Genomic DNA, 66,549 nt, shown 5'->3' on the forward strand with positions numbered 1-66,549 from the left:
TCCAACACACATAAACACTTACTGATACTCCAACACACATAAACACTCACTGATACTCCAACACACATAAACACTCACTGATACTCCAACACACATACAAACACTCACTGATACTCCAACACACAAACACTCACTGATACTCCAACACACACACAAACACTCACTGATACTCCAACACACATACAAACACTCACTGATACTCCCACACACATACAAACACTCACTGATACTCCAACACACATACAAACACTCACTGATACTCCAACACACACAAACACTCACTGATACTCCAACACACAAACACTCACTGATACTCCAACACACATACAAACACTCACTGATACTCCAACACACAAACACTCACTGATACTCCAACACACATACAAACACTCACTGATACTCCAACACACAAACACTCACTGATACTCCAACACACATACAAACACTCACTGATACTCCAACACACACACAAACACTCACTGATACTCCAACACACACACAAACACTCACTGATACTCCAACACACATACAAACACTCACTGATACTCCAACACACATACAAACACTCACTGATACTCCAACACACACAAACACTCACTGATACTCCAACACACATACAAACACTCACTGATACTCCAACACACATACAAACACTCACTGATACTCCAACACACAAACACTCACTGATACTCCAACACATATACAAACACTCACTGATACTCCAACACACATAAACACTCACTGATACTCCAACACACATACAAACACTCACTGATATTCCAACACACATAAACACTCACTGATACTCCAACACACATACAAACACTCACTGATACTCCAACACACATACAAACACTCACTGATACTCCAACACACATACAAACACTCACTGATACTCCAACACACATACAAACACTCACTGATACTCCAACACACATACAAACACTCACTGATACTCCAACACACATAAACACTCACTGATACTCCAACACACATAAACACTCACTGATACTCCAACACACATAAACACTCACTGATACTCCAACACACACACAAACACTCACTGATACTCCAACACACATAAACACTCACTGATACTCCAACACACATAAACACTCACTGATACTCCAACACACATACAAACACTCACTGATACTCCAACACACACAAACACTCACTGATACTCCAACACACACAAACACTCACTGATACTCCAACACACACAAACACTCACTGATACTCCAACACACAAACACTCACTGATACTCCAACACACATAAACACTCACTGATACTCCAACACACATAAACACTCACTGATACTCCAACACACATAAACACTCACTGATACTCCAACACACATACAAACACTCACTGATACTCCAACACACACAAACACTCACTGATACTCCAACACACAAACACTCACTGATACTCCAACACACAAACACTCACTGATACTCCAACACACAAACACTCACTGATACTCCAACACACATACAAACACTCACTGATACTCCAACACACACATAAACACTCACTGATACTCCAACACACACATAAACACTCACTGATACTCCAACACACATACAAACACTCACTGATACTCCAACACACATAAACACTCACTGATACTCCAACACACATAAACACTCACTGATACTCCAACACACACACACAAACACTCACTGATACTCCAACACACACACACAAACACTCACTGATACTCCAACACACATACAAACACTCACTGATACTCCAACACACATAAACACTTACTGATACTCCAACACACATAAACACTCACTGATACTCCAACACACATAAACACTCACTGATACTCCAACACACATACAAACACTCACTGATACTCCAACACACAAACACTCACTGATACTCCAACACACACACAAACACTCACTGATACTCCAACACACATAAACACTCACTGATACTCCAACACATACAAACACTCACTGATACTCCAACACACATACAAACACTCACTGATACTCCAACACACATACAAACACTCACTGATACTCCAACACACACAAACACTCACTGATACTCCAACACACAAACACTCACTGATACTCCAACACACATAAACACTCACTGATACTCCAACACACACAAACACTCACTGATACTCCAACACACAAACACTCACTGATACTCCAACACACATACAAACACTCACTGATACTCCAACACACACACAAACACTCACTGATACTCCAACACACACACAACCACTCACTGATACTCCAACACACATACAAACACTCACTGATACTCCAACACACATACAAACACTCACTGATACTCCAACACACATACAAACACTCACTGATACTCCAACACACATACAAACACTCACTGATACTCCAACACACATACAAACACTCACTGATACTCCAACACACATACAAACACTCACTGATACTCCAACACACATACAAACACTCACTGATACTCCAACACACATACAAACACTCACTGATACTCCAACACACATACAAACACTCACTGATACTCCAACACACACAAACACTCACTGATACTCCAACACACACACAACCACTCACTGATACTCCAACACACATACAAACACTCACTGATACTCCAACACACATACAAACACTCACTGATACTCCAACACACATACAAACACTCACTGATACTCCAACACACATACAAACACTCACTGATACTCCAACACACATACAAACACTCACTGATACTCCAACACACACAAACACTCACTGATACTCCAACACACACACAAACACTCACTGATACTCCAACACACATACAAACACTCACTGATACTCCAACACACATAAACACTCACTGATACTCCAACACACATAAACACTCACTGATACTCCAACACACATACAAACACTCACTGATACTCCAACACACATACAAACACTCACTGATACTCCAACACACATACAAACACTCACTGATACTCCAACACACACACAAACACTCACTGATACTCCAACACACATAAACACTCACTGATACTCCAACACACACACAAACACTCACTGATACTCCAACACACACACAAACACTCACTGATACTCCAACACACATAAACACTCACTGATACTCCAACACACATAAACACTCACTGATACTCCAACACACATAAACACTCACTGATACTCCAACACACATAAACACTCACTGATACTCCAACACGCATACAAACACTCACTGATACTCCAACACACATAAACACTCACTGATACTCCAACACACATAAACACTCACTGATACTCCAACACACATAAACACTCACTGATACTCCAACACACATAAACACTCACTGATACTCCAACACACATAAACACTCACTGATACTCCAACACACATACAAACACTCACTGATACTCCCACACACATACAAACACTCACTGATACTCCAACACACATACAAACACTCACTGATACTCCAACACACACAAACACTCACTGATACTCCAACACACATACAAACACTCACTGATACTCCAACACACAAACACTCACTGATACTCCAACACACATACAAACACTCACTGATACTCCAACACACAAACACTCACTGATACTCCAACACACATACAAACACTCACTGATACTCCAACACACACACAAACACTCACTGATACTCCAACACACACACAAACACTCACTGATACTCCAACACACATACAAACACTCACTGATACTCCAACACACATACAAACACTCACTGATACTCCAACACACACAAACACTCACTGATACTCCAACACACATACAAACACTCACTGATACTCCAACACACATACAAACACTCACTGATACTCCAACACACAAACACTCACTGATACTCCAACACACACACAAACACTCACTGATACTCCAACACACACACAAACACTCACTGATACTCCAACACACATACAAACACTCACTGATACTCCAACACACATAAACACTCACTGATACTCCAACACATATACAAACACTCACTGATACTCCAACACACATAAACACTCACTGATACTCCAACACACATACAAACACTCACTGATATTCCAACACACATAAACACTCACTGATACTCCAACACACATACAAACACTCAGCTGATACTCCAACACACATACAAACACTCACTGATACTCCAACACACATACAAACACTCACTGATACTCCAACACACATACAAACACTCACTGATACTCCAACACACATACAAACACTCACTGATACTCCAACACACATACAAACACTCACTGATACTCCAACACACATAAACACTCACTGATACTCCAACACACATAAACACTCACTGATACTCCAACACACATAAACACTCACTGATACTCCAACACACACACAAACACTCACTGATACTCCAACACACATAAACACTCACTGATACTCCAACACACATAAACACTCACTGATACTCCAACACACATACAAACACTCACTGATACTCCAACACACACAAACACTCACTGATACTCCAACACACACAAACACTCACTGATACTCCAACACACACAAACACTCACTGATACTCCAACACACAAACACTCACTGATACTCCAACACACATAAACACTCACTGATACTCCAACACACATAAACACTCACTGATACTCCAACACACATAAACACTCACTGATACTCCAACACACATACAAACACTCACTGATACTCCAACACACACAAACACTCACTGATACTCCAACACACAAACACTCACTGATACTCCAACACACAAACACTCACTGATACTCCAACACACAAACACTCACTGATACTCCAACACACATACAAACACTCACTGATACTCCAACACACACATAAACACTCACTGATACTCCAACACACACATAAACACTCACTGATACTCCAACACACATACAAACACTCACTGATACTCCAACACACATAAACACTCACTGATACTCCAACACACATAAACACTCACTGATACTCCAACACACACAAACACTCACTGATACTCCAACACACACACACAAACACTCACTGATACTCCAACACACATACAAACACTCACTGATACTCCAACACACATAAACACTTACTGATACTCCAACACACATAAACACTCACTGATACTCCAACACACATAAACACTCACTGATACTCCAACACACATACAAACACTCACTGATACTCCAACACACAAACACTCACTGATACTCCAACACACACACAAACACTCACTGATACTCCAACACACATAAACACTCACTGATACTCCAACACATACAAACACTCACTGATACTCCAACACACATACAAACACTCACTGATACTCCAACACACATACAAACACTCACTGATACTCCAACACACATACAAACACTCACTGATACTCCAACACACACAAACACTCACTGATACTCCAACACACAAACACTCACTGATACTCCAACACACATAAACACTCACTGATACTTCAACACACACAAACACTCACTGATACTCCAACACACAAACACTCACTGATACTCCAACACACATACAAACACTCACTGATACTCCAACACACACACAAACACTCACTGATACTCCAACACACACACAACCACTCACTGATACTCCAACACACATACAAACACTCACTGATACTCCAACACACATACAAACACTCACTGATACTCCAACACACATACAAACACTCACTGATACTCCAACACACATACAAACACTCACTGATACTCCAACACACATACAAACACTCACTGATACTCCAACACACATACAAACACTCACTGATACTCCAACACACATACAAACACTCACTGATACTCCAACACACATACAAACACTCACTGATACTCCAACACACATACAAACACTCACTGATACTCCAACACACACAAACACTCACTGATACTCCAACACACACACAAACACTCACTGATACTCCAACACACATACAAACACTCACTGATACTCCAACACACACAAACACTCACTGATACTCCAACACACAAACACTCACTGATACTCCAACACACAAACACTCACTGATACTCCAACACACAAACACTCACTGATACTCCAACACACATACAAACACTCACTGATACTCCAACACACACATAAACACTCACTGATACTCCAACACACACATAAACACTCACTGATACTCCAACACACATACAAACACTCACTGATACTCCAACACACATAAACACTCACTGATACTCCAACACACATAAACACTCACTGATACTCCAACACACACAAACACTCACTGATACTCCAACACACACACACAAACACTCACTGATACTCCAACACACATACAAACACTCACTGATACTCCAACACACATAAACACTTACTGATACTCCAACACACATAAACACTCACTGATACTCCAACACACATAAACACTCACTGATACTCCAACACACATACAAACACTCACTGATACTCCAACACACAAACACTCACTGATACTCCAACACACACACAAACACTCACTGATACTCCAACACACATAAACACTCACTGATACTCCAACACATACAAACACTCAATGATACTCCAACACACATACAAACACTCACTGATACTCCAACACACATACAAACACTCACTGATACTCCAACACACATACAAACACTCACTGATACTCCAACACACACAAACACTCACTGATACTCCAACACACAAACACTCACTGATACTCCAACACACATAAACACTCACTGATACTCCAACACACACAAACACTCACTGATACTCCAACACACAAACACTCACTGATACTCCAACACACATACAAACACTCACTGATACTCCAACACACACACAAACACTCACTGATACTCCAACACACACACAACCACTCACTGATACTCCAACACACATACAAACACTCACTGATACTCCAACACACATACAAACACTCACTGATACTCCAACACACATACAAACACTCACTGATACTCCAACACACATACAAACACTCACTGATACTCCAACACACATACAAACACTCACTGATACTCCAACACACATACAAACACTCACTGATACTCCAACACACATACAAACACTCACTGATACTCCAACACACATACAAACACTCACTGATACTCCAACACACATACAAACACTCACTGATACTCCAACACACACAAACACTCACTGATACTCCAACACACACACAAACACTCACTGATACTCCAACACACATACAAACACTCACTGATACTCCAACACACATAAACACTCACTGATACTCCAACACACATAAACACTCACTGATACTCCAACACACATACAAACACTCACTGATACTCCAACACACATACAAACACTCACTGATACTCCAACACACATACAAACACTCACTGATACTCCAACACACACACAAACACTCACTGATACTCCAACACACATAAACACTCACTGATACTCCAACACACACACAAACACTCACTGATACTCCAACACACATAAACACTCACTGATACTCCAACACACATAAACACTCACTGATACTCCAACACGCATACAAACACTCACTGATACTCCAACACACATAAACACTCACTGATACTCCAACACACATAAACACTCACTGATACTCCAACACACATAAACACTCACTGATACTCCAACACACATAAACACTCACTGATACTCCAACACACATAAACACTCACTGATACTCCCACACACATACAAACACTCACTGATACTCCAACACACATACAAACACTCACTGATACTCCAACACACACAAACACTCACTGATACTCCAACACACACAAACACTCACTGATACTCCAACACACAAACACTCACTGATACTCCAACACACATACAAACACTCACTGATACTCCAACACACAAACACTCACTGATACTCCAACACACAAACACTCACTGATACTCCAACACACATACAAACACTCACTGATACTCCAACACACATACAAACACTCACTGATACTCCAACACACATACAAACACTCACTGATACTCCAACACACACACAAACACTCACTGATACTCCAACACACACACAAACACTCACTGATACTCCAACACACATACAAACACTCACTGATACTCCAACACACATACAAACACTCACTGATACTCCAACACACACAAACACTCACTGATACTCCAACACACATACAAACACTCACTGATACTCCAACACACATACAAACACTCACTGATACTCCAACACACAAACACTCACTGATACTCCAACACACACACAAACACTCACTGATACTCCAACACACACACAAACACTCACTGATACTCCAACACACATACAAACACTCACTGATACTCCAACACACATAAACACTCACTGATACTCCAACACATATACAAACACTCACTGATACTCCAACACACATAAACACTCACTGATACTCCAACACACATACAAACACTCACTGATATTCCAACACACATAAACACTCACTGATACTCCAACACACATACAAACACTCACTGATACTCCAACACACATACAAACACTCACTGATACTCCAACACACATACAAACACTCACTGATACTCCAACACACATACAAACACTCACTGATACTCCAACACACATACAAACACTCACTGATACTCCAACACACATACAAACACTCACTGATACTCCAACACACATAAACACTCACTGATACTCCAACACACATAAACACTCACTGATACTCCAACACACATAAACACTCACTGATACTCCAACACACACACAAACACTCACTGATACTCCAACAGACATAAACACTCACTGATACTCCAACACACATAAACACTCACTGATACTCCAACACACATACAAACACTCACTGATACTCCAACACACACAAACACTCACTGATACTCCAACACACACAAACACTCACTGATACTCCAACACACACAAACACTCACTGATACTCCAACACACAAACACTCACTGATACTCCAACACACATAAACACTCACTGATACTCCAACACACATAAACACTCACTGATACTCCAACACACATAAACACTCACTGATACTCCAACACACATACAAACACTCACTGATACTCCAACACACACAAACACTCACTGATACTCCAACACACAAACACTCACTGATACTCCAACACACAAACACTCACTGATACTCCAACACACAAACACTCACTGATACTCCAACACACATACAAACACTCACTGATACTCCAACACACACATAAACACTCACTGATACTCCAACACACACATAAACACTCACTGATACTCCAACACACATACAAACACTCACTGATACTCCAACACACATAAACACTCACTGATACTCCAACACACATAAACACTCACTGATACTCCAACACACACAAACACTCACTGATACTCCAACACACACACACAAACACTCACTGATACTCCAACACACATACAAACACTCACTGATACTCCAACACACATAAACACTTACTGATACTCCAACACACATAAACACTCACTGATACTCCAACACACATAAACACTCACTGATACTCCAACACACATACAAACACTCACTGATACTCCAACACACAAACACTCACTGATACTCCAACACACAAACACTCACTGATACTCCAACACACACACAAACACTCACTGATACTCCAACACACATAAACACTCACTGATACTCCAACACATACAAACACTCACTGATACTCCAACACACATACAAACACTCACTGATACTCCAACACACATACAAACACTCACTGATACTCCAACACACATACAAACACTCACTGATACTCCAACACACACAAACACTCACTGATACTCCAACACACAAACACTCACTGATACTCCAACACACATAAACACTCACTGATACTCCAACACACAAACACTCACTGATACTCCAACACACATAAACACTCACTGATACTCCAACACACATAAACACTCACTGATACTCCAACACACATAAACACTCACTGATACTCCAACACACATACAAACACTCACTGATACTCCAACACACACAAACACTCACTGATACTCCAACACACAAACACTCACTGATACTCCAACACACAAACACTCACTGATACTCCAACACACATAAACACTCACTGATACTCCAACACACATAAACACTCACTGATACTCCAACACACACACAAACACTCACTGATACTCCAACAGACATAAACACTCACTGATACTCCAACACACATAAACACTCACTGATACTCCAACACACATACAAACACTCACTGATACTCCAACACACACAAACACTCACTGATACTCCAACACACACAAACACTCACTGATACTCCAACACACACAAACACTCACTGATACTCCAACACACAAACACTCACTGATACTCCAACACACATAAACACTCACTGATACTCCAACACACATAAACACTCACTGATACTCCAACACACATAAACACTCACTGATACTCCAACACACATACAAACACTCACTGATACTCCAACACACACAAACACTCACTGATACTCCAACACACAAACACTCACTGATACTCCAACACACAAACACTCACTGATACTCCAACACACAAACACTCACTGATACTCCAACACACATACAAACACTCACTGATACTCCAACACACACATAAACACTCACTGATACTCCAACACACACATAAACACTCACTGATACTCCAACACACATACAAACACTCACTGATACTCCAACACACATAAACACTCACTGATACTCCAACACACATAAACACTCACTGATACTCCAACACACACAAACACTCACTGATACTCCAACACACACACACAAACACTCACTGATACTCCAACACACATACAAACACTCACTGATACTCCAACACACATAAACACTTACTGATACTCCAACACACATAAACACTCACTGATACTCCAACACACATAAACACTCACTGATACTCCAACACACATACAAACACTCACTGATACTCCAACACACAAACACTCACTGATACTCCAACACACACACAAACACTCACTGATACTCCAACACACATAAACACTCACTGATACTCCAACACATACAAACACTCACTGATACTCCAACACACATACAAACACTCACTGATACTCCAACACACATACAAACACTCACTGATACTCCAACACACATACAAACACTCACTGATACTCCAACACACACAAACACTCACTGATACTCCAACACACAAACACTCACTGATACTCCAACACACATAAACACTCACTGATACTCCAACACACAAACACTCACTGATACTCCAACACACATAAACACTCACTGATACTCCAACACACATAAACACTCACTGATACTCCAACACACATAAACACTCACTGATACTCCAACACACATACAAACACTCACTGATACTCCAACACACACAAACACTCACTGATACTCCAACACACAAACACTCACTGATACTCCAACACACAAACACTCACTGATACTCCAACACACAAACACTCACTGATACTCCAACACACATACAAACACTCACTGATACTCCAACACACACATAAACACTCACTGATACTCCAACACACACATAAACACTCACTGATACTCCAACACACATACAAACACTCACTGATACTCCAACACACATAAACACTCACTGATACTCCAACACACATAAACACTCACTGATACTCCAACACACACACACAAACACTCACTGATACTCCAACACACACACACAAACACTCACTGATACTCCAACACACATACAAACACTCACTGATACTCCAACACACATAAACACTTACTGATACTCCAACACACATAAACACTCACTCCCATCATTTGCTCACACACACATATAATATGCATACTTTTACACTGACTCTACATCCTGATGCCTAGTCAGCTTACCCCTATACATATCTACCCCTAATGATCCAGTATCCCTTCACTTTGCAAATATGCTACTGGAACCGACCCTGTATATAGTATGCTTACTTTCTTTATCGTGTTCTTCTTATTTCATATCTCGTGTGTCTTTGTTCTACCTTGTTATTTTTAGTATTACATTGTTATTGATTACTGCATTGTTGGTGTTAGAGTTTGGAAGAAAGGCCTTTCACTGTACTTGTGCATGTGACATTAAAACTTGAAACACTCACTCATATTTAATCTGGAAAGCAGCTTGCATGCCAATCCAGTCAGCACCTGTAAACAATGCAGTGTTAAAGGTAGCAGCAGGAGGGGAATAGGCAGTACACAGGTGTGTGGGCCTACACGCACACACACAGACACCACCAGTCCCATCCCACTGCCATTGCTGCCACGTCTTGCTGTCACTCCCAGCCCTCTTATCATTACAGGCGCCATACAGATCCCCAGTGGGGGCCACCGGCCCAGCGCCATACAGACCCCCAGAGGGGGCCACCGGCCCAGCCTGCCCCCCCCCCCTTCTCCGTACACACACTACAGAGCAGTGATGGGCAATAAAAACACTTCACACCTTAAGTGAAAGACACGACTTAAAATATTTTACGCACATCCTGCATATGCAATTTGCCCACACCTGGCTGTTAGGAGGAACAACATCTGGCAACGGTTGCTTTAGAGGCAATTAATTCTTCATCCGTCACTAGCATCCTCCTACTGAACATCATTTCAGAGGGGGGAGTTGTTGTGTAAGCAACACAGGTATGTGAAGAGATACATACATAAGTGAGTGAACCGGTTCATCTGTGGAGAGCAGAAGGGAGGTGTAGTACTTGACCCTCATGTTGCATCAAATAGAACAATGTTTTCCGTTACAAGACGCATGCGTCATTCCTACATCAAAATGTTGAGGTATGATTACAAACTCATTTTGTCAGGAAATAGTATTTGAATCAGAATATAGTTTAGAGTTGGAGCCCCAAAATTGCCCTCGCTGGAAGCCTGTGTTTCAGACATAAGGAAGTGGATGGCTGCAAACTTTCTACTTTTAAACTCGGACAAAACAGAGATGCTTGTCTTAGGTCCCAAGAAACAAAGAGATCTTCTGTTGAATCTGACAATTAATCTTGATGGTTGTACAGTCGTCACAAATAAAACTGTGAAGGACCTCGGCGTTACTCTGGACCCTGATCTCTCTTTTGACGAACATATCAAGACCGTTTCAAGGACAGCTTTTTTCCATCTACGTAACATTGCAAAAATCTGAAATTTTCGTTCCAAAAATAAATGATGCAGAAAAATGTATCCATGCTTTTGTTACTTCTAGGTTAGACTACTGCAATGCTCTACTTTCCAGCTACCCGGAAAAGGCACTAAATAAACTTCAGTTAGTGCTAAATACGGCTGCTAGAATCCTGACAAGAACCCCAAAATTTGATCATATTACTCCAGTGCTAGCCTCCCTACACTGGCTTCCTGTTAAGGCAAGGACTGATTTCAAGGTTTTACTGCTAACCTACAAAGCATAACATGGGCTTGCTCCTACCTATCTATCCGATTTGGTCCTGCCGTACATACCTACATGTACGCTACGGTCACAAGACGCAGGCCTCCTAATTGTCCCTAGAATTTCTAAGCAAACAGCTGGAGGCAGAATTTTCTCCTATAGAGCTCAATTTTTATGGAATGGTCTGCCTACCCATGTGAGAGACGCAGACTCGGTCTCAACCTTTAAGTCTTTATTGAAGACTCATCTCTTCAGTAGGTCCTATGATTGAGTGTAGTCTGGCCCAGGAGTGTGAAGGTGAATGGAAAGGCACAGGAGCAACAAACCGCCATTGCAGTCTCTGCCTGGCCGGTTCCCCTCTCTCCACTGGGATTCTCTGCCTCTAACCCTATTACAGGAGCTGAATCACTGGCTTACTGGTGCTCTTCCATGCCATCCCTAGGAGGGGTGCGTCACTTGAGTGGGTTGAGTCACTGATGTGGTCTTCCTGTCTGGGTTGGCGCCCCACCTTCGGTTGTGCAATGCCGGAGATCTTTGTGGGCTATACTCGGCCTTGTCTCAGGATGGTAAGTTGGTGGTTGAAGATATCCCTCTAGTGGTGTGGGGGCTGTGCTTTGGCAAAGTGGGTGGGGTTATATCCTGCCTGTTTGGCCCTGTCTGGGGGTATCATCGGATGGGGCCACAGTGTCTCCTGACTCCTCCTGCCTCAGCCTCCAGTATTTATGCTGCAGTAGTTTATGTGTCGGGAGGCTAGGGTCAGTCTGTTATATCTGGAGTATTTCTCCTGTCTTATCCGGTGTCCTGTGTGAATTTAACTATGCTCTCTAATTCTCTCTTTCTTTCTCTCTCTTGGAGGACCTGAGCCCTAGGACCATGCCTCAGGACTACCTGGCATGATGACTCCTTGCTGTCCCCAGTCCACCTGGCCGTGCTGCTGCTCCAGTTTCAACTGTTCTGCCTGCGGCTATGGAACCCTGACCTGTTCACCGGACGTGCTACCTGTCCCAGACCTGCTGTTTTCAACTCTAGAGACAGCAGGAGCGGTAGAGGTGCTGACCTGTTGCACCCTCGACAACTACTGTGATTATTATTATTATTATTATTATTTGACCATGCTGGTCATTTATGAACATTTTAACATCTTGGCCATGTTCTGTTATAATCTCCACCCGGCCCAGCCAGAAGAGGACTGGCCACCCCTCATAGCCTGGTTCCTCTAAGTTTCTTCCTAGGTTTTGGCCTTTCTAGGGAGTTCTTCCTAGCCACCGTGCTTCTACACCTGCATTGCTTACCGTTTGGGGTTTTAGGCTGGGTTTCTGTACAGCACTTTGAGATATCAGCTGATCTAAGAAAGGCTATGTAAATAAATTTGATTTGAGTAGTTTCTGTGTCAAAAACATGTTATTAAATTTAAGTATGAAAAATAACTGCTTCTGCAGCTGGCCATTTGAACAGGATTGCGAATGAATGGAAACTATCTTACAACACAGATATTTAAAAGGTCTCAAAGTGATTGAAGAACTGCAGAGTTAATACTTTCAGTTCTAAACATTAGTTTGATTGCACTGCTTTGACTTCATCAGACTGTGACCTTTAAAGCCACTAAATAAAACCCCTTATCACAATAGAGTTAAAACAGCACCTAAGTGGTATATTGAGTTAGGACTGATTGGCTTGAAATTGTTCTCTCTCAGCTCCCTTTTCATCTTTAGTGTCGGAAGTCACTGTTTTCCTGTTGTCTGAATGGGCTTTTACATTTACCTTCTCTCTCCAGGCTCTGATAGGATTTCTTTGTTTACTGGCTGTCTTTCCCATGGGAATGAGACTGGATTTCAAGTGCAATGCTGAGTGTGAACCAACCATTCTGCATTCCTATGTATAGTAGACAGGCAGCAGAATCACTACCTGATGTGATGGGAGGCTGTTTACAATAAAAACCATACCGCCCATGTCTTTTTCAAGGTCCTGTGCATGGATTAGATGGGAGAATACCAAGAACAACATCAGCCAATCTTGGGAAAGTATAAAAAAAATAAAAAATAAAAAGAACAAAATAGTCCCATATTTTAACTCGGGACTGACTATTATGAGTGAGAAAGAACAGGAAATTCAGACAAAAAAAATACTTCAAACACAACACCAAAATAAAAGTGAGAAAGTGATCCTGAGAGTGTCTGTCTGGGCTTCTGTTGTGTGTGACTGTACCATAAGTAGACAGTGGTTGGAGAAGATTACAGTCTTGGATCCGCAATGAAAATTGCTTTGTTTCACTTCACTAAAACAGCACAGTAGTAAAAGCAATATTCTGTGTGATTTCCAGGCTAAGTAAGTTCTAGGTCTTTCCAGAGGCCCAATCCACCAGTGTAATACTTGCTCCTGTCCAGTGGAGACTATAGGTTGTAGACCCTGCCACTTTCCCAGCAGCCCCAAACCAGCGGTGTTGGAGGGCCATTGGCTGTTTATCATAAACACAGCCCAGAAAGGTCCATCTGCTTTGATTTTATTTAGCATTCTCCCCCAGGGCCTCTGAGCTGGAGTGAGAATAACAATACTTGAGCCCATCTGCTCCTGAAGTACCAGTCCCGGCTAAATTATCACAAGCTACGAGCGGCTGGCATATGCTGTGGCATTAAGATACAAGAGGGTATTGTGGCGCCAGCTGTTGTGTTGACAAATACTTATCTGGCACTTCTGAAGTCAGCTTGCTAAGCTGGTTTCAAGTTTGACTAAAAACTAAATGGGTGTAAGGTGTGTAAGAGGGTTCCTGTGGGGGAAATGTATATATAATATAGGTTGATTTATCTATTTGTTGCTAAGTGTCTGGGGAATTGGGTCATAGGGTATATGGAACTCAATCCCAACATATAGGCCACGGGGATAATAACAATGAAAAGCCAGTCACACAAGTGGTCAAACAAACTGCCATCTTAAAACTGATCTGTCATTCTTTATTGTTAAGAATATTGCACCCAATTTGTATTTATTTCCTGGACAGCAGATGATTGACTGTTGTTTTAAAGAGGCCTAAACTGGGGCCCATATTGTAATAAGCCTATGACTAAAGGCATAAACCCACTTGCTCACACATTGTCAACAACTGCTTAAACATAGATGAGAGACTTTTCTCAAGAGCTTGAAATTCTGCAGCCCTCACAGACAGGCACTGCAAGTCACTCACTAAGCTGGAAATGTAGCCATGCACCCGCTGGGCACACACTGGTTGAATCAACGTTGTTTCCACGTCATTTCAATAAAATTACATTGAGCCACGTGGAATAAACATTAAATTGATGTCTGTGCCCAGTGAGTTATGACTAACTCAAAAAGCATACCCTTTTCACTATTTTAACAATGATTGATCAGAGATAGGTTTAAACAATGTAAAGTATTTCTGCCTTTTCCAGTAGACTGTAGTTTGAGGTGATAAAGAGAAGAAAATAGAACCTTGTGTTAATGTGCTGTCTGGGCCTCGAGCTCCCTGTCGGACCAGTGTCCAGCTGCTGTGTCTCTGCCCACGGGGAGGTTAGTCCCATCTGCACCCCGTCTCTCTGACAAACGCATCGACCAGAGCAGAATCCCCGCTGTGCTGAGCCCCTGCAGAGACACCATGCTAATGAGACCTGCACCTCTGTGACAGGTGAGGACACAGACACCAGAGTTGTCATCAAGCTACACGACAAGCGTACCCCAATGCACTCATACTCAGACGCGCCAAACAAAGCAAACTGCCAGGCACATGGCAAACATCTCCAACACACAAAAACACTTTTCATACCTTTCAAAACAGGGGTTTTAATTTAGTTAACATTTACGAGAACAGCACAGACATTCATTTCCATCTGTTATATACTTTACAGATAGATGCACAAGTCAATGTTCATAGATATCCATATAAGAGACTCACAGGCTCCAGTGGAGTAAAGAAAGTCCTCCTGTCTGTCTGTGACGAGCATTAAACTTCAGCAGTGCAGAAACAAGCACACACAGTAATAATGTCCCCTTTGAGGGTCCCTGGGAAAACAATCACAATGGGGCTTTGTGGAGGTTGTAGTCATCTGGAAACCAGCATTGAACCTCCCAACCAGGCCTTCATCATGACATTAAACTACACTACCCAGCATGCCACTGGTGGTAACATTCAGTAGTATTAATGGGACAGCATGAATCACAAGAACTCACTTCAATATCTGGTGAGAGATGGGAGGAGTAAAGATTATATATATATTTTATTTTTATTTTATTTCCTTCAAAAAAGAACATACGAGAATGTAAATATATTCAGATTAAAATATAATTAGGTATATACTGTATTTTAAGTTACTTGATTTTGATCCACGGTTGGGGAGTTGACTGTCACAAATGTATGAAAAAGACACAAAAGGCATATACTGTTTGTCTCATCAGATAGATAAGTATTGAGTATGACAAATGCCAAGCAGGAGTTTACTATGTCTTGAGTGCAGTTAAAAGTTTAGATATAAAATAATTTCGTTTGCTGACACACAATGCCTTGAGACTTACAAAAAAGAAAAATCTAAATTTAAAATTTCAGTTGAATATTTCCACAAACTGTTAATTCAAAAACACCTGCCAGGCTTTAGAGTACCTGACCTGTCCTCTGACTGCACGGAGAACTGTCATACAGCCGCCTTTACCATATATCCATTTGGAACACACACACTTTCATGAAATCTACAAGGTATAATAGGGAAATATGCCAACCATTCTGGTTGATCCTAATGCTATATTTGGTTGACACAAATATACTGTTGGTGGTGGTACACATCTGACATAATGGATCATGGTACTAACTAAGGATGTCTTAAGACACGCTGTTTAAACAGTATACATAGTTGGTTGAGGGTTTTGAACATGGCATTATTTCCACTATGAGTTGAATTATGGAGCGCTCCCATCTCTTACACTGATTAAGAAAAGCAGGACTCCCCCTGCTTTAGGTAAATGAGGTGGCCTCTGTACTTCCATTAACATGGCTTGTTTTTGTTTCGCATGTTTGGTCAGCCGAGGCGAGCATGCCGTCCCCCTCTCTCTCTCTCTCTCTCTCCTCTTCCTCTCCACAGGAAGAGAATAATATTCAGCGGGCTTCTCGTGTCTCCATCGACCGCCGTCCCCCACCACTCAGCTACGAGGCACAGGGAAGCTACTGACGTCAAGATCAGCTTGTTTTGTTGTTCACCACAGAGGGAAAACAAGAAGAACAACACTTCAACAAATGCACAGTGCAAATAAGCTTTTCTCTTTTAAGGTCTCTTCACTTTGGGCAGAGTAGACTGAGGAGACAGGGGCAGGCATTGAGGAGGAGGTGGGGACACAGGGAGAGAGCTCTGGACTGCAGCTCTGCCGTCTGTGTCTGTCTATCTGTCTGGGATTCTCCTGCCCCGGGGGCTCTACTTGTACAGGCTCATGGTGGGGCTCTGGTACATGCACATGTAGGCGTCACACAGCAGACGGCGGGCCTGGCCCTGGATGCTCTTGGGGTCCAGGGCGTGCAGCTCCTCAGGGGTCATCTTCAGATAGGCCCCCACCTCCGGACATGGAGACACCTGGGGGATGTTGAAGCCATTCTGCCCTCCTGTGGAACAACAAACACAGACAGAGCACTCAGATCTGTGGTATTAAAGCAATGGCAAGTGTTCTAGTTATATTTCTATGTAACATAATTTCTGTGTGTGAATTAATCCAAAATATTTACTATTGAGCTGAATATCTACTCATAATTATGAACAATGAGACAATATCATAAAAATAGCTGGTTTGACAGTTCATAATAACTTTGTAAATGATTCAAAATACTGCTTCCCCCACAACAATAAAAAACGAAAAATTATCCAATAACTCCTGAAGATTTTTCTCCCCATACCGTCGCGGTCGGCCATACTGTCGAAGAAGAGCCATGCAGAGTCTTGGTGGCCGTACTTGACGAAGGCCACGTAGTGACTGGTCTCGATGCAGAGCACGGCGAACAGCTCCATCCGCTGGCGAGGGAAGCTACCCTGCCGCCACACACCCTCTTGCAGTTCCTTGGGGACGGACAACTTGCCGTGGCGATGGGCCTTCCTCCTCGGGTGGAGGTGAACCTGAGGGAACACATACACAGACATAATGGTTGGAAATAAGTATTTACCTATTTCTTGGGGATTTGTAAGTATTTCTATGCACTAGTTATAAATCGGTCTAATAACAGTTCTCACAGATCGATGGCAACTACAGCGTAAAGAAAAAACTGAAGAATGACAAGTTTCACAATTAATTAATTAAAAATTATTATTATTATATTTTTTTTATCAACTACACATATATTCAGAGTTTGGCAAAAATATTCACATATGTGCCTCAAAGTTCAAGGTAAATATTTTTTCTTCAGCTATAAGTTATTTAAGCAATAAGGCACGAGGGGGTATGGTATATGGCCAATATACCATGGCTAATGGCTGTTCTTAAGCACGACGCAACGAGGAGTCCCTGGATACAGCCCTTAGCCGTGGTATATTGGTCATATACCACAAACCCCCGAGGTGCCTTATTGCTATTATAAACTGATTACCCACGTAATTAGAGAAGTAAAAATACATGTTGTCATAGCCGTGGTATATCAGACCTTATACCACGGGTATCAGCCAATCAGCATTCAGGGCTCAAACCACCCAGTACAAAATACAACTTAGAAAGTTACATGAAACTCAGTCATTCCTTAGGACTTGTCACCCCCAAGTGGATTGTACTGGAACTACACTGCTTTACAACTACTGCAAGTCCCTGATGAGATCCCCTTAGTTTATATGTTGGTGGAATGGCACCCTCTGTCTGTTACCTGTGTATTGCACTTTTCACAGAACTGTTTTATCTTCCCGGCAGTGATGTCACCGTCCTCGTAGCACTCCCTGCATTCATACAGAGCCAGACCCCCGCAGATTCGACACTCCCTGGGAGCTGAGCGAGAAGCACAGGGTTGAGGGTTGACTATACACACCCACACACAACCATATGTCGATCGAGAACAGTAGATTTCTGATATGGAAAACAGTTATCACATTCAATAATGATAATCCAACCACATTCAAATAAAATAACTTTTTACGCACTGTCTTCAAGTAAGTCTGTGATGTCTAACTCTAGTGAGGGGAAGATCTTGTTGAACATCTTGAAGTCCTTCCCAAAGCGAGGCATCTGGATGATAAGGCAGGAAGGAGCCTGAACAGAGAGAAGACACATGAAGTCACCACATAAAATTTTATTGGTCACATATACATATTTAGCAGATGTTATTTCGGGTGTAGCGAAATGCTTGTGTTCCTAGCTCCAACAGTGCAGTAGTATCTAACAACTCACACAAATCCAAAAGTAAAAGAATGGGATTAAGAAATATATAAATATTAGATCGAGCAATGACGGAGTGGCATTGACTAAAATAATGTAGAATAGAATACAGTATATACATATGAGATGAGTAAAGTAGTATGTAAACATTATTAAATTGACTAGTGTTCCATTATTAAAGTGGCCAGTGATTCCAAGTCTACAGTATGTCTATAGGGCAGCAGCCTCTTTTATTTGTATTATTTAACTAGGCAAGCCAGTTAAGAAGAAATTCTTATTTACAATGACGGCCTACCCCTGCCAAACCCTAACCAGGACGACGCAGGGCCAACTGTTCGCCGCACTATGGGACTCCCAATCCTGGCCGGTTGTGATACAGCCTGGAATCGAACCAGGGTCTGTAGTGACACCTCTAGCACTGAGATGCAGTGCCTTAGACCGCTGCGCCACTCGGGAGCCTCTAAGGTGCAGGGTTGCGTAACCGGGTGGAAGACTGCTAGTGATGTCTATAAGTCTGATGGTCTTGAGATATAGGCTGTTTTTCAGTCTCTCGGTCCCAGCGTTAATGCACCTGTACTGACCTCGCCTTCCGGGTGATAGCGGGGTGAAGTGGTGGTTGATGTCCTTGAGGATCTTTTTGGCCTTCCTGTGACATCGGGGGCTGTAGGTGTCCTGGAGGGCAGGTAGTTTGCCCTCGGTGATGCGTTGGGAGTTGCCGTACCAGGTGGTGATGCAGCCCAACAGGATGCTCTCAATCGTGCATCTGAAAGTTTGCTTGGGTTTTAGGGGCCAAGCCAAATTTCTTCAGCCTCCTAAGGTTGAAGAGGCGCTGTTGCGCTTTCTTCACCACACTGTCTGTGGTTGGACCATTTCAGATCTTCAGTGATGTGTAAGCCAAAGGGAAGCTTTCCACCTTCTCCACTGCGGTACCGACAATGTGGATAGGGGCGTGCTGCCTCTGCTGTTTCCTGAAGTCCACGATCAGCACTTTTGTTTTGTTGACGTTGAATGAGAATTTATTTTTTACTGGCACCACTCTTCCAGGACTCTCACCTCCTCCCTGTAGGCTGTCATTGATGGTAATCAGGCCTACTACGGTTGTGTCGTCTGCAAACTTGATGATTGAGTTGGAAGCGTGTGTGGCCACGCAGTCATTGATGAACAGGGAGTACAGGAAGGGGCTGAGCACGCACCCTTGTGGGGCCCCAGTGTTGAGGATCAGCAAAGTGGAGGTGTTGTTTCCTACCTTCACCACCTGGGGGCAGCCCATCAGGAAGTCCAGGACCCAGTTGCACAGGCCAGGGTTGAGACCCAGGGCCCCGAGCTTAATGATGAGCTTGGAGGGCACTATGGTGTTGAATGCTGAGCTATAGTCAATAAACAGCATTCTTACATAGGCATTCCTCTTTTCCAGATGGGATAGGTCAGTGTGCAGTGCGATGGCGATTGCATTGTCTGTGGCTCTATTGGGGCGGTAAGCAAATTGAAGTGGGTCTAGGGTGTCAGGTAAGGTAGAGGGTGATATGATCCTTGACTAGTCTCTCAATGCACTTCATGATGACAGAAGTGAGCGCTACGGGGCGTTAGTCATTTAGTTCAGTTACCTTTGCTTTCTTGGGTACAGGAACAATGGTGGACATCTTCAAGCAAGACGGCGTTCCCTTTGTAGTCCGTGATTGTCTGTAGACCCTGCCACATACGTCTCGTGTCTGAGCCGTTGAATTGCGACTCCACTTTGTCTCTGTACTGACGTTTTTCCTGTTTGATTGCCTTACGGGAGGGAACTACACTGTTTGTATTCGGCCATATTCCCAGTCACTTTGCCATGGTTAAATGCGGTGGTTCGCACTTTCATTTTTGCGTGAATGCTGCCATCTAGCCAAGGTTTCTGGTTTGGGTAGGTTTAAATAGTCACAGTGGGTACAACATCTCCTATACAGTTCCTGATGAACTCAGTCACCGTATCCGTGTATTCGTCAATGTTATTCTCAGAGGCTACGTGCAACATATCCCAGTCCACGTGATCAAAACAATCTTGAAGCATGGATTCCGATTGGTCAGACCAGCGTTGAATAGACCTTAGCACGGGTACTTCCTCTTTGTTTCTGCCTATAGGAAGGGAGGAACAATATGGAGTCATGATCAGATTTGTCGAAGCGAGGGTGGGGGAGGGCCTTGTAGGCATTTCGAAAAGTTGAGTAGCAGTGGTCCAATGTTTTTCTAGAGCGAGTACTACAGTTGGTAAAACTTCGATAGCGTCTTCCTCAAATTTGCATGTTAAAATCCACAGCTACAATAAATTCTGCCTCAGGATATGTGGTCTCCAGTTTGCATAAAGTCCAGTGTTGTTCTTTGAGAGCCGCCGTGGTATCGGCTTGAGAGGGAATATACACGGCTGTGACTATAACCAAAGAGAATTCTCTTGGGAGTTAATACAGTCGGCATTTGATTGTGGGGTATTTTAGGTCGGGTGAACAAAAGGACTTGAGTTTCTGTATGTTATCACAGTCACACCATGAGTAGTTATTCATGAAACATACACCCCCGCCTTTCTTCTTCCCGGAGTTCTTTATTCCTGTCTGCGTGATGTATTGAGAACTCAGCTGGCTGTATGGTCAGGGTCAGTATATCCCGAGAGCCATGTTTCTGTGAAACAGAGTATGTTACAATCCCTGATGTCTCTCTGGAAGGAGATCCTCGCTCTGAGCTCATCTACTTTATTGTCCAGAGACTGAACATTAGCGAGTAATATAAGCGGTGGATGGTGTGCACGCCTCCTGAGTCGGACTAGAATTCCACTCTAAATACCTCTTCTCCGCCGGCGGAGTTTTGTTTTGTTTTGTTTTGGAGCAGGCTCTGGAATAAGTTAAATTGCCCTGGAGGGTACGAACAAAGGATCCAATTCGAGAAAGTCGTATTCCTGGTCATAATTCTGGCGAGTTACCAACGCTCTGATATCCAAAAGTTCTTACAGCTGTATGTAATAACACCCCCAAAATGATGGGCTAATAATGTAAGAAATAACACACAAAAAAACAAAAAACACTGCAAAGTTGCTTTGGACCTAGAAGCAGAGCTGCCATATCTGTCGGCACCATCTTACCTTACTGAGGAACAGCCATTACATAACAAACAAAATAAAGCACTTGATTGGTGACAGCAGAGCAAACAACATCCCACTTAAATTCCACAAAAGAGAACTGTATGTGTATTCTACAAGCTACTGATCCTGCCAATTTCCCATAGTAACTCAGCCTGTCATTGATTAATTCAGCTAAACATTAGAATTGATAGTCAAGTTGACTCTCCCTTCATGCTCCTAGAATGAATTGCTTCTTGATTGCAATCAGCAAATCATTCACCTCTGAGCAACCCAACCACTGACAGACATACAGACAGGTCACCTCAGCAAACTTGAGGTCACTGTTGATGAAGGACCACTCTATGAGCTGCTGGCTGGTTGGCACACCCACTTTGTCCTTCTTATCCATGAAGATCTGGTAGAAGTAGCAGTCCTGAACCTTCTGACCTGCCGACCTAGACACGACAGACACAAACAGGATATCATGTGTAATTCATTGGAAATCGTACTAATTTGAGCTCAGCTTAGATGCATGTCTAAATATTATTAAATGTGTATACTATTAGTAGAAATAGTTTAGATAAGCAATAACAAGAGGATATGTTTAGGAGTACGTTTAATGTAGACTGACCTCAGCTTGAGTAAGGGGTCCACCCTCAATATGTGATGGAACAGAATATTGAGGAACTCCTCAGGATCTGTGAGGTGACCATTACATTTATAACACGCTTAAAACATTTAGAATAAGTTTATGACATTAATAACAAAACCCCAACACTTTAATATTTTGATAAAGGCATTAGACACCTTTTTCTTCAGATGTGAACCCTGAGGCAGCTTCTACCTTCTCCAGTATCCTTCTGAGCTTCATCACTTTAGTGGCACACACATAGCCATGTCTACAAGACAAATAAAATAGAATCAGAGGATCTCACAGTTATGATACTTGGCTGTGTCTAGAAAACTAATGAAAGTGCTTATAAATGACATGTTAAGCATTGGTTTGCCACATGACATTATACTGAATGAATGTGTCTGAACAAAACACGAGGAGCAGTTTCCTACTTACATGCGCAGGGGGTTGACAATCTCTGTGCGTAGCAGCTCCTGTGTCTCTCGGTAATACTCTACGTCAGTCTTGGACCTCGGCCTCAGCAGAACCGTGTCCAGGACTGAGCTGAAGGAAAACAGGCTAAAGACAGGAAAAGAGGGAAAGAAAAACCATGACTCCCTGTTGAGAGACTAAAAAAAAACTCACTACAGTGACATAGGAATGAGGAGGTTAAGAACTCTATAATAATACACGCAAGGAAGAAGTGAAAACTCAGATCTCTCTCTCCTATGTCCTCACCAGAAGAGTGTGGAGTCCAGGTAGCAGGAGTTGTAGTGTCCCTGGATACCTTTCTTCTTGCCCACCATGATGTCTAGACCGTCATTCTCAGTGCGTGGAGGAGTGTTCTCATGCACCACCTCACTCAGATAACCCCCGAAAGCTGGACAGACACAAATGGTGAAGTTTAAGTTGACAATCCTGGGCAGGACTGCTTAGCTGGGTGGAAATTTCCCTGTATTGCCTTTACCCATCCAATCCTAGGGAGTACCTAGGGGTCAATTTGTGATTCAGCGCAGGACTGACAGGTGACACCAGTGACTCACCGATAGAATTGCATCTCTCTATGGGGTTGGAGGAGTGGTGTAGGGAGGGGAAACGGGAGTCAGGCCGGCAGCATTTCAGCTTCACAAACAGGGCCTTCTTGGGCGCGCAGCTGAAGTAGCGGGTACCTTGAAAGGTGCCGTCTGTACAGCCAACACACTCCTCCTCCTGAGAGAGCAGAACCAGACAAGGCCATCATGATGTTATGAGTTCAGTTAGCTGTATGCTATTACACCAAACATATAGCTAGTAATGATACTGGATTTGGATGATTCTACCATTCAATTAACCAAATGTTGGTTTCTCTGAAGTTTTCCTGAAATTCTTAGTTCACTTTCTGTGACAATGTTATTGGTAAAAACATAAGACAAAACAGCCAGGTGTCAGAGGCTACAAAGAGACAATCCTTCCAGTCAGTGTAATGATCTCTCACCAGCTCCAGGCCAGCCAGTGGCTCTGGTAGTCCCGGGGGCAGCCCCACCCAGCGGATGACCCCACACAGGGGCGGGTTCTCCTTCACCTCCACTAGGGACCCCACCTCCAGACCAGGCACTCCCCCACCCCCACGAGAGCTGGGGGGTGAGGGGGGCCGCGGGGAGGGAGGGGTGGGCGACGGGGGCTCTGGCATCTGCATCTGCTCTCCCATCACTGACTGCACGGAGAGGGAGAGGGGTCCATGGCTCATGCTGCCATTGGGCCCCGTCTTACGGCTCAGGCTGAAGGGCAGGGAGTGGAACTTGTTGTCATTGGACAAGGAAGCAGAGGGCGGGGCCCTTGTAGGAGGTGTGGTTTCATTGAAGTCAGGGGGCGTGTCTGTGAGGGACTTGGCAGGGTCTTCCCCGACTGCAGAGGAAAACAAAATACAATCAATTTTCACTGCAGCAGACATTACACTGACAGAGAGCTTCTAGCATTGTGGACTCATCAGATATTAATTAGGCTTTTTTGCCAAAGTTGTGAATAGGGAGTGTGCAGGTGGTGTCACAGCTTCATATCAGCTTTAGCAAACCAAATGTAATGTTGGCTTATAAACACCTTCACTATAAAGTGTATACACATTTTTTACATTCACTGTAAACAGAACCATAAAATGTACCTTGTGTGACACAATGACGTTTTAATTTACCTCCCATGGGAGTTGAAAAACGTAAATATTTGTGTCACAGAGTGTGTTGAGAAAATCTAAATGCCTCCACATGGAGACAGCCACAGAATAATCCAGAAGAGATGGGTGAGTCACAAGATCATCACGTCACCAATGGAAAATACAATACACCATCAAATATGAATATGATGGACCTGAACATATGGGTAAGAAGGCAGTGATGAAAAACAAAACAGATGTGATGAAACAGAACAGAGGAAACAGCTGTGACAGGATTTCTCTCATTCCTGCGACATAGAGTCATCATCTCCACTGGGTCTTCCTCACCCTAGAGTCCACTGATAGCTCCATAACTTTACACACAGGCTTTACATGACTCAATGATTTTCAATCCCTTGGTTTCACTTGTGTAATTATCCATTCATCACCACCACGCTGTAAGGAAAATGATATTTGACCCCATGTAGGCTACCTACCTAAACTACCCCACACTATCCCCCATGAAACATATCCACATGTCCTCACTTAAACCAAGTACTGAAGGCTTTCACTAATGCTTACAGGAAACCATCAAGAATAAAGTACAGTACTTTACCTAATTTAATTATTCTGAGAGCGAATAAATGCAAGACATGTTATTAAAGCATTATTAAAAGCCTTTGTGATTTGAGGAAGACCATGCCACAGCAATTGCACCATGCAGGTGGACCTCACAGTTAATGGGAATGAATAGATAGAGGACTCTCAGTGAAGGGTCTTGATCAGGGCCGGGACAATACCAGTATCGCGATACTCGTTAGCATAGTGTCAAGGAAACAAAACACAAAGCGGATTTAACTTCTTTAGGAAACCAACCCCCATTGTGTTGTCATCCAGTCACATTTATTTATTTTCCAAGCTATAGAACACACTATTTTACATACAGCAGGTATTTTAAAAAAGGACCAAAAGAGTTTGATCTGCTTCATGTTTTTATTTTTGCACTGGAAAAAATATCTTGATACTTGTATCGTCACAGCCCTAGTCTTGATAGCAAGCTTTTTTAAATCAAATCACAGTAAAATTAAAATGTTATCTACCTAAACAATACAATAATTAAGTTAAAGATCAAACGCATTCCTTATTTGTTCACTGATTGGTAAATGAATACTGTAGAACAACCATGCATTAACAGGACCCTGCTATCAAGACAGATGGGAGTCTCAGTACTGTATCTTGCTGGGGCTTTACCTTCATCAATGTACCATGTGCTTTTGGATTTGGACTGGACTGGGTGGTCAACAGAGCTGCCATTTAAAGTATAATACAACTCTGACTTGCTTCTACTCCCACACTGAAGACCTAAGCCTGGAGATAACACAATTCAACAGAGAAACAGAAAAGAAGCAGGTATGTGTTTGCTGCAGTGGAGGCTGCTGGGAGGAGAACAGCTCATAATAATGGCTGGAATGGAGTGAATGGAATGGTATCAAACCCATGAAAACCATGTTTTTCATACCATTCCATTTACGCCAATGCAGCCATTATTATGAGGCGTTCTTTAATGACAGCGGGATAGGTGGGGAGAGGAGGGAGAGAGAAAGGCATAGAGAGAGGGAACGGAGGCAGATTGTCAGCACACCGAGCAGGTCAGTAGCCATGCAAGGAACACAATGGTTCGGTAACTCTCACCACTCCACACCATTCACATCAGCTCTGGAATCCAAATTGGCCATTCACACAGATGGAATCTGGCAAAACTTATATTTTCCAAAATTCAGTCATCATGCCTTATTGATATTATTTCCCAATGACAGAACCATCCGCCAATATCACATCAGCACACTAACACCATGTTAAAGTGTTATAGTGTTAGCTAGTACATGCACTTTAAGCCAGCAGCAGTACCTTTGCTCTTTGGTTTGCTTTGGCCAGAGGAGGACTTGTCACTGCTGCTGCCTCTGGGGGTAAAACTGTGCTTCTGCAGCCTCTGGTCCTGCATGGAGTATTCTGCAAACACACAGTCCAGTATAACAACAGTGTGGAACAACACTGATATACCCGTCCCCTTGTGCAAAAACCCTACACTGCACAGCTGTCTGTCTTGTTGCAGGTGCTGGCAGGTATACAGTATATACAGTCGGTAGTTTACATACACCGTAGCCAAATACATTTAAACTCAGTTTTTCACAATTCCTGACATTTAATCCCAGTAAAAATTCCGTCTTAGGATCACCACTTTATTTTAAGAATATAAAATGTCTGAATAATTGTAGAGAGAATGATTAATTTCAGCTTTTATTTCTTTCATCACATTCCCAGTGGGTCAGAAGTTTACATACACTCAATTAGTATTTGGTAGCATTGCTTTTAAATTGTTAAACGCTTCGGGTAGCCTTCCACAAGCTTCCCACAATAAGTTGGGTGAATGTTGGCCCATTCCTCCTGACAGAGCTGGTGTAACTGAGTCAGGTTTGTAGGCCTCCTTGCTCGCACACGCTTTTTCAGTTCTGCCCACAAAGTTTCTATAAGATAGAGGTCAGGGCTTTTCTTGTCCTTATAGCCATTTTGCCACAACTTTGGAAGTATGCTTGGGGTCATTGACCATTTGGAAGACCCATTTGCGACCAAGCTTCAACTTCATGTCTTGAGATGTTGCTTCAATATAGCCACAATTTTCCTGCCTCATGATGCCATCTATTTTGTGAAGTGCACCAGTCCCTCCTGCAGCAAAGCAAACCCACAACATGATGCTGTCACCCCCGTGCTTCGCGGTTGGGATGGTTTTCTTTGGCTTGCAAGCCTCCCCTTTTTCCCTCCAAACATAACGATGGTCATTATGGCCAAACAGTTCTATTTCAGTTTCATCAGACGAGAGGACATTTCTCCAAAAAGTACGATCTTTGTCCCCATGTGCAGTTGCAAACCGTAGTCTGGCTTTTTTATGGCGGTTTTGGAACAGTGGCTTCTTCCTTGCTGAGCGGCCTTTCAGGTTATGCCGATATAGGACTCGTTTTACTGTGGATATAGATACTTTTGTACCTGTTTCCTCCAGCATCTTCACAGGGTCCTTTGCTGTTGTTTTGGGATTGATTTGCACTTTTTGCACCAAAGTACGTTCATCTCTAGGAGACAGAACGCGTCTCCTTCCTGAGTGGTATGACGGCTGCGTGGTCCCATGGTGTTTATACTTGCGTACTATTGTTTGTACAGATGAACGTGGTACCTTCAGGCGTTTGGAAATTGCTCCCAAGGATGAACCAGACATGTGGAGGTCTACAATTATTTTTCTGAGGTCTTAGCTGATTTCTTTAGATTTACCCATGATGTCAAGCAAAGAGGCACTGAGTTTGAATGTAGGCCTTGAAATACAGTGGGGCAAAAAAGTATTTAGTCAGCCACCAATTGTGCAAGTTCTCCCACTAAAAAAAATGAGACGCCTGTAATTTTCATCATAGGTACACTTCAACTATGACAGACAAAATGAGAAGAAAAAAAATCCAGAAAATCACATTGTATGATTTTTAATGAATTTATTTGCAAATTATGGTGGAAAATAAGTATTTGGTCAATAACAAAAGTTTCTCAATACTTTGTTATATACCCTTTGTTGGCAATGACAGAGGTCAAAGGTTTTCTGTAAGTCTTCACAAGGTTTTCACACACTGTTGCTGGTATTTTGGCCCATTCCTCCATGCAGATCTCCTCTAGAGCAGTGATGTTTTGGGGCTGTTGCTGGGCAACACGGACTTTCAACTCCCTCCAAAGATTTTCTATGGGGTTGAGATCTGGAGACTGGCTAGGCCACTCCAGGACCTTGAAATGCTTCTTACGTAGCCACTCCTTCGTTGCCCGGGCGGTGTGTTTGGGATCATTGTCATGCTGAAAGACCCAGCCATGTTTCATCTTCAATGCCCTTGCTGATGGAAGGAGGTTTTCACTCAAAATCTCACGATACATTCATTCTTTCCTTTACACGGATCAGTCGTCCTGGTCCCTTTGCAGAAAAACAGCCCCAAGGCATGATGTTTCCACCCCCATGCTTCACAGTAGGTATGGTGTTCTTTGGATGCAACTCAGCATTCTTTGTCCTCCAAACACGACGAGTTGAGTTTTACCAAAAAGTTCTATTTTGGTTTCATCTGACCATATGACATTCTCCCAATCTTCTTCTGGATCATCCAAATGCTCTCTAGCAAACCAGACGGGCCTGGACATGTACTGGCTTAAGCAGGCGGCGTAGTGTGTTACTGATGGTAGGCTTTGTTACTTTGGTCCCAGCTCTCTGCAGGTCATTCACTAGGTCCCCCCGTGTGGTTCTGGGATTTTTGCTCACCGTTCTTGTGATCATTTTGACCCCACGGGGGCGAGATCTTGCGTGGAGCCCCAGATCGAGGGAGATTATCAGTGGTCTTGTATGTCTTCCATTTCTTAATAATTGCTCCCACAGTTGATTTCTTCAAACCAAGCTGCTTACCTATTGCAGATTCAGTCTTCCCAGCCTGGTGCAGGTCTACAATTTTGTTTCTGGTGTCCTTTGACAGCTCTTTGGTCTTGGCCATAGTGGAGTTTGGAGTGTGACTGAGGTTGTGGACAGGTGTCTTTTATACTGATAACAAGTTCAAACAGGTGTCATTAATACAGGTAACGAGTGGAGGACAGAGGAGCCTCTTAAAGAAGAAGTTACAGGTCTGTGAGAGCCAGAAATCTTGCTTGTTTGTAGGTGACCAAATACTTATTTTCCACCATAATTTGCCACTAAAATCATAAAAAATCCTACAATGTGATTTTCTGGATATTTTCTTCTCATTTTGTCTGTCATAGTTGAAGTGTACCTATGATGAAAATCATATTTTTAAGTGGGAGAACTTGCACAATTGGTGGCTGACTAAATACTTTTTTGCCCCACTGTACATCCAAAAGGTACACCTCCAATTGACTCAAATTATGTAAATTAGCTTATCAGAGGCTTCTAAAGCCATGACAATTTTCTGGAATTTTCCAAGCTGTTTAAAGGCATAGTCAACTTAGCGTATGTAAACTTCTGACCCACTGGAATTGTGATACAGTGAATTATAAGTGAAATAATCTGTCTGTAAACAATTGTTGGAAAAATTATTTGTGTCATGCACAAAGTAGGGTTAGGGTTACCGACTTGCCAAAACTATAGTTTGTTAACAAGAAATTTGCGGAGTGGTTGAAAAATTAGTTTTAATGACTCCAACCTAAGTGTATGTAAACATCCGACTTCAACTGTATACCCCTCATCATAGCACCATTACAAAGTATAGGCCTGCTACAATAGGAAATAGGCCTAATAATGATTGGTGGTTGTGGAGCCTGGTAAAGCAGTGGGAAGGGCTATATAATTGTGCAAAATACAATTAATCACAAAGACTGAGGCAAAGTGAAAAGCATACTTTCACTCATTACCATAGACTTCAAGTACAGGTGAACATTATCAGTCTTAGGTTTCAGAGAGCAAAAAGCTTTTCAAAGAGAAAATGCATTAACGAAATGTACCCACCCATGCGCACACACACACACACACGAACGCTTCAAGTATGTCCAAGAAGACCAAGAATGTCAAAGCATCTGAACCATTTTTGGGGTTCAGAGTCAGACAGCACACACAAACAAATCAATAAAACCAATGGCGAGAACAAAGAGGCTGAGAGGAGCCGAATCTCACTTGACTTTCAAAAACAAGCAGAGCCATCAAACAAAAGAGTCTCTGTTACTGCTGCTGCTGTTACTGCCGCTACTGCCGCTGCTGCTACTGCCGCTACGACTATTTCTGCTGCTACTGCTATTGCTGCTAGTAAAACACACAACACTCCACTTAGTGCTGCTGTGTTCACACACCCCCCACCACAAATACTACACTCATATAACTGCCTGCCTATATGGCTAATAGGCAATACCTGAAGCTTCTTCAGTTATCATTTATAGGATCCAAATAAGGGAGAGAATATTTCAAAAATATATAGATTTGCACTTGATGAAATTGTAATAAATTGAAATAACAATATACATTTGATGTGAGGAAAAAAAAGGAGAGAATAGACTACCGGACCGCTGGACTCACCTGGCATTACGTCACAGATGGGGACTAGACGGGTGTGTTCCAGACTGGCGAAATTACACAGCAGCTTCCCGTCGATAACACCATCCCAGTCCCCAATAGGATTGTCCTGGAAGAGGCAGAGGCAGCAACCGATTACTGCTGCGGGCGTTCCTCATCTCCTACAACCTGTACTTACAGTCCCAGTCTCAGCAGCAGTCCTGTCATCACTACGATAGCACTTCTCTATCCAGTCAACTACCTCCTCCACCCAGTAATGGTTCTCTGTCTGCACTTAAACTTTAACTCCCTCTTAACCTTCCCTCTCTCATTTCTCAAAATGTAGCTCCCGCATCTTCAAAACAGAGGGGTGCTTATTCCAATCCCCAGGAAGCAGGGTCAAAGTTCTCCAGTACTGGTTGCTCTACTCCACCACACTAATCTATGTACTTTTGGAAGGTTGGCCCCATTGTGGGCAAAAATAGATCCAAATAAACAAAAACGTTACACAAATATCACCTAATACTAAGCTGTTTTGTATATGGCGTGTCAGAGTGTTGTTGATGTTCTCTGTATGCTGGGCGAGGCTGGAGCAGAGTGGACGGAGCAGTGGACTCTCCTCTCCTTTCCTTGGCTGCCTGGCCAACCCGCTGGCCCTGTGCCACGCTACTGGTCATACAGCCCAGTGCTGTAGCTGCGTCCCCAATGGCACCCTATTGCCAATTTAGTGCACTACATTTGTGCCCATTGGGCTCTAGTCAAAAGTAGTTCACTACATAGGGAATAGGGTGCCATTGGGGACGCAGGCTGCAACTTTACCTCACTCCCCAGCTCCCCGCATGACTACTGCCCTTTGTGTGTGTCCCAGGCAAGAGTAGACCGAGTAGGCTCACTGCTGCTGCTACTAACAACCTGCAGTCAAATGCCTCTGTCATTATGCATGTTCCCTTTTCTTAACTGCTATGCCATCTGATTATATTGGCAACAGGAAACATCAACACCAGCAGCTGGTTGTTAGACTGCTATATAAACATTAGGAATGATATTTTATTTTCTGGATAGACAAACAAATCATACAAACAACCTTACAGGGGCTACTTGAACTAGGCTCTTGCCTAACTTGAGATGTAATTTACAAGTTGTTAGCCATGTTCTATAAATATAGCATTATTATATATGTGGGGTGTACATTTCACCTTTACCTAGTGTTAACAGCAGAGGAGAAGGTAATCTCCACTCTGACAGTATTTACATTGCCAGTCTGCCATTCAACAGCAGACAGGAGCAGGTTGTAGAGGTCCCACTCAGTAAGGCCCCAGTATGGGACCAGCGTCTCAAGCCTTACCATGTCTACTCCCACATAGTACCCCAGGCTCTCGTTCCCAGGCAGCAGGTCACAGAAGATGATGGTTCCTCTCTCCGGCCCCTCTCTGGTCTGAACCAGGACCCTGGAGTTGATCTCCAGCGGATGGAAATCCATCTCCTCCTCCACCAGGATGACGTGATCCACCTCTAGCTCTCCCAGCTCCTCTTCCTCGTCATCCCACAGCTCCAGCTTGTCCAGGGCCACGAACACCCCGCACTCATCCTCACAGCGGAACAGCTGTCGGCCCTGGTAGGAGCCCTCTGTGAAGCCCTGGCCTCTGCCCTCCTCCTAAGTAGAGGCATAGGTTACATACAGTATGTTAAACGTGGGATAACCTGCGAGTGACAGTCGCATGTGGCTTACTCAGTCACGCTAACCCTTCCCCTAATCTGTCACACAGTAATGCCAAAGAACTTCTCTGACCCTTAACCTCTTCCCTAACCCTTACCATCACAGGAAAAGCCACTGGGCTGAGCTGATACAAGAGGCATGAACTGTCATTACAATGAGGTGAGCTCAGCTACAGTAACCTGCCTATTCAGCATTCTACAGGGGAGGGAACAGGGAAGTGAACATCATACATCTGGGATGATGAGGGTTTCAGATCGATACTGCGGAGGGCATAACAGCATACTCAAAATGTTTCATTGCAGAGAGTAGCCGGCAGGCCCGAACTGAATAATCTTTGCTCTTACACAGGGATAATGGACAGTTAGAAAGTATAGTTACATGATCCTATACACTGCACTTCTTGAGTGCCATGTAGGGCTTTTCAGTATTGGCATTGTTCAATTTATGTTTGTATGATCAAGATCAGAAGTAAACATTGTTGACTGTAAATGTGTGGTAAGTATTCTGAATCGTGATACAAGTCTGGCATTCAATCAAGACGCTGATCTGAAACCCAAGAATGTGCTAAACCCTTTATAGTGAGCAAGGATCAGCCTTTCCTCTCGTCCGGCTCCTTCACCCACTCACCCAGCCTACAACTGGACACGGAGGAATAAACACAACATTGTGCTCCAATAAACAAGCCTTTGTAGCCCGCTACTTTACTGCATCTTTACAGAACGTAGGCTACGGCAAGAGAGAGTCCATTTACTAGCTTAGCTGTTATGAAATATCACACATAACTGAAGTTCCCTCTGGGACAAATAAAGTTATTCTATATACGTAACTGAGGGTCAACTGCTTACAAAGTGCATTTTAAAAGAACAGTAAAGATGAGGTTTCTCACCAGCAGCTCCACTCCAAACCAGACCCCGGAGAGAGCCCTGTCTGGGAGGAGAGATCCTTTAAATCGGACTACCCCGGGCAAAGGTTCATCCCCCGAACGCAGCTGCACGCGCACCTTGGAGCCACAATCGATGTCTCTGGCCCGCTCCAGCCGGGGCTTGTTGCACAGCAGGGCATAGCGCTCCTCACAGTTGGTGATGGGGAACAGCAGCTCAGCTAGCTTCTCATCCAGCTCCAGGACGTCCCTGAATTGGACGTCCAACAACAAGATGTACATTTGAATCCCAGAGGAAAATACAAGAAAATATTAAAAAGTTACAAAAAATGTCAATATATCATACACTATTTGTACAAAAGTATGTGGACACCCCTTCAAATTAGTGGATTCGGCTATTTCAGCCAAACCCGTTGCTGACAGGTGTATAAAATCGAGCACAGAGCCATATACTCCTCATAGACAAACATTGGCAGCAGAATGGCCTTACTGAAGAGCTCAGTGACTTTCAATGTGGCACCGTCATAGGATGCCACCTTCCCAACAAGTCAGTCAAATTTCTGTCCTGCTCCGATCAACTGTAAGTGCTGTTATTGTGAAGTGGAAACGTCTAGGAGCAACAACAGCGCAGCCACGAAGTGGTAGGCCACACAAACTCACAGAACGGGACCGCGAGTACTGAAGGGCATAAAAATCGTCTGTTCTCGGTTGCAACACTCACTACCAAGTTCCAAACTGCCTCTGAAAGCAACATCTGCACAAGAACTGTTCGTCGGGAGTGTCATGAAATGGGTTTCCATGGCCGAGCAGCCGCACACAAGCCTAAGATAACCATGCGCAATGCCAAGGGTCGGCTGGAGTGGTGTAAAGCTCACTGCCATTGGACTCTGGAGCAGTGGAAACGTTATCTGGAGTGATGATTCGCACTTCACCATCTGGCAGTCCGACAGACAAACCTGAGTTTGGCGGATGCCAGGAGAACGCTACCTGCCCCAATGCATAGTGCCGAGTGTAAAGTTTGGTGTAGGAGGAATAAAGGTCTGGGGATGTTTTTCATGGTTCGGGCTAGGCCTCTTAGTTCCAGTGAAGGGAAATCTTAACGCTACAGCATACAATTACATTCTAGACGATTCTGTGCTTCCAACTTTGTGGCAACCTTTCCTGTTTCAGCATGACAATGCCCCAGTGCATTGTCATGCAATTAGGAGTGGCCTGCACAGAGCCCTGACCTCAACCCCATCAAACACCTTTGGGATGATTTGGAACGCCGACCGTGAGCCAGGCATAATCGCCAAACATCGGTGCCCGACCTCACTAATGCTTTTGTTGCTGAATGGAAGCAAGTCCCTGCAGCAATGTTCCAACATCAAGTGGAAATTCTTCCCAGAAGAGTGGATGCTGTTATAGAAGCAAAAGGGGGAACAACTCCATATTAATGCCCATGATTTTAGAATGAGATGTTTGATGAGCAGGTGTCCACAAACTTTTAGTCATGTGGTGTATGTCAAATGTGAGTAGTTGTTGTTTTGTATTGTCTTTATATAAAATTGCAATATAGCATGAGTGTCACTATCCATTAATTAGACCAACCGCTCATCCAGGCTCAGCACCACGTTGGTCTGGTCCAGGACACGTAGGCTCCTCTTGCCCTTGCTGGGGGGTAGCGTGCGCCCCAGGCTGTTCCTCTCCTGGCAGGCCTGTCCCAGGCTGCCCCGGGGGATCCTCAGGGTCTTCTGGGGGGGCTTCTCCACTATACACTCCTTAGTAGAATTGAGTAGAGTTATTAAGGGTCTCAGTCTAGTTAGAAATGGCACCCTATTTCCTATTTAGTACACTGATTTTGACCAGGGCCCATTGAGCAGATATAGTGCATGATATAGGGAATAAACAGGCAATCCAAACATAATCGAAGATACCCATTAGTACATCAGGACTTATCTTCTTGAGTTTATTCTCAAAAAAACACAATAGCCAAAACAACAAAATATGAAACACAAAATAAACCTTTTTCGATAAACAGGCCTTGATAAATAAATAAAATCTTCAATAACCCTAGCGAAATTCAAGAATCTCTTAAAGAGCAACTGCTTTTAAAAAAGCAACGAATCCCTTTGAAAATGGCTTATTTGGCATCAATATGAGCCAGAAACAGTTATTCTAGTGTCAATAGACTACAAAGTGTAAATAGGATAATTTTGTTCATTAAGTCAGTCTAAACAGAGTTTGGAACATCTGTGCATCACAATGGATAAATGAAGATAGGGTTTTGATTTGACGATGTCCATTAGTACATTAACATGGGGTGAACAGCTGCAGTGATTACTCTCTATCCAATAGCATAGACAGTGAGACTGTTTAAATAAGACATGCCACACATTTTTTTTACTTGACAAATACTGCACCAAACACCTTAGTTAGATGTAAAAAATGTAATAAAAACATCCATTCAAAATGAATTACAGATATCTCAGTTTAATTCTGGGGATTTTGAGGAAGTAAAATAGGCTTCCATGTCTACAGTGTCTCATGGGAGACAAGAATCATTAACCAAACACGGAATCGGTCAGGAAACACACCAACAGTGGTTCGTCCTTTAAAAGTTGCAGCGTACTGCAGCACAGCTTGCGTGGTGCTGCAAAATCCTATGGCACGTTATTTAAATGCCATCCATTTGGTACCATTAATGCTAGTTAGTACTAGCTTGACCACCAGTTTGACCACCAGAGGGAATCTTTGAGAAGCATTTGATAGCCTTCAATAGTGGCTGTACTAGAGAATTTAAAAACTTTTTTTGTAAGAACAGATTTTAAGAAATGTTGCTCAATTAATTGGATTAATTTTATGGTCTTTCTTTTCCAAGAAAAACAAAAAACCCTCTGGGTTTCCATTAGGATGGAATGGAAAATATGGCGCTGTACAACGTGATGGTCGGGAGTAGGCTACAGTGCTGGGCTATTTAGCTAAAGAATCGCAGTGTCGTGCGAGCACGTGGGAGACCTGGGTTCAATTCCCCGCCATGTACAGTTGAAGTCAGAAGTTTACATACACCTTAGCAAAATACCTTTAAACTGAGTTTCACAATTCCTGACATTTAATCCTAGTAAAAAAATCCCTGTCTTAGGTCAGTTAGGATCACCACTTTATTTTAAGAATGTGAAATGTCAAACATTGTAGAGAGAATGATTTATTTCTGCTTTTATTTCTATCATCACATTCCCAGTGGGTCAGATGTTTACATACACTCAATTAGTATTTGGTAGCATTGCCTTTAAATTGTTAAACTTGGGTCAAACGCGTCAGGTAGCCTTACACAAGCTTCCCACAATAAGTTGGGTGAATTTTGGCCTATTCCTCCTGACAGAGCTGGTGTAACTGAGTCAGGTTTGTAGGCCTCCTTGCTCGCACACGCTTTTTCAGTTCTGTCCACAAATGTTCTATAGGATTGAGGTCAGGGCTTTGTGATGGCCACTCCAATACCTTAACTTTGTTGTCCTTAAGCCATTTTGCCACAACTTTGGAAGTATGCTTGGGGTCATTGACCATTTGGAAGACCCATTTGTGACCAAGCTTTAACTTCCTGACTGATGTCTTGAGATGTTGCTTCAATATATCCACATAATTTTCCTCCCTCATGGTGCCATCTATTTGTGAAGTGCACCAGTCCCTCCTGCAGCAAAGCACCCCAACATTATGATGCTGCCACCCCCGTATTCATGTTTGGGATGGTGTTCTTCAGCTTGCAAACCTTCCCCTTTTACCTCCAAACATATCGATGGTCATTATGGCCAAACAGTTATATTTTTGTTTCATCAGACCAGAGGACATTTCTCTAAAAAGTACAATCTTTGTACCCATGTGCAGTTGTAAACCGTAGTCTGGCTTTTTTAATGGCGGTTTTGGAACAGTGGCTTCTTCCTTGCTGAGCAGCCTTTCAGGTTATGTCGATATAGAACTCATTTTACTGTGGATATAGATACTTTTGTATCTGTTTCCTCCAGAATCTTCACAGGGTCCTTCGCTGTTATTCTGGGATTGATTTGCACTTTTCGAACCAAAGTACATTCATCTCTAGGAGACAGAACACGTCTCCTCCTGAGTGGTATGACAGCTACGTGGTCCCATGATGTTTATACTTGCGTACTATTGTTTGTACAGATGAACGTGGTACCATTCAGGCATTTGGAAATTGCTCCCAAGGATGAACCAGACTTGTGGAGGTCTACAATTATCTTCTGAGGTCTTGGATTTCTTTTGATTTTCCCATGATGTCAAGCAAAGAGGAACTGAGTTTGAAGGTTGGCCTTGAAATACTTCCACAGTAGAGGTCGACCAACTATGATTTTTCAACGCCGATACCGATTATTGGAGGATCAAAAAAAGCCGATACCGATTAAATCAGAGGATTTATTTATTTATAATAATGACAATTACAACAATACTGAATGAACACTTATTTTAACTTAATATAATACATCAATAAAATCAATTTAGCCTCAAATAAATAGTGAAACATGTTCAATTTGGTTTAAATAATACAAAAACAAAGTGTTGGAGAAGAAAGTAAAAATGCAATATGTGCCATGTAAAAAAGCTTACGTTTAAGTTCCTTGCTCAGTTCCTTTTAACATGAGTTTTCAATATTCCCAGATAAGAAGTTTTAGGTTGTAGTTATTATAGGAATTACAGGACTATTTATCTCTATACAATTTTTATTTCATATACCTTTGACTATTGAATGTTCTTATTAGAGGTCGACCGATTAATCAGAATGGCCGATTAATTAGGGCCGATTTCAAGTTTTCATAACAATCGGAAATTGGTAATTTTGGACGCCATTTTTTTTTTTTACACCTTTATTTAACTAGGCAAGTCAGTTAAGAACACTTATTTTCAATGACGGCCTAGGAACGGTGGGTTAACTGCCTTGTTCAGGGGCAGAACGACAGATTTTTACCTTGTCAGCTCAGGGATTCAATCTTGCAACCTTACGGTTAACTAGTCCAATGCTCTAACCACCTGCCTCACGAGGTGCCTCACCAAGGTAAGTTGCTAGCTAATATTAAAAACTTATCTTATAAAAAACAATCAATCAATAATAATCACTAGTTATAACTACACATGGTTGATGATATTACTAGTTTATCTAGCGTGTTCTGCGTTGCATATAATCGATGGAGTGCGCATTCGCGAAAAAGGACTGTCGTTGCTCCAACGTGTACCTAACCATAAACATCAATGCCTTTCTTAAAATCAATACACAGAAGTATAGATTTTTAAACCTGCATATTTAGCTAAAATAAATCCAGGTTAGCAGGCAATATTAACCAGGTGAAATTGTGTCACTTCTCTTGCAAGAGTCAGGGTATATGCAATAGTTTGGGCCGCCTGGCTCGTTTGAACTAATTTGCCAGAATTAGTTATCCATTGCACCACAAATGCGGCCCTTGCAGAGCAAGGGGAACAACTACTTCACTGTCTCAGAGCGAGTGCCGTCACCGAGTGCCGTCACCGATTGAAACGCTATTAGCGCGCACCCCGCTAACTAGCTAGCCATTTCACATCGGTTACACCAGCCTAATCTTGGGAGTTGATAGGCTTGAAGTCATAAACAGCTCAATGCTTGAAGCATAACGAAGCTGCTGGCAAATGCACGAAAGTGCCGTTTGAATGAATTCTTACAAGCCTGCTGCTGCCTTCCACCGCTCAGTCAGACTGCTCTATCAAATATCATAGACTTAATTACAACATAACACACAGAAATACGAGCCTTAGGTCATTAATATGGTCAAATCCGGAAACTATCATTTCGAAAACAAAACGTTTATTCTTTCAGTGAAATACGGAACCATTCTGTATTTTATCTAACGGGTGGCATCCCTAAGTGTAAATATTGCTGTTACATTGTACAACCTTCAATGTTATGTCATAATTATGTACAATTCTGGCAAATGAATTACGGTCTTTGTTAGGAATAAATGGTCTTCACACAGTTCGCAACGAGCCAGGCGGCCCAAACTGCTGCATATACCCTGACTGCTTGCACGGAACGCAAGAGAAGTGACACAATTTCTCTAGTTAAAAGAAAGTCATGTTAGCAGGCAATATTAACTAAATATGCAGGTTTAAAAATATATACTTGTGTATTGATTTTAAAGAAAGGCATTGATGTTTATGGTTAGGTACACATTGGTGCAACGACAGTGCTTTTTCGCGAATGCGCTTGTTAAATCATCACCCGTTTGGAGAAGTAGGCTGTGATTCGATGAGAAATGAACAGGCACCGCATCAATTATATGCAACGCAGGACACGCCAGATAAACTAGTAATATCATCAACCATGTGTAGTTAACTAGTGACTATGTTAAGGTTTATTGTTTTTTTAATGCTAGCTAGCAACTTACCTTGGCTTCTTGCTGCACTCGCGTAAAAGGTAGTCAGCCTGCCATGCAGGCTCCTCGTGGAGTGCAATGTAAGGCAGGTGGTTAGAGCGTTGGACTAGTAACCGGAAGGTTGCAAGATCGAATCCCCGAGCTGACAAGGTAAAAATCTGTCGTTCTGCCCCTGAACAAGGCAGTTATATATATATATATTTTTTTAAATCGGCCACAATCAGTGTCCAAAAATGCCGATTACCAATTGTTATGAAAACTTGAAATCGGCCATTCCAATTAATCGGTCGACCTCTATTCCACAGGTACACCTCCAATTGACTCAAATTATGCCAGTTAGCCTATCAGAAGCTTCTAAAGCCATGCCATAATTTTCTGGAATTTTCCAAGCTGTTTAACTTCTCTAGGATAGGGTGCAGCATTTTCACATTTGGATGAAAAGCGTGCACAGAGTAAACTGGCTCCTACTCAGTCCCAGATGCTAATATATGCATATTATTATTAGTATTGGATAGAAAACACTCTGAAGATTCTAAAACTGTTTGAATCATGTCTGTGACTATAACATAACTTATTTGGCAGGCAAAACCCAGAGGAAAAACCATTCAGATTTTCTTTTTGAGGTCACTCTTTTCAATGGGTTTTCATTGGGAATCCAGATTTCTAAAGGGACCTTCCTGCAGTTCCTATCGCTTCCACTGGATGTCAACAGTCTTTAGAAATTGGTTGAGGTTTTTCCTTTGAGAAATGAAGAAGTAGCCATGTTCAGAATGAGGCTCCAGTGAAGTGTACTGTTTGTTAGAGGCGCGTGACCAGAAAGCATGCTACACATTGTTTTCCTCCGGTATTGAACACAGATCATCCAGTCTTCAATTTTATCGATTATTTACGTTAAAAAATACCTAAAGTTATATTACAAAAGTAGTTTTAAATGTTTGGACAAAGCTTACAGGTAACTTTTGAGATTTTTTGTAGTCACGTTGTGCAAGTTGGAACAGGTGTTTTTCTGGATCAAACGCGCCAAATAAATTGACATTTTGGATATATATCGACGGAATTAATCGAACAAAAGGACCATTTGTGATGTTTATGGGACATATTGGAGTGCCAACAGAAGAAGCTCGTCAAAGGTAAGGCATGAATTATATCTTTATTTCTGCGTTTTGTGTCGCGCCGGGAGAGTTGAAATAAGATTGGTCTGTGATTGTTAGCTGGGGTGTTATCCTCAGATAATAGCATTGTTTGCTTTCGCCGTAAAGCATTTAAAAAATCTGACACGTTGGCTGGATTCACAACAAGTGTAGCTTTAATTTGGTATATTGAATGTGTGATTTCATGAAAGTTTAATTTTATAGTAATTTATTTGAATTTGGCGCTCTGCATTTTCACTGGATGTTGGCCAGGTGGGACGCTACCGTCCCACATATCCCAGAGAGGTTAAAGGCAATCTCACTAGGGTATGTGGGACGGTAGTGTCCCACCTCGTCAACAGCCAGTGAAACTGCAGGGCGCCAAATTCAAAACAGAAATACCATAATTAGAATACCTCAAACATACAAGTATTATGTCCAGTCTCTTGACAATAAGGTTGATGAAATCCGAGCACGGGTAGCATTCCAGAGAGACATCAGGGATTGCAACGTGCTCTGCTTCACGGAAACATGGCTAACTCAAGAGACGCTAACGGAGTCGGTGCAGCCAGCTGGTTTCTTCATGCATCGCGCCGACAGAAACAAACATCTTTCTGGTAAGAAGAGGGGCGGGGGGGTATGCCTTATGATTAACGAGACGTGGTGTGATCATCATAACAACACACAGGAACTCAAGTCATTCTGTTCACCTGATCTAGAACTCCTCACAATAAAATGTCGACCGCATTATCTACCAAGGGAATTCTCTTCAATCATAATCACAGCCGTATATATTCCCCCCCAAGCAGACACATCGATGGCCCTGAACGAACTTTATCTGACTCTTTGTAAACTGGAAACCACACACCCTGAGGCTGCATTCATCGTAGCTGGGGATTTTAACAAGGCTAATCTAAAAACAAAACTCCCTAAATTCTATCAGCATATCGATTGTGCTACCAGGGCTGGAAAAACCCTAGATCATTGTTATACTAATTTCCGCGACGCATATAAGGCCCTCCCCCGCCCCCCTTTCGGAAAAGCTGACCACGACTCCATTTTGTTGATTCCAGCCTACAAACAGAAACTAAAACAACAAGCTCCCGCGCTCAGGTCTGTTCAACGCTGGTCCGACCAATCTGATTCCACGCTTCAAGACTGCTTCGATCACGCGGATTGGAATATGTTCCGCATTGCGTCCAACAACAATATTGACGAATATGCTGATTCGGTGAGCGAGTTCATTAGGAAGTGCATTGACGATGTCGTACCCACAGCAACGATTAAAACATTCCCAAACCAGAAACCGTGGATTGACGGCAGCATTCGCGTGAAACTGAAAGCGCGAACCACTGCTTTTAACCAGGGCAAGGTGACCGGAAGCATGACCGAATACAAACAGTGTAGCTATTCTCTCCGCAAGGCAATCAAACAGGCTAAGTCCCAGTACAGAGACAAAATCGAGTCGCAATTCAACAGCTCAGACACAAGAGGTATGTGGCAGGGTCTACAGTCAATCACGGATTACAAAAAGAAAACCAGCCCCGTCGCGGACCAGGATGTCTTGCTCCCAGACAGGCTAAACAACTTTTTTGCCCGCTTTGAGGACAATACAGTGCCACTGACACGGCCCCCTACCAAAACCTGCGGGCTCTCCTTCACTGCAGCCGAGGTGAGTAAAACATTTAAACGTGTTAACCCTCGCAAGGCTGCAGGCCCAGACGGCATTCCCAGCCGCGTCCTCAGAGCATGCGCAGACCAGCTGGCTGGTGTGTTTACGGACATATTCAATCAATCCTTATCCCAGTCTGCTGTTCCCACATGCTTCAAGAGGGCCACCATTGTTCCTGTTCCCAAGAAAGCTAAGGTAACTGAACTAAACGACTACCGCCCCGTAGCACTCACTTCCGTCATCATGAAGTGCTTTGAGAGACTAGTCAAGGACCATATCACCTCCACCCTACCGGACACCCTAGACCCACTCCAATTTGCTTACCGACCCAATAGGTCCACAGACGACGCAATCGCAACCACACTGCACACTGCCCTAACCCATCTGGACAAGAGGAATACCCATGTGAGAATGCTGTTCATCGATTACAGCTCAGCATTTAACACCATAGTACCCTCCAAACTCGTCATCAAGCTCGAGACCCTGGGTCTCGACCCCGCCCTGTGCAACTGAGTCCTGGACTTCCTGACGGGCCGCCCCCAGGTGGTGAGGGTAGGTAACAACATCTCCACCCCGCTGATCCTCAACACTGGGGCCCCACAAGGGTGCGTTCTGAGCCCTCTCCTGTACTCCCTGTTCACCCACGACTGCGTGGCCATGCACGCCTCCAACTCAATCATCAAGTTTGCGGATGACACTACAGTGGTAGGCTTGATTACCAACAACGACGAGACGGCCTACAGGGAGGAGGTGAGGGCCCTCGGAGTGTGGTGTCAGGAAAATAACCTCACACTCAACGTCAACAAAACAAAGGAGATGATTGTGGACTTCAGGAAACAGCAGAGGGAGCACCCCCCTATCCACATCGACGGGTCAGTAGTGGAGAAGGTGGAAAGTTTTAAGTTCCTCGGTGTACACATCACGGACAAACTGAATTGGTCCACCCACACAGACAGCGTCGTGAAGAAGGCGCAGCAGCGCCTCTTCAACCTCAGGAGGCTGAAGAAATTCGGCTTGTCACCAAAAGCACTCACAAACTTCTACAGATGCACAATCGAGAGCATCCTGTCGGGCTGTATCACCGCCTGGTACGGCAACTGCTCCGCCCACAACCGTAAGGCTCTCCAGAGGGTAGTGAGGTCTGCAGAACGCATCACCGGGGGCAAACTACCTGCCCTCCAGGACACCTACACCACCCGATGTCACAGGAAGGCCATAAAGATCATCAAGGACAACAACCACCCAAGCCACTGCCTGTTCACCCCGCTATCATCCAGAAGGCGAGGTCAGTACAGGTGCATCAAAGCAGGGACCGAGAGACTGAAAAACAGCTTCTATCTCAAGGCCATCAGACTGTTAAACAGCCACCACTAACATTTAGCGGCCGCTGCCAACATACTGACTCAACTCCAGCCACTTTAAAAATGGGAATTGATGGAAATTATGTAAAAATGTACCACTAGCCACTTTAAACAATGCCACTTAATATAATGTTTACATACCCTACATTACCCATCTCATATGTATATACTGTACTCTATATCATCTACTGCATCTTGCCATCTTTATGTAATACATGTACCACTAGCCACTTTAAACTATGCCACTTTATGTTTACATACCCTACAGTACTCATCTCATATGTATATACCGTACTCTATACCATCTACTGCATCTTGCCTATGCCGTTCTGTACCACCACTCATTCATATATCTTTATGTACATATTCTTTATCCCTTTACACTTGTGTGTGTATAAGGTAGTAGTTGTGGAATTGTTAGGTTAGATTACTTGTTGGTTATTACTGCATTGTCGGAACTAGAAGCACAAGCATTTCGCTACACTCGCATTAACATCTGCTAACCATGTGTATGTGACTAATAAAATTTGATTTGATTTGATTTGATTTATACACAATTTTAAAGATAAACTTGTTGTAAATCCCGCCAGTGTCCGATTTCAAAAAGGCTTTACGACGAAAGCACACCATCTGATTGTTAGGTCAGCGCCTAGTCACAGAAAAACACAGCCATTTTTCCAGCCAAATAGAGAAGTCACAAAAAGCAGAAATGGAGATAAAATTAATCACTAACCTTTGATGATCTTCATCAGATGACACTCATAGGACTTCATGTTACACAATACATGTATGTTTTGTTCAGTAAAGTTAATATTTATATCCAAAAATGAGAGTTTACATTGGCGCGTTATTTTCAGTAGTTCCAAAACACCCGGTGATTTTGCAGAGAGCCACATCAATTTACAGTAATACTCATAATAAACATTGCTAAATGATACAACTGTTATGCATGGTATTTTAGATCCACTTCTCCTTAATGCAACCGCTGTGTCAGATTTCAAAAAAGCTTTACGGAAAAAGCACACCATGCAATAATCTGAGTACAGCGCTCAGAGACCAAAACTACCCAAACAGATATCCGCCATGTTGTGTAATCAACAGAAGTCAGAAATAGCATTATAAATATTCACTTACCTTTGATGATCTTCAGAATGCACTCCCAGGAATCCCAGTTCCACAGTAAATGTTTGTTTATTCGATAATGTCCATCATTTATGTCCAAATACCTCCTTTTTGTTCGCGCATTTAGCCCAGTAATCAAAATTCATGAGGCGCGATCACTAGGTGCAGACGAAAAGTCAAAAAGTTCCGTTACAGTCCGTAGAAACATGTCAAACGATGTATAGAATCAATCTTTAGGATGTTTTTAACATACATTTTCAATAATGTCCCAACCGGAGAATTCCTTTGTCTGCAGAATTGCAATGGAACGCAAGCTAACTATCACGTGAACGCGCATGGCCAGCTCGTGGCTCTCTGGCAGACCTCTGACTCATTCCCCTCTCATTCGCCCCCACTTAACAGTAGAAGCCTCAAACAAGGTTCTAAAGACTGTTGACATCTAGTGCAAGCCTTAAGAAGTGCAATAAGACCCCATCGACACTGTGTATTCGATAGGCCATGAGTTGAAAAATTACAAACCTCAGATTTCCCACTTCCTGGTTGGATTTTTTCTCAGGTTTTTGCCTGCCATATGAGTTCTGTTATGCTCACAGACATCATTCAAACAGTTTTAGAAACTTCAGAGTGTTTTATATCCAAATCTACTAATTATATGCATATTCTAGCTTTTATGGCTGAGTAGCAGGCAGTTTAATTTGGGCACGCTTTTCATCCAAAATTCCCAATGCTGCCCCCTACCCTAGTGAAGTTAAAGGCATAGTCAACTTAGTGTATGTAATCTTCTGACCCACTGGAATTGTGATACAGTGAATTATAAGTGAAATAATCTGTCTGTAAACAATTGTTGGAAAAAGTATGTGTCGTGCACAAAGTAGATTTCCTAATGCATGTAGTGCATGTAAACTTCCGACTTCAACTGTAAATAAGAATTTGTTATTAACTGATTCCATGTGTGTTATTTCATAGTTGTGACGTCTTCACTATTATTCTGCAACATAGAAAATAGTACAAATAAAGAAAAACCCTGAAATTAGTAGATGTGTCCAAACTTTTCACTGGTACTTGCTTAACTAATTTGATTAATATTATGGTGTTTCTATTCCAAGAAAAACAAAAAACCCTCTGGGTTTCCATTAGGATGGAACTTCAATATGCTCTTTAAATAAATAAGACCTACACCACTTTTAACAGCACATTACTCAACACCAGTGAGACTCAGGTCACCTACGGTAGGCCTAGAGTATATTGAAAAATATGACGTGACTCTCAGCCAATAAATACATATAGAGGATTGGAGGATTCAAAATTAAAACCAAAAGCCGCCTCAAACTGAAAATTGCAACCGATCACGGCCGGTTGTGATACAGCCAACCTAACTTAGAATTCTCCCCCTACCCTCCTTTTAGACAAGTCTATTGTCCAGCTACCTGCTAACAGCCATAATGGCGCTGTACAACGTGACCGTGTGCGTTTGAAAGAGTATTTTCCAGTAAGCAACAATTTGTTTACCTTTATGAGACAACTTTGTTCCAATATTTCTGTGATATTTATTCCCATAGTAATTCGTTATGGAGCCATAACTAAATAAACGTCGGCATTTTGAAAGAGTATTTTTATCATTATTGTATTAGCATAAGCATAAATATGCCATTATTAGTTACATTGTTTTAGTTTGAATGTGCAGACTGGCACCAAGAACAGTGGGAACGTTTCCCTAGTCAGCGCCATTATTAGTGCAATGCCCCTTAAAGTGTTGCTCTGTGCTACCCAGTGTGGCGGGGTGAGTGACCCCCCCCCGTACCGTACTAAACCACAAAATACTTCTAAGAACCGCAGCATAATCACAAAAGTTTTAGTGGGGCAACCACTGTACAAGACTGAAATCTGGGCAACAGAAAATAAACATATGTATATTTACCTTGACCACCATGTAGAAGCGCCAGTCCTCCCTGAAGCCCCCACTGGGCTTCTCCTGGCTCCACAGGGCAGAGCTCATGGCTGTAGGGGCTGGGGCATAGCAGGGGGAAATACAAGGTCCGCCTGTCTAACTAACCCAATATGAAGCCCCTCTCTCTTCCCTTTATGGACGTTCCTCTATCCCCAAAGCAGTGACAGGGGCATAACAAGGGTGAGAGAAACTAGGCCTAACACCTGAGGGGAAGGTTGTCTGGTTAGAGAGTAGACAGAGAGGGTGTTATGGTCGTTCACAGGCTCCTGCTGGCCTGGGGTGCCCTCATAATGGTCTCAACTGTCTGCCTGCATGCCCCAATGTACTTCGAAGGACCTGTGTATGAAAAGAAAGGCATGCTGTTATTATGACAATGTTGTTAAAAGGTCATGGAATGCCTCCAGGTTAATTCTATTAAATCACTGACTTATCATAAATCTCATCTCAATTGCTCCCTCCAAAAATTGGCCTATGGCTAGGCTATATTAACCCAAATAAGCATTGAGCCTTTTGGGAAAACAACAAAACATTTAGGCAACACAAATCTGGGATAAGCTCTGAATAAATGGAATTCAAAGATTAAAACTGGTATCTAAACAAACAGGATGTAGGCTCATTAGAATGTAGTGCTATTATCTGAGTGAAGCCTGATTGCACCATTAGCTACAGGCTGCTACTGTACCTCATAACACTGACGGTGAAAACCAGTTGAGCACAAACATGATTAGGCCTAACCTTGTGTACTACCGGTATCTTGCAACCAAATAGGCCCAAAAAAGTTACTACCTGTATTCTGATTCCTGACAAACCTATTTGAAATAAGGGTCAAATTGATTTGAATTCAATCACTTTTTGACAGCTCCCTTTTGATTTGAACGAAACCTTTCATACATATTTGCCCATTGTAGAAGTGCTCAGGAAGTGACTTTGTAGCTCAATGCCAAAACATTCTGGAGATAAAGGTGCTCAAAGTTGACTTATTTTGCATACCCCACCATACCATGAAACATCAATGTCTTCATCACTGGAAAAAATAAAGAGTTTGGGATTGATATAATTTAAAAGCTTAGAAACAGGGTTGTCAAACTACTTAATAGTTTCTGGAAAAAGAAACTGGCAATTATATTAAAACGCTTCATTTCAAGAAATAATAAAATAGTTTGACATGATATCAAGCTGAACCGCTTATCTTTTCCAGTGATGAAGACACGGATGTCTCATGGTATGGTGGGGTATTCAAAATAGGTACACTTTGAGCACTTTTACCTCCTGAATGTTTTGGCATTCAGGTCCAAAAAGTCACCTTCTTAACACTTCTTCCATGGGCAAACATGCATAGAAAGTTGACAGGGATGCTGTCCAAAAACGGACTGAATTCAAATGGCTTTACCCTGAAGGCAATTTTGAAGCAGGCAGACAATATGCTCATAACCTGTTGATACTCTCCTCTTAAGATGATAAATGGGTGATGCCGCATAGGCCTTGGTACTACAGTCAATATTAACACAAATGGATTCTAAGCCAGCCGTTATTCAAACACACCGTTATAAACACGTTATTCAAAACTCACTCGGGCCTGACTCAGAATTTGAGACATTTTGGATTTCCCCTAGCTGTGTGATGATCAGATATGGTCAGAGTGTATTAAGGGAGCTGTGAGGGGGAATTCACAGACTAAAGCAGTCAAACGCCTCTTCCTGACAAACAGAGTCACCGCCACTTTAATACAGGGTCGACCTGTTTTGACAAACCCAATATGAAGGGGAGATCCAAGCACCTCTGACATGACTCCTCTTTATGGTTCTCTGGCCACTCTCACATCTAGGCTATTCACACCTCATGTCTGTGCATCAAGCATCAATCAAGCAAGTTGGGGATCCCGATTGGCGCAGCGGTCTAAGGCACTGCATCTCAGTGCTAGAGGCATCACTACAGACCCTGGTTCGATTCCAGGCTGTCACAACCGGCTGTGATTGGGAGTCCCATACGGCAGCGCACAATTGGCCCAGTGTCGTCAATGTTAGAGTTTGGCCGGAATTTGTTCTTAACTAATAACTTCCCTAGTTAAATAAAGGTTAAATAAATACCAAATAAAAAATCTATGACAGGGTGCCGCTGTGTTAGCCTTGGTTTGCATTGCAACTCCTCGTAGGCTGCGTATCTGTGCATAACATCAATTTTCACATAGAGGACTTGTTGTTTATCATGCCCCTATTTGAGCTTGAGGAGGGAGTATGGAGTGAGCAAAATAACATGACAGACAATTACTATGTTGTGATGTTGTTCTAACAGTCTACCATAAGGAAGGAGTGAGGGCAAAAGGCCTACTGCCCTTTCAAAATACACATAATTGAATGACCCTTGGTCAACAACATGCACCACCGCAGTGCTTACATAGGCATTATCAGGCATTATCTGACATGACAACTACTTCTGAAAGTAGCCCACTTGTCCCTTTTGCTTTGCCTTTTAACAGTGTGAATGTGTGAAGTACAATATAGCCACATACGGATGGTGCTGACATCCTGAATATAAAATGACTGGGATGTAACACTGACTATTTAAACACACCATCACAACATTCAAAAGCCAACAGATTAAATATTATTAACAGCAGAGTAGTTGTATCATCATTGCAGCAGTGGTCTTGTATGTTCCATCAGTGACATCACTGAATAAAGCCAGTCAGCAGCAGCGAGTGGTGATGATGATGCGTGAGAGAAGAAGGAAGAATGTGTCACTGCCAAGCCTTGCTCAATCATGGATGAGGAAGGACTCTCATTGAAAAAACACCCATGGAACATGTCAATTAGTGTAAAACAGCACACATACTAGGACATGTTTGCTGTAGGGCTAGCTAGCCAGTATAGCAAACCATGCAATATTTGATCAGGTGCATCCATATCATAATCTGACGTATGACGAGGAAGCAAACATGAAATATAGCCATCATTATGACATAACGTCGTTAGCTAGCTCGTTTTCTTACCTTATTCAAACGTCAGTTTGGTGCTGCAGTGTCGTGTCACCTGCTCATTCCAATGCTGTCCTTTAGTAGCTGAGGTTTTGATACGTTTGTACAATTAACTGGCTAGTTTGTTGATCGCAAACCAGCTGATAATCGATATGACAGCCTCGAAATTAGCTAGCCAAAGTAGCTAGTATGGCAAGCTAGCTGTCCCATGCAACAGAGCATGTTATCTACGGCATTTAATGTAGATAAATATTTTTCTGACCGACTCTTAGACTATACTATTAAATACTGACACACAAAACATATATTACGTGACAGACAAAATAAGTCAGGCCTTATAGCAAGAGGAATAAAGATAATTTACAAAACCAATAGACCCCGAAATGTGTGTCCCCTGAAAATATGCCAAATCATAACCCATTGGCCAATCTGCATCCATCACAAGTGCCAATAGGCTGGATTTCAGGTTAATCATTAAGTCCCACCCCCCGGGGTTTTCCCACGAGTTTGGTTGACGGGTATTGAAGAATCTGCGAATGAGTGGTTCTCTCTAGTAGCAGTTTCTAAACCTGCTACTATTCTTCCTGGCAGACGGTCTTCACTAGTTACCCCAACCACAAAGCCCGCCTATTTCTACAATGTATCTTCTTAACGTTTTAATTTAAACCTAGCCATAACCGTAACCACACTGCTAACCGTATGCCTAACCCTAACCTTAAAATAAGACCAAAAGGCACATTTTTCCCCCGTGAATTTTTACGATATGGCCCATTTTTGACGTTGTGGCTGTGGTAACTAGTTATAACCCCTGTAGACCCTGCACACTAGATGACAAATAGGGGGCGCTGTGTTGAAGCCATCGTGCCTCCATCTTGGCCTGATCTATATGCAATATTCCAGTCAGGAAAAAGTAACATATACTCAGCAAAAAAAGAAACGTCCCTTTTTCAGGACCCTGTCTTTCAAAGATAATTCGTAAAAATCCAAATAACTTCACATATCTTCATTGTACAGGAAGTTAAACACGGTTTCCCATGTTTGTTCAATGAACCATAAACAATTAATGAACATGCACCTGTGGAACGGTCGTTTAGACACTAACAGCTTACAGACGGTAGGCAATTAAGGTCACAGTTATGAAAACTTAGGACACTAAAGAGGCCTTTCTACTGACTCTGATAAACAACAAAAGAAAGATGCCCAGGGTCCCTGCTCATCTGCGTGAACGTGCCCTAGGCATGCTGCAAGGAGGCATGAGGACTGCTGATGTGGCCAGGGCAATAAATTGCAATATCGGTACTGTGAGATGCCTAAGACAGCAATACAGGGAGACAGGACAGACAGCTGATCGTCCTCGCAGTGGCAGACCACGTGTAATAACACCTGCACAGGATCGGTACATCAGAACATGACACCTGCGGGACAGGTACAGGATGGCAACAACAACTGCCCGAGTTATACCAGGAACGCACAATCCCTCCATCAGTGCTCAGACTGTCCGCAATAGGCTGAGAGAGGCTGGACTGAGGACCTGTAGGCCTGTTGTAAGGCAGGTCCTCATCAGACATCACCGGCAACAACGTCGCCTATGGGCACAAACCCATCGTCACTGGACCAGACAGGACTGGCAAAAAGTGCTCTTCACTGACGAGTCGCGGTTTTGTCTCACCAGGGGTGATGGTCGGATTCGCGTTTAAGGAATTAGAGCAGTACATTAAGAACATTCTACATTCTTCTAATAAGAAAGGTGTTAAAACAATCAATATGTGTGCATCTTTTAAGGTCTTTGCATAATCTGGAATTTGTTGTAACCCCTAGCCTATGTTATCGTTGTTTGTTTGTATACTTCTTGTATGTATACTGTTTTTTCTGCAAGAAAAACATTTAAATAAAAAAATATTTAAAAAAGAAATCTTGGCCTGATTTTGGTACTCCCCCACCATTGTGAACTACATTCATTTTCGCCACATTTATTTTAATACAATCACCTTCATGCATACATTTAAATTATATTGTGAGCTAAACACAAAAATAAAAAATGAAAAAAATATAAAAAACATTTCCTTTAAGTATCACCTTAGAGATTACTAATAATACTGTCACCACTACAACAACAACATGCTTAAATATATGTAATTTTGTCCTTGAAAAGTTTAATTTAAATACTGTAGAATTCCACATTCCTATGGAGGACTGCTCCTTCTGGGGAGTGCCAATATGACTGACTGGTGGCTTCAAAGTAGAGGTCGACCGACATGGCCGATTAATTAGGACCTATTTCAAGTTTTCATAACAATCGGTAACCGCCGATTATGGCCTATTACACTGCAATCCACGTGGAGACTGCATGGCAGGCTGACCTCCTGTTACGCGAGTGCAGCATCAAAAGGACCTTGTGGCTGCAAGGAGCCAAGGTGATTAGGAGACGACAGCTGGCAATTAATTATTGGGTCAGCCTACAGGGACATGGGCTATCTCATCCTGCGAAAAGGATTTTACAGGCATGCTGGGAACATGAGCAAAGACAGAACACGAGCTTTGGGTGGATGGGTAATACCCAGGTGAAGGAGATGGGACTGTATGGAAGGGAATTTAGTCCAACGGTAGCTATCCCTGTGAATCCACCATGACTACTCCCAGGTCCAGTAGTAGATCTAGGAGTATTGGAGAGACTAGGGAAAGATAGGGAAGGTGTTGATCCTTCTGATTTGTTTAAGAGACGTCTGGATACCGTGTATCATAATTTTGTGTCCATATACACAGATGGTTCAAAAGATCCAAGGACAGGACATACTGGGTCAGCATTTGTAGTGCAGGAATGTGGGGTGAGAGTCAGGAAACATATTACAGATCATCAGGCTGTATATACGGCGGAGATGATGGCCATACTGTTGGCCTTGCAGTGGGTGGAGGAAGTTAAACAAGAAAGAGTAGTTATTTGCTCTGATTCATGTGCAGTGTTAAGGAGTCTCCAGTCCATTATATCACGTAGCAGACAAGACCTGCTTTATGAGGTGCTACAAACCCATGGCAGGAGTAAACAAATGGGTATACAGATAATATTTACATGGGTCCCAACTCATGTGGGAGTGGAGGGGAACGAGGCAGTTGATGTACTGGCTAAACAAGCACTAAGTAGTGGAGATGTTGATGTGGTAGTTTAAATGAGCAAGGCAGAGGCAGAAAGCATGATATGGACAGTGATGGTGGAGAAATGGCAGGAGCAGTGAAATAGAGATACTAAGGGCAGGCATTTATTTCAAGTACAGAGGAAAGTTGGGAGGGGAGAATGGCAGGAAGGGACAGAAGAGAGGAGGCTATATTTACAAGATTAAGGGTGGGTCACAGCCAGTTGAATAAGACTTTACATGTGATAGGAAAGCATCCAACAGGAAAATGTGAGTATTGCCAGGAAACAGAGACCGTGGAGCATGTATTGATACAGTGTGGACATTATTGGAGGGAAAGAGAGAGGATGAGATCTAGTATGAGGGAGAAGGGGATACAGGAAATTAGTTTAAAGAGTATATTGAGTAGAAAGTCATTAGATATAGTCTCAAATATATTGTAATCTTTTTTAAGAGCAACGGGGCTGGCAGTTAGGATTTAGTTTCTCCCTGTCTCTGGCCAACACTCCAGTACAGTAGGTGGCGGTAATGCACCATAACGTTGGATGCCAACCACCGATAAACCCCACCGAAGAAGAAGAAGGAGCCAAGGTAAGTTTCTAGCAAGCATTAAACTTATCTTATAAAAAACAATCAATCTTCACATAATCACAAGTTAACTACACATGGTTGATGATTTTACTAGGTTACCTAGCTTGTCCTGCATTACATATAATCAATGCGGTGCCTGTTAATTTCTCATTGAATCACAGCCTACTTCAATTTTGCCAAACGGGTGATGATTTAACAAAAGCACATTCACGAAAAAAGCACAATCGTTGCACAAATGTACCTAACCATAAACATCAATGCCTTTCTTAAAATCAATATACAAAAGTATATATTTTTTAAACTTGCATATTTAGTTAAAAGAAATTCATGTTAGCATGCAATATTAACTAGGGAAATTGTATCACTTCTCTTGCGTTCAGTGCAATCAGAGTCGTATCAAATCAAATTTTATTGGTCACATACACATGGTTTGCAGATGTTAATACGAGTGTAGCGAAATGCTTGTGATTCTAGTTCCAACAGTGCAGTAATATCCAACAAGTAATCTAACAAATCTCCAACAACGACCTAATACACACAAATCTAGAGTGGTGAATGAGAATATGTACTGTACATATAAGTATATGGATGAGCGATGGCTGTTTAGCAGTCTGATGGCCTTGAGATAGAAGCTGTTTCTCAGTCTCTCGGTCCTAGCTTTGATGCACCTGTACTGACCTCGCCTTCTGGATGATAGCTGTGTGAACAGGCAGTGGCTTGGGTGGTTGTTGTCCTTGATGATCTTTATGGCCTTCCTGTGACATTGGGTGCTGTAGGTGTCATGGACGGCAGGTAGTTTGCCCCCGGTGATGCGTTGTGCAGACCGCACCACCCTCTGGAGAGCCTTGCGGTTGAGGGCGTTACAGTTGCCAAACCAGGCGGTGATACAGCCCGACAGGATGCTCTCGATTGTGCATCTATAGAAGTTTGTCAGGGTTTTGGGTGACAAGCCAAATTTCTTCAGCCTCCTGAGGTTGAAGAGGCGCTATTGCGCCTTCTTCATCACACTGTCTGTGTGGGTGGACCATTTCAGTTTGTCTGTGATATATATGCCCAGGAACTTAAAACTTTCCACCTTCTCCACTGCTGTCCCTTGTGGATAGGGGGGTGCTCCCTCTGCTGTTTCCTGAAGTCCACGATCATCTCCTTTGTTTTGTTGATGTTAAGTTAGAGGTTATTTTCCTGACACCACACTCCGAATGCCCTCACCTCCTCCCTGTAGGCTGTCTCGTCGTTGTTGGTGATCAAGCCCACTACTGTTGTGTTGTCTGCAAACTTGATGATTGAGTTGGAGGCGTGCATGGGCGCGCAAGTCGTGGGTGAACAGGGAGTACAGGAGAGGGCTGAGCACACACCCTTGTGGGGCCCCAGTGTTGAGGGTCAGTGGAGTGGAGATGTTGTTTCCTACCTTCACCACCTGGGAGCGGCCCGTCAGAAAGTCCTGGACCCAGTTGCACAGGGAGGGGTTGAGACCCAGGGCCTCCAGCTTGATGATGAGCTTGGAGGGTACTATGGTGTTGAATGCTGAGCTGTAGTCAATGAACAGCATCCTTACATAGGTATTATTTTTGTCCAGATGGGATAGGGCAGTGTGCAGTGTGATGGCGATTGCATCATCTGTGGACCTGTTGGGGCGGTATGCAAACTGAAGTGGGTCTAGGGTGTCAGGTAAGGTAGAGGTGATATGATCCTTGACTAGTCTCTCAAAGCACTTCATGATGACAGAAGTGAGCGCTACGGGGCGATAGTCATTTAGTTCAGTTACCTTTGCTTTCTTGGGTACAGGAACAATGGTGGGCATCTTCAAGCAAGTGGGGACAGCAGACTGGGATAGGGAGAGATTAAATATGTCCATAAACACACCAGCCAGCTGGTCTGCGCATGCTTTGAGGATGCGGCTAGGTATGCCGTCTGGGCCAGCAGCCTTACGAGGGTTAACAAGTTTAAATGTTTTACTCACGTCAGCCACTGAGAAGGAGAGGGGGGAGGCGCAGTCTTTGTTAGCGAGCCGCGACGGTGGAACTGTATTATCCTCAAAGCGGTGTTTAGTTTGTCTGGAAGCGTGACGTCGGTATCTGCAACGTGGCTGTTTTTGTTTTTGTAGTCCGTGCTTTCCTGTAGACCCTGCCACATACGTCTCGTGTCTGAGCTTAGAATTGCGACTCCATCTTGACCCTGTATGGCATTTTGCTTGTTTGATTGCATTGTGGAGGGAATAACTACACTGTTTATATTCAGCCATATTTCCAGACTTCTTTCCATGGTTCAATGTGGTGGAACGCGCTTTCAGTTTTGCGCGAATGCCGCCATCCATCCACGGTTTCTGGTTAGGGTAGGTTTTAATAGTCACAGTGGGTACGACATCTCTAATGCACAGTCAGCGTATAGGTCAATGTTGTTCTCTGAGACTGACCGGAACATATTCCAGTCCACGTGATCAAAACAATCTTGGAGCGTGGCTTCCGATTGGTCAGACCAGCGTTGAATGGTTCTCATCACTGATACATCCTGTTTGAGTTTCTGCCTATAAGCCGGGACGAGCAAGATGGAGTCGTGGTCGGATTTGCCAAAGGGAGGGCAGGGGAGGGCTTTGTATGCATCGCGGAAGTTAGAGTAGCAGTGGTCGAGAGTATTAGTCCTGAGAGGCCAAGATGGCGGCTTGAACAGACGCTTTTTTACCGAGCTCCGCACCAAACTTCAGAAAGATTGTGAAAAAAACAAGTTTACAGTCATTACTATTACTGTTTTTATTTGTTCAAGATATAAGAACTTTCCTGTGACTGGAAAAATAATTGGATCATTTATTTCGGCATGTCCATGCGAAGTCGTGACACAAAAAGAAAGGAAAAAGCTAGCCGTTCTATTGCTAATCAACAAGAGAGAAACGTGCTTATAGACAACCGCCATAACTACACTTGCCCTATGGATAATATCATGCTTTCGAATGCTGTTGAAGATGACGAATTCCCCTCTTTACCGGTTACTCCGCGCAAACCTCTACCCTCCAAAAAAAACAACATGAACTCTGACATCGTGGCAACCCTCTCCTTACTCATCAACTCCAGGTCTGACGCCATTGAGAAAATGGTAGGCGCGAACACCATGGTTATCGAAGGCTTGAAAAAGACTGGAGTTTGTATGTGGTGAAATTAAGGATGTGAAAATGAGAGTGTCAAAAGTTGAAAAAAGTGTGGAAAAGAATAACAATGTCTACCATAGACTGATCTGATCTGGAACAATACACAAGAAGATGGAACCTGAGACTCTACGGCATGCCAGAGGTGGAAAATGAGGATGTGCGATGAGAGGCTATCCACATCTGCCAAGACGTTATGCCTGCAGAGAAGAACAAAGTTGGTGATGCCATCGACGTTGTGCATCGCCTCGGCAAGAAGCAACAGTATAACGATTTAAGACCAAGGGGTATCATCATTCTCTTCACTGCCAGATTCTACAGGGATGCTGTCTGGAAAGCTGCTAGGAAGAACACCTTACTTCAGAGCCATGGTCTGCGTTTCGCCCAGCATCTCAGCCCGGAGGACATAGAAAGAAGGAAGAAGTTGTGGCCAACGATCAAGAATGCACAAAATGAGGGAAAGGCTGCTTACTTCGTCGGAGGAAGAGGCATCATCAACGGTTCGGGAATCCATATTCCTCCCTAGAATCTCAACAGAAGGAACAGATTGATGGTTTCAGCCATGGTATTCTCAGGTAGCCTAGTGGTTAGACCGAAAGGTTGCTAGATCGAATCCCTGAGCTGACAAGGTAAAAATCTGTCGTTCTGCCCCTGAACAAGGCAGTTAACCCACTGTTCCTAGGCCGTCATTGTAAATAAGAATGAGAACTGACTTGCCTAGTTAAATAAAGGTTAAATAAAAAAAAAAAATCCTTGTACTGATTAATGTTACCTAACAAGCATCAGGTGACTATTGTTCAGAATACTCAGGTACCTCAATGTATTAGTTCGTTCTTGTATGACCAGACCAGAAGGCCTATTTTGTTTACAAACTTAAGAAGAAGACTGAAAGTTGTATTTATTTTTTATGCATACAGTAACTAAAATACCGTTTTAAAGGGGCATACAGGTCTGCTCTGACTTTACACGTTATTGTTGTATTTGGTTATTAATACTTATTTCAAAGTGAAAAAGGTCTTAGGAACGTGTACATGTAAAACATTTTTTATTCTGTTTTTTCATTTTCATTTGCACTTAAAATAGTAGGTACCCTTTAATTTAAATTATTATTTTGTATTTTATTTCTCAGAATAGTTCCTGATTACCCTAAAGAGGGTTTTTAGTGTCTCACTAAAGAGAACCCTTGGTTTGGTCTTGAACATCATTTTCTGTTTAGTTGAATTTTAAAAGCCGGATAACAACTAGCTCAGAGTTAATGGTATAAGCTATTTTCACTTTAAGTTGACCTAAATGGTGCAGATCTCGGTTCCTTATCGCTTACGTTCACTGCTCCTACGTTTTTTACTCATCCTACAGTTTATACTTCTATATAATCTTTGTTGTTTTGTCTTTGTCGATAGTTTCTCTTAATGCTAGGGGGTTACGAAACAATGTGAAGCGCAAGGCATATTTTTATTTGCTAAACAATTTTGAACAGATTTTTGAGAGTCTCACTCTCTTTCTGCTGCCAACTTCTGTAGGTCCCAGTGGGGCAACGATATTTGGCTTTCCCATGGATCTGAACACCGCTGGTGTCACTACAATGAAAAATACCTTTGGTGGTAATATTCTACATTCGGAATGTGACCGCTTTGGTCACTTTATCTGTCTTGTGATCAGTTACAATGACATTAGGCTCATTACTGTAAACTTCTATGGGTACAACACCAAACATGAGAATGATGAGTTGCTTGAATCTATAGAGAAACATATACTTCATTGGTTTTCAAAATTTCCAATTAGATTATTATTGATAGAAGGGGACTTTAACATTACTATAGATAATTCATCTGATAGATGGCCTACAGGTACGACAACCAGTCAGAATTTGGGTTTAATACTTTTATGGAAAAGTTTGATCTTACTGATATATGGAGAGAAAGGTTTCCGGCCGACAGATCGTTCACTTGGAGTAACAAAACAGGTTCCAGACAGTCCAGAATAGATTTTTGGCTTATATCCAAATGTATTGATAGTGAGTGTGTTACTACAAATATTTGTACTACTCCCCTCACAGACCATAGTGCCATTTACATTCATATCAAAATATTTACCCCTGACACTAACTTTGGAAGAGCATCCTACTGGAAGCTAAATAGCTTGTTATTAAATAATGACATAGTTAAGTTTGAGGTTAAATATCTGCTCTCACATGTTTGGGAAAGGGCTTGTGAAGAAAAATTGTATTACAAGAAATGGGAGCTCTTTACATTTGAGGTGTCCAAATACAGTGGGGAGAACAAGTATTTGATACACTGCCGATTTTGCAGGTTTTCCTACTTACAAAGCATGTAGAGGTCTGTAATTTTTATCATAGGTACACTTCAACTGTGAGAGACGGAATCTAAAACAAAAATCCAGAAAATCACATTGTATGATTTTTAAGTAATTCCTTTGCATTTTATTGCATGACATAAGTATTTGATACATCAGAAAAGCAGAACTTAATATTTGGTACAGAAACCTTTGTTTGCAATTACAGAGATCATACGTTTCCTGTAGTTCTTGACCAGGTTTGCACACACTGCAGCAGGGATTTTGGCCCACTCCTCCATACAGACCTTCTCCAGATCCTTCAGGTTTCGGGGCTGTCGCTGGGCAATACGGAATTTCAGCTCCCTCCAAAGATTTTCTATTGGATTCAGGTCTGGAGACTGGCTAGACCACTCCAGGACCTTGAGATGCTTCTTACGGAGCCACTCCTTAGTTGCCCTGGCTGTGTGTTTCGGGTCGTTGTCATGCTGGAAGACCCAGCCACGACCCATCTTCAATGCTCTTACTGAGGGAAGGAGGTTGTTGGCCAAGATCTCGCGATACATGGCCCCATCCATCCTCCCCTCAATACGGTGCAGTCGTCCTGTCCCCTTTGCAGAAAAGCAGCCCCAAAGAATGATGTTTCCACCTCCATGCTTCACGTTTGGGATGGGTTCTTGGGGTTGTACTCATCCTTCTTCTTCCTCCAAACACAGCGAGTGGAGTTTAGACCAAAAAGTTATATTTTTGTCTCATCAGACCACATGACCTTCTCCCATTCCTCCTCTGGATCATCCAGATGGTCATTGGCAAACTTCAGACGGGCCTGGACATGCGCTGGCTTGAGCAGGGGGACCTTGCGTGCGCTGCAGGATTTTAATCCATGACGGCGTAGTGTGTTACTAATGGTTTTCTTTGAGACTGTGGTCCCAGCTCTCTTCAGGTCATTGACCAGGTCCTGCCGTGTAGTTCTGGGCTGATCCCTCACATTCCTCATGATCATTGATGCCCCACGAGGTGAGATCTTGCATGGAGCCCCAGACCGAGGGTGATTGACCGTCATCTTGAACTTCTTCCATTTTCTAATAATTGTGCCAACAGTTGTTGCCTTCTCACCAAGCTGCTTGCCTATTGTCCTGTAGCCCATCCCAGCCTTGTACAGGTCTACAATTTATCCCTGATGTCCTTACACAGCTCTCTGGTCTTGGCCATTGTGGAGAGGTTGGAGTCTGTTTGATTGAGTGTGTGGACAGGTGTCTTTTATACAGGTAACGAGTTCAAACAGGTGCAGTTAATACAGGTAATGAGTGGAGAACAGGAGGGCTTCTTAAAGAAAAACTAACAGGTCTGTGAGAGCCGGAATTCTTACTGGTTGGTAGGTGATCAAATACTTATGTCATGCAATAAAATGCAAATTAATTACTTAAAAATCATACAATGTGATTTTCTGGATTTTTGTTTTAGATTCCGTCTCTCACAGTTGAAGTGTACCTATGATAAAAATTACAGACCTCTACATGCTTTGTAAGTAGGAAAACCTGCAAAATCGGCAGTGTATCAAATACTTGTTCTCCCCACTGTACCTTAAAAAATATAGTAGTAATCTTGCTAAGACCAGAAGAGCTGAGGAGGAAAAGGTGATCATTAAGATAACTTCCCTTTTTCAGAGGACCCTAGCCGGCCTCTCAGGGGAGGAGAAGATGGAACTGATTGAGTTACAAAATAAACTGGATAATATATATAGATTAAATAAACTGGATAATATATATAGATTAAATCAAATGGATAATATATATAGATTAAAAGCAGAAGGAGCCGTTATTAGATCTAGGAGAAAATGGATTGAGGAGGGAGAACAGAATTCATCCTATTTCTTTAGACTTGAGAAATTTCACGACAAATAACACTATCCATAAGTTAAACATTGATGGTGTTATTACAGATGACCAAAAATGAATCGCTAAATACTGTAGCAATTTTTACAGGAAATTGTGTAGATCTAAGTACTGTCAGGAATCCACAGATATGTTTTTTGACTCACTGAATAATGTTCACTCTATCAGTGATACAGAATCTAAACAGTGTGATGAACCCATCAAAGTTGAAGAGATTATAGAGTTGTCACGTTCCTGACCTTATTTCCCTTGTTTTGTATGTATTTAGTATGGTCAGGGCGTGAGTTGGGGTGGGTTGTCTATGTGTGTTTTCTATGTTGGGTTTTTTGTGTTCGGCCTGGTATGATTCTCAATCAGAGGCAGCTGTCAATCGTTGTCCCTGATTGAGAATCATACTTAGGCAGCTGGGGTTTCACGTTTGGTTTGTGGGTGTTTGTTCCTGTGTCAGTGTTTCGCCACACAGGACTGTTACGGTATGTTCGTTTGTTGTTTTGTATCGTGTATTGTTTTCGTGTCTATTAAATATCATGGAAACTTACCACTCTGCAAATTGGTCTTCCGATCCTTCTCGCCTCTCCTCGTCCGATGAGGAGGACGAGATAGACTCGTTACAAGAGTCTATCAAACATCTAAAGAACAATAAATCCCCAGGTGTTGATGGAATTACTGAACAAGTAGCTCCCTTCCTATTTGAAGTCTTTTTAGAGAGTATTAAAAACAATGTTCTCCTTCCTACAATGAGTCAGGGGTTAATAACACTGATACCTAAGCCTAAAAAATAAGTGCTGCTCATCGATAACTGGCATCCAATTTGTCTTCTTAATAATGACTATAAGATATTAGCCTTACTACTTGCAAAAATAACTAAAGAGCTCTTGGATGCAATCATTGATGAAACACAGTCTGGATTTATGAGGAACAGCCATATTTCTAACAATATCAGACTAGTATTAGACATACTTGACTACTCAGACCTAATAACCGAGGATAGTTTCATATAATTTTTAGATTTTTACAAAGCATTTGACACAGTAGAGCATCAGTTCCTCTTCCACTCCCTTGAGAAATGTGGCTTTGGGATTTGTTCTGTAAGGCTATTAAGACTCTAGAAATGGTAACAGCTCTATCAAATTGAAATATGGCACCTCACCCAGATTTGAGTTAAAGAGAGGAATTAGGCAAGGTTGTCCCATCTCTGTTTTTATTAATCACCCAACTTCTTACAAATTCTTTAAATAATAGTCCTGTACAAGGCATTTCCATAGCTGGTAAATAAATTATTTTAAGCCAGCTGGCTGACGATACTACACTTTTTCTGAAAAACGCTAACCAAATTCCCATATCGATCAATGTGATACAATCCTTTTCCAAAGCGTCTGGTCTATATCTTAACATAAATGTGAACTCATGGCTGTCAAAGATTGTGTGACACCTTCATATTATGGTATTCCAGTGAAATAATAACTTACATATTTAGGCATAACCATTACTAAGGATCAGAAGTCTAGAGGCTTACTAAATTTTAACCCTCTAATTAAAAACCCCAGAAGAAGCTAAATCAATGGCTACAGAGGGACTTATCTTTAAATGGAAGAGTCCTAATAACCAAGGCTGAAGGTATCTCTAGGCTAACATATGGCATTCTATCTTTATATCTTGACGGTAAAATAAGCAAGGAGATTGGTGAGCCAAATGGTAAATGCAGAGTTCTTTAAACTTAGTTATAAGGAATACTTATAAGGTATTAGGTCCCTTAGGTCCCTGAAACACCTAAAGATTTTGCAATTGTTTTAGATGCCATTCCCTCAGCTGTTGCTTTATTATTCAGGAACGTGTTAAGACATGACCCTCAGAGCCTGTTGACTCATCAGTAGGATAGATTTGTTTTTCTTTTGGTCCATTCAACAACAGAGTGATACGAACCTTGTTTCAGCAGGATGTTGTATCTATACCTTATGTCATGCCTTATTGGAATGGATTTATTGATAATATCTGTTGGGAAAAAGTTTGGATGTTGCCACACACATACCTACTTGTTAACAAAATTAAGGAAGTTTCCTTTAAAATTGTTCATAAATATTATCCCGCCAACCACTATATGAAGAGGTTTAAGGAAAACATAAACTCAAATTGTACCTTTTGTAATGACCACCCAGAAACAGTGTTGCATCTTTTTTGGCATTGTATTCATGTAAGGAAACTGTGGCAAGACATCAGTAGATTTATAATTGAACACATTTATGAAGATTTTACACTATTGTGGAGAGATGTACTGCTTGAATTCTTTACCTACGATAGAAATAAGCTGAAACAATTTTATGTAATTAATTTAATTATTCTTTTGGTAAAAGTTCATATTCACAAATGTAAATTTACAAACAAAACACCACATTTTCTTACCTTACAAAAAGAAATTGAACTATATTTTAAGACAATTAAATACTCTACTAACAAAAAAGCTGTTAGAATTATAGGTGTATGTACTGTATGTGTGTAATGTGATATTGTACCCCCTAGCTGTCACGCCCTGACCTTAGAGAGCTTTTTATGTCTCTATTTTGGTTTGGTCAGGGTGTGATTTGGGTGGGCATTCTATGTTAATTTTTCTATGTTTTGTATTTCTTTGTTTTCGCCGGGTATGGTTCTCAATCAGGGACAGCTGTCTATCGTTGTCTCTGATTGGGAACCATACTTAGATAGCCTTTTTCCACCTGTGTTTTGTGGGTAGTTATTTTCTGTTTTGTTTCTGCAACTGACAGAACTGTTCGTTGTCGTTTTGCCCTTTGTTATTTTGTTCAAGTGTTTTTTGAAAATAAATCATGAACACCTACCACGCTGCGCTTTGGTCCACTCCTTCTTCATCCGAAGAATTATTTTTATATACCTGTGTTCCCACAAGTACTTCCTGTATGGATTTGTTTTTAATAAAATTTAAAAAATAGTATTTGTCCTACGTGTCGTGCAATAAATATGCTGATAAAATTTAGGTAGCATTGTTCTGCAGCCCCCGGACATATAGTTTGCAGCAGTTTGGGCCGCATGGCTCGTTGCAAAATGTGTGAAGACCATTTCTTCCTAACAAAGACCGTAATTAATTTTCCAGAATTAAACATCATTATGACATAACATTGAAGCTTGTGCAATGTAACAGCAATATTTAGACTTAGGGTTGCCACCCGTTCTGAAAAAATACAGAGCGGTTCTGTATTTCACTGAAAGAATAAACGTTTTGTTTTCGAAATGAGTTTCCAGATTTGACCATATAAATGACCAAAGGCTCATATTTCTGTGTGTTTATTATATTATAATTAAGTCTATGATTTGATATTTGATAGAGCAGTCTGAGCGGTAGTAGGCAGCAGCAGTCTCGTAAGCATTCATTCAAACAGCACTTTACTGCGTTTGCCAGCAGCTCTTAGCAATGCTTGAAGCACAGCTCTGTTTATGAGCCTATCAACTCAGCCTATCAACCTATCAGCCTATCAACTCCCGAGATTAGGCTGGCAATACTAAAGTGTCTTTAAGAACATCCAATAGTCAAAGGTATATGAAATACAAAATGGTATAGAGAGAAATAGTTGACACGTCATAATTCCTATAACTACCACCTAAAACTTCTTAATTGGGAATATTGAAGA

General features: G+C 42.4%; 1 protein-coding gene across 3 annotated transcripts; it reads right to left on the bottom strand.

Moving 5' to 3' along the window:
* Nucleotides 1-17,226: 17,226 nt before the first annotated feature.
* On the bottom strand, nt 17,227-52,285 carry LOC139575830 (ubiquitin carboxyl-terminal hydrolase CYLD-like). 3 transcript variants are annotated; one of them, XM_071401177.1, is made up of 19 exons: nt 51,885-52,285; nt 48,866-49,231; nt 36,864-37,033; nt 35,280-35,523; nt 34,022-34,330; nt 32,701-32,806; nt 28,521-28,622; nt 27,864-27,980; nt 25,962-26,371; nt 25,531-25,696; nt 25,226-25,367; nt 24,944-25,066; nt 24,682-24,773; nt 24,506-24,572; nt 24,197-24,329; nt 20,558-20,666; nt 20,287-20,405; nt 19,336-19,552; nt 17,227-19,047 (listed from the first exon to the last, which is right to left on the bottom strand). In XM_071401177.1, exons 2-19 carry the CDS (start codon nt 48,941-48,943, stop codon nt 18,863-18,865), a joined length of 2,889 nt encoding a protein of 962 aa, XP_071257278.1. In that variant the 5' UTR covers nt 48,944-49,231; nt 51,885-52,285; the 3' UTR covers nt 17,227-18,862. The 3 variants fall into 3 exon arrangements, with proteins under 3 accessions (XP_071257278.1, XP_071257279.1, XP_071257280.1); XM_071401178.1 differs by lacking the exon at nt 27,864-27,980; XM_071401179.1 differs by lacking the exons at nt 27,864-27,980; nt 28,521-28,622.
* Nucleotides 52,286-66,549: the final 14,264 nt, after the last annotated feature.

The sequence above is a fragment of the Salvelinus alpinus genome, chromosome 5, assembly GCF_045679555.1.
Source record: "Salvelinus alpinus chromosome 5, SLU_Salpinus.1, whole genome shotgun sequence".
NCBI classification, from domain to species: Eukaryota; Metazoa; Chordata; class Actinopteri; order Salmoniformes; family Salmonidae; genus Salvelinus; species Salvelinus alpinus.

What these genes read in the sequence shown, in the direction of transcription:
- LOC139575830 (XM_071401177.1), bottom strand. Translation starts at nt 48,943, where the DNA reads ATGAGCTCTGCCCTGTGGAGCCAGGAGAAGCCCAGTGGGGGCTTCAGG. An exon ending in GTGCTGAGCCTGGATGAGCG is followed by an intron (nt 35,524 to 36,863) that starts GTTGGTCTAATT and finishes CGTCCAATTCAG; the next exon opens with GGACGTCCTGGAGCTGGATG. An exon ending in CTGGACTCCACACTCTTCTG is followed by an intron (nt 25,067 to 25,225) that starts GTGAGGACATAG and finishes TCCTGTCTTTAG; the next exon opens with CCTGTTTTCCTTCAGCTCAG.